This window comes from Bos indicus, chromosome 3 (genome assembly GCF_029378745.1).
Source record: "Bos indicus isolate NIAB-ARS_2022 breed Sahiwal x Tharparkar chromosome 3, NIAB-ARS_B.indTharparkar_mat_pri_1.0, whole genome shotgun sequence".
NCBI classification, from domain to species: Eukaryota; Metazoa; Chordata; class Mammalia; order Artiodactyla; family Bovidae; genus Bos; species Bos indicus.
The window spans coordinates 103411530-103483618 of NC_091762.1; the positions used below are offsets into that span (position 1 = coordinate 103411530).

General features: G+C 43.3%; 1 long non-coding RNA gene across 2 annotated transcripts; it reads right to left on the bottom strand.

Moving 5' to 3' along the window:
• Positions 1–396: 396 nt before the first annotated feature.
• On the bottom strand, positions 397–46245 carry LOC139182270 (uncharacterized). Of its 2 annotated transcripts, none has more exons than XR_011565920.1 (4): positions 46101–46245; positions 21829–21925; positions 20166–21263; positions 397–15985 (listed from the first exon to the last, which is right to left on the bottom strand). It is a non-coding gene; the product is annotated as an uncharacterized lncRNA (long non-coding RNA). The 2 variants fall into 2 exon arrangements; XR_011565919.1 differs by having other exon boundaries at positions 397–15990.
• Positions 46246–72089: the final 25844 nt, after the last annotated feature.

The following is a 72089-nucleotide window of genomic DNA, read 5'->3' on the forward strand; positions in this document are numbered from 1 at the left end:
TGATATTATTTGTCTGATTTTGTATTTACCACTTGTCTGGGGTTCACCTTTTGCTTCTTTTTTTTTTTTTTCTTTTTTTTATGTTTTATTTTATTTATTTTTTTTTTAATTTATTTTATTTTTAAACTTTACAATATTGTATTAGTTTTGCCAAATATCGAAATGAATCCACCACAGGTATACCCGCGTTCCCCATCCTGAACCCTCCACCCTCCTCCCTCCTCTCCCCTCCCTCTGGGTCGTCCCAGTGCACCAGCCCCAAGCATCCAGTACCGTGCATCGAACCTGGACTGGCGACTCATTTCATACATGATATTATACATGTTTCAATGCTATTTTCCCAAACCTCCCCACCCTCTCCCTCTCCCACAGAGTCCATAAGACTGATCTATACATCGGTGTCTCTTTTGCTGCTCGTACACAGGGTTATTGTTTCCATCTTTCTAAATTCCATATATATGCGTTAGTATACTGTATTGGTGTTTTTCTTTCTGGCTTACTTCACTCTGTATAATAGGTTCCAGTTTCATCCATCTCATTAGAACTGATTCAAATGTATTCTTTTTAATGGCTGAGTAATACTCCATTGTGTATATGTACCACAGCTTTCTTATCCATTCATCTGCTGATGGACATCTAGGTTGCTTCCATGTCCTGGCTATTATAAACAGTGCTGCGATGAACACTGGGGTACACGTGTTTCTTTCCCTTCTGGTTTCCTCAGTGTGTATGCCCAGCAGTGGGATTGCTGGATCATTAGGCAGTTCTATTTCCAGTTCTTTAAGGAATCTCCACACTGTTCTCCATAGTGGCTGTACTAGTTTGCATTCCCACCAACAGTGCAAGAGATTTCCCTTCTCTCCACACCCTCTCCAGCATTTATTGCTTGTAGACTTATGGATCGCAGCCATTCTGACTGGCGTGAAATGGTACCTCATTGTGGTTTTGATTTGCATTTCTCTGATAATGAGTGATGTTGAGCATCTTTTCATGTGTTTGTTAGCCATCTGTATGTCTTCTTTGGTGAAATGCCTATTTAGTTCTTTGGCCCATTTTTTGATTGGGTCATTTATTTTTCTGGAGTTGAGCTGTAGGAGTTGCTTGTATATTTTTGAGATTAGTTGTTTGTCAGTTGCTTCATTTGCTATTATTTTCTCCCATTCTGAAGGCTGCCTTCTCACCTTGCTAATAGTTTCCTTTGTTGTGCAGAAGCTTTTAAGTTTAATTAGGTCCCATTTGTTTATTTTTGCTTTTATTTCCAATATTCTGGGAGGTGGGTCATAGAGGATCCTGCTGTGATGTATGTCGGAGAGTATTTTGCCTATGTTCTCCTCTAGGACTATAAAACACCTTTTGCTTCTTTTTTTGTTCATTTTTATGTGTTTGTTTCAATCCCCTTTAATGCTATAACAAATGACTTGTAGAGTCTAGTTCCCCATCCAGAGGTTGGGCCTGAGCCTTCAGAGTGGGAGCACTGAGTCCAAGACCCTGGACTGCCAGAGAATGCCTAACCCCAGGGAGTATTATTTAGTGAGAACTCCCATGAAAGCCTCCACTTGTATACAATACCCAGCAACATCCAGTGCAGGATGCCTCACCCAAACAATAAGCAAGACAAAAACACAAACCCAATCATCAGCAGACAGGATTATCACCACACACAGCCCTGCCCATCAGAAAAAAAAAAAAAAAAAAACTCACTTCCTCCCACCAGAACACAAGCACAAATCACATCCAACATGAAGCCTACATAAACCACTGGCCCAACCTTACCCACTGAGGGTAGAAACCAAAAGGAAGAAGGAATACAACCTTAAAGCCTGGAAAAAGGAGACCTCAAACACAGTAAGTGAGAAAAAAATGGAAAAGGCAGAGAAATATTGTGCAAATGAAGGAACAAGGTAGAAACTCACAAGACCAAATAAACTAAGAGGAAATAAGTGAACTACCTGAAAAAGAATTCAGAGTAATGATAGTAAAGATGATCCAAAATCTCAAAAACAACAGAGAAAACGCAAGAATCAATTAACACATTTAACAAGGACCTAGAAGAAAACACAAGAGAAGGAAAAGCTCTACAAAAATGAACACCAAAATCATTCCCTCTAAGATCAAGAACAAGACAAGGTGTCCACTCTCGCTACTATTATTTAACATAGTTTTGGAAGTCCTAGCTATGGTAATCAGAGAAGAACAAGAAATAAAAGGAATCCATATTGGGAAAGAAGAAGTAAAACTCTCACTGTTTGCAGATGACATTATACCATACATATAAAACCCTAAAGATATTACAAGAACATTACTAGAGCTAATCAGTGAATTTAGTAAAGTCTCAGGAAACAAAATAAAAACACAGAAATCACTTGCATTCCTATAAACTAACAATGAAAAATTAGAAAGAGAAATTAAGGAATCAGTCCCATTTACCATTGCAACAGAAAGAATAAAATACCTAGGAATAAACCTACCTAACGTGACAAAAGTGGCCACAGGAATGAAAAGGTCAGTTTTCATTCCAATCCCAAAGAAAGGCAATGCCAAAGAATGTTCAAACTACTGCACAATTGCACTCATCTTACACACTAGCAAAGTGATGCTCAAAATTCTCCAAGCCAGACTGCAATAGTACATGAACCATGAACTTCCAGATGTTCAACCTGGATTTAGAAAAGGCAGAGGAACCAGAGATTAAATTGCCAACATCCGTTGGATCATCGAAAAAGCAAGAGAGTTCCAGAAAAACATCTATTTCTACATTATTGACTATGCCAAAGCCTTTGACAGTGTGGATCACCACAAACTGTGGAAAATTCTTAAAGAGATGGAAATACCAGACCACCTGACCTGCCTTTTGAGAAATCTGTATGCAGGTCAGGAAGCAACAGTTAGAACTGGACATGGAACAACAGACTGGTTCCAAATTGGGAAAGGAGTACATCAAGGCTGTATATTATCACCCTGCTTATTTAACTTATATGCAGAGTACATAATGAGAAATGCTGGGCTTGATGAAGCAAAGCTGGAATAAAGATTGCCAGGAGAAATATCAATAACCTCAGATATGCAGATGACACCACTCTTACGGCAGAAAGCAAAGAAGAACTAAAGAGCCTATTGATGAAAGTGAAAGAGGAAAGTAAAAAAGTTGGGTTAAAGCTCAACATTCAGAAAACTAAGATCATGGCATCTGGTCCCATCACTTTATGGCAAATAGATGGGGAAACTGTGAGAGACTATTTTGGGGGGCTCCAAAATCACTGCAGATGGTGACTGCACCCATGAAATTAAAAGACACTTACTCCTTAGAAGAAAAGTTATGACCAATCTAGGCAGCATATTAAAAAGCAAAGATGAGACATTACTTTGCCAGCAAAGGTCCATCTAGTCAAAGCTATGGTTTTTCCAGTAGTCATGTATAGATGTGAGAGTTGGACTATGAAGAAAGCTGAATGCAGATGAATTGATGGTTTTGAACTGTGGTGTTGGAGAAGACTCTTAAAAGTCCCTTGGACTGCAAGAAGATCCAACCAGTCCATCCTAAAGGAAATCAGTCCTGAATATTCATTGAAGGACTGATGTTGAAGGTGAAACTCCAATACTTTGGCCACCTGATGCAAAGAGCTGCCTCATTTGAAAAGACCCTGATGCTGGGCAAAATTGAAGGCAGGAGGAGAAAGGGACAACAGAGGATGAGATGGTTGGATGGCATCATCAACCTAATGGACATGAGTTTGAGTAAACTCCGGGAGTTGGTGATGGACAGGGAGGCCTGGTGTGCTGCAGTACATGGGGTTGCAAAGAGTTAAGACATGACTGAGCGACTGAACTGAACTGAATGTGACAAAAGAGCTGTATACATAAAACTACAAGACACTGATGAAAGAAATCAAAGACAACATAAACAGATGGAGAGATATTCCATGTTCCTGGGTTAGAAGAATCAATATTGTAAAAATGATAATATTACCAAATGCAATCTACAGAGTCAATGTGGTCCCTATCAAATTACTAATGGTATTTTTCACAGAACTGGAAAAAAAAAATCTCACAATTCATATGGAAACACGGAAGACCTAAATAGCCAAAACAATCTTGAAAAAGAAGAATGGAGCTGAAGGAATCAACCTTCGTGACTTCAGAATATACTGCAAAGCTACAGTTATCAGGACAGTATGGCATTGGCACAAAAACAGAAATATAGACCAATGGAACAACATAGAAAGCTTAGAGATAAATCCATTCACCTATGGTCACCTTATCTTTGACAAAAGAGTCAAGAATATACAATGGGGCAGACAGTCTCTTCAATAAGTGGTGTTAGAAAAACTGGACAGCTACATGTAAAAGAATGAAATTAGAACACTTCCTAACACCACACACAAACATAAACTCAAAATTGATTAAAAGCCTAAATGTAAGACCAGAAACCATAAAACTCTTAGAGGAAAACATTGGCAGAACAGTCTATGACATAAATCACAGCAAGACCTTCATGAACCACTTCCTAGGGTAATGGAAATAAAAACCAATATAAACAAGTGGGACCTAATTAAGCTTAAAGCTTTTGCACAGCAAAGGAAAGTAACAAGATGAAAATACAACCACAGAATGGGAGAAAATAATAGCAAATAAAACATCTGACAAAGGATTAATTTCTGAAATATATAAGCAGCTTATGCAATTCAATAACAGAAAACAAGCCAACCAAAATAAACAAGTGGGACCTAATTAAGCTTAAAGCTTTTGCACAGCAAAGCAAAGGAACAAGATGAAAATACAACCACAGAATGGGAGAAAATAATAGCAAATAAAACATCTGACAAAGGATTAATTTCCAAAACATACAAGCAGCTTATGCAATTCAATAACAGAAAACAATCCAATCAAAAAGTGGGCAAAAGACCTAAATAGACATTTCTTCAAAGAAGACATCCAGATGGCTAATAAACAGAGGCAAAGATGCTCAAAATTGCTCATTATTAGAGAAATGCAAATCAAAACTACAATGAAATATCACTTCACACTGGTCAGAATGGCCATCATCAAACAATCTACAAACAATAAATGCTAGAGAGGGAGTGGAGAAAAGGGAACCCTCTTGCACTGCTGGTGGGAATGTAAATTGATACAGCCACTATGGAAGACAGTATGGAGATTTCTTTTAAAAACTAGGAATAAAACTACCAGATGACCCAACAATCCCACTGCTGCACTGATTACCTGAGTAAACCATGGCTGAAAAAGGCACATGTACCCCAATGTCCATTGCAGCACTATTTACAATAACTAGTACATAGAAGCAACCTAGATGTCTGTCAACAGATAAATGGATAAAGAAGCTATGTACATATATACAATAGAATATTATTCAGCCATAAGAAGGAATGCATTTGAGTCAGTACTAATGAGATGCGTGAACCTAGAGCCTATTATACAGAGTGAAGTGAGTCACAGAAAAACAAATTACCCTATATTAATGCATATATATGTAATCTAGAAAGACAGTACTAATAAACCCATTTTCCAGGGCAGCAGTGGAGACACAGACATAGGGAACAGACTTATGGACACGGGGGGTGGCCGGTATAAAGGAGAGGGTGGGACAAATGCAGAAAGTAGCATGGAAACATGTGCACTAACATACGTACAAACAGATAGCCAGTGGGAACTTGACGTATGACTCAAGAAACTCAAACCAGAGCTCTGTGGCAACCTAAAGGAATGGGATGGGGTGGGACGTGAGAGGGACACTCAAGTGGGAGGGAGCGTATGTATACCTATGGCTGATCCATGTTGATGGATAGCAGAAGCCAACACAGTATTGTAATTATCTTTCAGTTAAAAATAAACAAATTTTTAAACATTAAAAAACAGAAAAGGTCTTAATGACCTGGATAGCCATGATGGTATGCTAGTGCACCTAGAGCCAGACATTCTGGAATGTGAAGTCAAGTGGGCCTTAGGAAGTATTACTATGAACAAAGCTAGTGGAGGTGATGGAATCTCAGCTAAGTTATTTAAAACCCTAAAAGATGATGCTGTTAAAGTGCTGCATTCAATATGTCAGCAGATTTGGAAAACTCAGCAGTGGCCACATTACCAAAAAAGTTCAATTTTCATTCCAATCCCAAAGAAAGGCAATGCCAAAGAAACTTCAAACTTTCACACAATTGCACTCATTTCACACACTAGCAAGGTAATACTCAAAATCCTTCTAACTAGGCTTCAGCTTGAACCAAGCACTTCGTGAACCAAGAGCTTCCAGATGTACAGGCTGGATTTTAAAAGGCAGAGAACTCAGAGATTAAATTGCCAACATCTATTGGATTATAGAAAAAGCAAGGGAATTTCAAAAAAACATCTGCTTCATTGACTATGCTAAAGGCTTTGATTGTATGGATCACAACAAACTAGAAAATTCTTAAAGAGATGGGAGACACCTTACCTGTCTCCTGAAAAACCTATATGCAGGACAAGAAGCAACGTTAGAATTGGACATGGAACGATGGACTGGTTCAAAATTGGGAAAGGAGTACATCAAGACTGTATGTTGTCACCCTGTTTATTTAACTTATATGCAGAGTACATCATGTGAAATGCCAGGTTGGATGAAGCACAAGCTGGAATCAAGATTGTTGGAGGAAATATCAACAACCTCAGATATGCAGATGATACCACTCTAATGGCAGAAGGTGAAGACGAATGAAAGAGCCTCTTGAGTGAGGTGAAAGAGAAGAGTGAAAAAGCAGGCTTAAAACTCAACATTCAAAAAGACTAAGATCATGGCATCTGGACCATCACCTCAAGGCAAATAGATGAGAAAGAGTGGAAACAGTGACAGATTTTATTTTCTTGGGCTAGAAAATCACTGCAGACAGTGATTGCAGCCATGAAAATAAGACACTTGCTCCTTGTAAGGAAAACTGTGACAAACCTAGATGACACATTAAAGCAGAGACATCACTTTGCCAACAAAGGTCCATAAAGCCAAAGTTATGGTTTTTCCAGTAGTCATGTATGGATGTGAGTTGGGCCATAAAAAAGGCTGAGCGCAAAGAATTGATGCCTTTGAACTGTGATGTTGAAGAAGATTCTTGAGAGTGCCTTGGATAGCAAGGAAATGAAACCAGTCAATCCTAAAGGAAATCAGTCCTGAATATTCAGTGGAAGGATTGATGCTGAAGCTGAAGCTCTAATACTTTGGCCATCTGATGCAAAGAGCTGACTCACTGGAAAAGAATCTGATGCTGGGAAAGATTGAGAGCATGAGAAGGGGGCAAAAGATGATGAGATTGTTAGATAGCATCACCGACACAATGGACATGAATTTAAGCAAACTCAGAGAGATAGTGAAGGACGGGAAAGCCTGATGTACTGCAGTCCATGGAGTCACAAAGAGTCAGACATGAGAGTGACTAAACAACAACAAATCCAAAATATACAGTAATTCTTAATACTCAACATTAAGTAAACAAACAACCTGATGAAAAAAATGGTCCAAAGATCCTAACAGATGTATAGCTACTATACATCTATTATATATAACTATTATACATAACTGACACCATCTTGGGCCCTTACAGTTTCTCCTGTCTTTCCACTAATCCTAACCAGGACTGTACTGTGTAGTAAATGGCTTCTCTGTCATCATGGACTTTATAGTTAATAGATATTGTTTAATAATCATTAGGACCAAGAGGACTCTATGCTCTGTTAGTCTCTAAACAATAATGAAAACCTTCACAACATATTCCCAGCACCCATAAGACTACCCATTCATAAATCTTGGCTTAGGAATGCATGTTCTGTTTCCAAGCACCCACCCCCACCCTAGGTTAAATATACAATTGTCCCAATTGCACTTTGGTGGAGACAGAGTTCAGCTGCAAATGCTTCTAGATCACTGTTCGCTGGATGACAGTCCCACCCTGTGATAACTTAACTTACAATAAACTGATTCACTGCTTAAATAGAGCTGTTTGCCTCACTTTTCAGTCTCAAGATGCCTTCTCAGTTCAGTGGGCACTTTTCTTTCCCTCTGTCCTCCAACAACAAAGACTCCACCCAAGAAGATATACTGATGGCAGATAAGCATAGGAAAAGATGCTCTGTATCATATGTCTTCAGGGAAATAAAACAACAATGAGATGTCACTGCACACCTGTTAGAATGGTCAGAATCCAGAACACTTACAACACCAAGTGCTAGCAAGGATGTGGAGCGCCAAGGACTCTCATTCATTACTGGTGGGAATGCAAAAATGGTACAGCCACTTTGGAAGACAGTTTTCTGACTTCTTACAAAACTGAACGTACAGCCCATCAATCACATATGTTGGTGTCTATCCAAAGCTGTTGAAAACTTATTTTCACACAAAAACCTGCACATGAGGTAAATATCAGTTTTATTCATAACTGCCAAAACTTGAAAGCAACCATGTCCTTCACAGGTGAATGGACAAACTGTGGTATATTCAGACAACAGAATATTATTTAACAGCATAAAAAAAATGAGCTATCAAACCATGAAAACACACGGAGGAAACTTAAGTGCATATTACTAGGTGAAAGAAGTCAGTCTGAAAATGCTACATACTGTGTAATTCTAACTATATGACATTCTGGAACAGGTAAAACAATGGAGACAGTTAAAAAGATCAGATGTTGCTGGGGGAGGTTTTAAAATGTGATTTTTCTATAGCAATAAAATAAATCTGTAATTTTAAAACCTTTTCACAAAAGAAAACTTCAGGTACAAATGCCTTCAATCATAAATTCTACCAAGTATTTAAAGAAGATACATTAAACTTACACTAACTCTTCCAGAAAAGTATAAGAGATGGAAACACTTCCCAATTAATTTTATATGGTTAGCATATTACTGATATTAAAACTTAAGGGTATAATAAGAGAAGTAAATTATAGCCCATTCTCACTCATTAACATAGATGCAACAAACACTGCTGCTGCTGCTAAGTCGCTTCAGTCGTGTCTGACTCTGTGCGATCCCATAGACGGCAGCCCACCAGGCTCCTCCGTCCTTGGGATTCTCCAGGCAAGAAACCCTAAACAAGATATTAATAAACCAAAAATAACTCTTGATATAGTAAAGATATATAGATTATGAACAATTTGGTTTTGTTCAAAGAATGTAAAGGTAGTGTAACACTAGAAAATCAATATTTTGCCATATTAACAAGAAAAAATCAAATCATCTAAAAAATGTAGGAAAAAAGTACCTATACCTCAATATCATTTATAGTTTTTTAATCTTAGGAAAATAAGAATAGATTAGATAACAAATATCTATGAAATATCTATGGTAAACATCACATCTAATGATGAAGGAATGAGAATGTTCCCTCTGAGATTAAAACAAGAAAAGAATACCCACTACTACCACTACTTCTTTTAACACTACGCTGTACTAGAAAACCCACCCAGTTCAGTAAGGCAATAAATAGAAACAAAAACATAAAGATTAGCAAAATAGAAATGTAATTTTGAACATTCTTAGATATGACTGCATACATAAAAATCTGAAAAATTATTAGAATTAGCAAAGTTGCTAGAAATAGGCCAATATTGTTGTTGTTCAGTCGCTAAGTTGTGTCCAACTCTTTGTAACTCCGTGGACTGCAGCATGTCAGGCTTCCCTGTCCTTCACTATATCCAGGAGATGCTCAAATTCATGTCCATTGAGTCAGTGATGCTATCTAACCACCTCATCCTCTGCCTCCCTCTTCTCCTTTTGCCTTCAATCTTACCCAGCCTCAGGGTCTTTTCCAAGGAGTTGGTCAATATATAGAAATACTAACCATATTTCTATACCAGCAAAGAACTATAAGATAAAAAAATTTTTAATACATTTTATAGTTGAATAAAAAATTTCAAATACCTAGCAACAAATCTGACAAAGATTGTGCAAAACCCACATACTGGAAATAACAAAACACTGAGTGAAATTTTTAAATTTTTCATTTTATTTAAAATTTTTAAATAATTTTATTTATTTTTTGCAGTGCTGGGTCTTCATTACTGCGAGGGCTTTTCTATAGCTGTGGCAAGTGGGAGCTACTCTCTAGTTGCCATGTGCAGGCTCATTGCAGTTGCAGAACACAGGCTCTAGGGTGCAAGGGCGTCAGTAGTTGTAGCAATGGGCTCAGCAGTTGCGGGTCCCAGGCCCTAAAGCACAGGCTCGTCAGTTGTGACCCACAGGCTTTGTTACTCCTTGGCATGTGGGATCTTCCCAGATCAGGGATTGAACCCATGTCTCGTGCATTGGCAGGCAGATTCTTCACCACTGAACCACCAGGGAAGCCTGAGTGAAATTTTTTAAACTTAAAAAAATGGAGGGATGTGTAAATGTTTATAAATTAAAAGACCTAGTTTCAGGAAGATATGATTACTCCCATATTAATTTTCAGTCAATGGACTCCAAATCCCAAAAGAATGTACATGTGTCAGTCAGTAATTTCACAGGTGGAATCTAAGTTTAAATGTGGAAGTGCAAGGGTCCAGGAATAGCCAACACGTGGCTGAAGAAACAAACAAGGTGAATAGACTTGCTGTACTGGATATCATGACTTAATATAAGCTACAGTGATTAAGACAGGGTGGAACTGATACAAAGGATAGACAAATAGACTAATGAAATAAAATAGAAAACCCAGAAAGAAGCTTGATTTATGACTACAGAGAAGGGGAGAAAGGATGTCTTTAAAGTAAATGCTGTTGAAGCAAATAGGTATGTGTAGGGGGAATAACTTGACACAAAAAAGTCCCCATACCAGACACAAAAAAGTCAATCTTAGACAAAGCGACAACATAAAAGGTTAACATAAAAGAACACCTGCATTTCACTGGGGTAAGGAATCATTTCAAAAGCAGAAAACAAGAAAGATTAACCATTAATAAGTTAAACAGCATTAAATGTAAGATCCGTTCATCAGAAGAAGTCAAAGCGGGGAAATACTTGAAATACATATAACAAAAGACTCATGTTTAGAATATGTAAAGAACTCATACAAATGATCAAAGAAAACCCAGTAAAAACATGGGTAAGAGACTTGAACACACATAATAAAATAAGAAATATAATTTTCCAGTAAACATGAAAAAAATTCCTTAACCTCAGTAGTCATCAGATCAGATCAGATCAGTCGCTCAGTCGTGTCCAACTCTTTGCAACCCCATGAATCGCAGCACGCCAGGCCTCCCTGTCCATCACCAACTCCCAGAGTCCACTGAGACTCACGTCCATCAAGTCAGTGATGCCATCCAGTCATCTCATCCTCTGTCGTCCTCTTCTCCTCTTGCCCCCAATCCCTCCCAGCATCAGAGTGTTTTCCAATGAGTCAACTCTTCGCATGAGGTGGCCAGAGTACTGGAGTTTCAGCTTTAGCATCATTCGTTCCAAAGAAATCCCAGGGCTGATCTCCTTCAGAATGGACTGGTTGGATCTCCTTGCAGTCCAAGGGACTCTCAAGAGTCTTCTCCAACACCACAGCTCAAAAGCATCAATTCTTTGGTGCTCAGCCTTCTTCATAGTCCAACTCTCACATCCATACATGACCACAGGAAAAACCATAGCCTTGACTAGACGAACCTTTGTTGGCAAAGTAATGTCTCTGCTTTTCAATATGCTATCTAGGTTGGTCATAACTTTCCTTCCAAGGAGTAAGCGTCTTTTAATTTCATGGCTGCAGTCACCATCTGCAGTGATTTTGGAGCCCCCAAAAATAAAGTCTGACACTGTTTCCACTGTTTCCCCATCTATTTCCCATGAAGTGATGGGACCGGATGCCATGATCTTCATTTTCTGAATGTTGAGCTTTAAGCCAACTTTATCACTCTCCACTTTCACTTTCATCAAGAGGCTTTTGAGTTCCTCTTCACTTTCTGCCATAAGAGTGGTGTCATCTGCATATCTGAGGTTACTGATATTTCTCCCGGCAATCTTGATTCCAGCTTGTGTTTCTTCCAGTCCAGTGTTTCTCATGATGTACTCTGCATAGAAGTTAAATAAACAGGGTGACAATATACAGCCTTGACGCACTCCTTTTCCTATTTGGAACCAGTCTGTTGTTCCATGTCCAGTTCTAACTGTTGCTTCCCGACCTGCATACAGATTTCTCAAGAGGCAGGTCAAGTGGTCTGGTATTCCCATCTCTTTCAGAATTTTCCACAGTTTATTGTGATCCACACAGTCAAAGGCTTTGGCATAGTCAATAAAGCAGAAATAGATGTTTTTCTGGAACTCTCTTGCTTTTTCCATGATCCAGTGGATGTTGGCAGTTTGATCTCTGGTTCCTCTGCCTTTTCTAAAACCAGCTTGAACATCAGGAAGTTCACGGTTCACATATTGCTGAAGCCTGGCTTGGAGAATTTTGAGCATTACTTTACTAGCGTGTGAGATGAGTGCAATTGTGCGGTAGTTTGAGCATTCTTTGTAGTCATCAGGGAAATGCAAATTAAAACTATACTTCCCCCCCCCAAACTAACCACAATTTAAAAATAAAAAAATACCAAATACTGAAGAGGATGTAGAGCAATAAAGGTTCACTGGACTCTAAAACTTTTAGGGTGTAACCAAAACATCATGGGCATAAAGGAGTCAACCAACACTTATTGAAACCTGTGTCAAGTTCTGTGCTGGGGGTAAGACATATAATACAAGACAGTTCCTTCCACCAAAAATCTAACCTTCAGGAATCCCTCACCCCTCAGTGCAAGTAGATGTGGGCTTTGGCTAAATGTTAAAATATTTTTACGGGTTTATCCACCCAACTATATTTATAAACTCCTGTTTCTTTGGTGGTCTTAAACGATCCTAGGTAGATAGCCTATTTCACTATGGATACATATCTTTTGAGGGTTCCAGAATAAACTATACAGGAAGTAAACACACAAAAAATTAAAAGCACTAAAGGTTTTCAGCCTAATGCTGGGGTGAAACAGTGGGGAAGAGGCACTGAGCCATTTAACAACATGAAGTGTTACGCTGTGACTTTTACGATTATGGATTCAAACTCATGGTACTGCACAGGGAATGCTGCTCAATGTTCTGTAATAACCTCAATGGAAAAAGGATTTTTAAAAGAATAGATACTTATATAACTAAATCACTTTGCCCTATACCTGAAAGTAACACAACATTATTAATCAACTATGCTTCCATAGTTGATTAATAAAAATAAAATAAATAAAATTTTTGGAAAACCTTATAACTCTAGCAGCAACTTGAAAGCTTTAATAGAGAGCTCTGGCATCAACATCAGGAAAAAGAAAGATAGCAAACAAAAAAAAATAATTTTCAAGCTTTGAGTTGAGGTTCAGACACGGTGACAACACATTCACCAATCCTATCCAAACACCTCACCTCCAAATTAGAGACGACCTTGGGGCAACCTCAACTTCTGCCTGTTTAAACATTCTCTACAACAACGTAATTCATCACAAGGATGGAGTCACAGGAATCATAAGCAAAAGTCACAGATCGAGTTGCTAAACTCAGAGAATCGTAAATGTCTCAGGGGCATTGTATATTAACTGACTCATTACTTGCAAGTTATTCATTACCTGCAAGAGTATTAGCTCTGATTTTTATAACACTGAGAATTTATAAATGTTAGAATATAGGCACACAGGCTTAAAACAGATTCAGGATTGAAAATACTCTATTACCTACTTGCTTACATCTCTACTGTACTGAGTGTGTTTATGTGGGTACTATCTAAAAGAACATGACATCTTGGATATCTACCTCAGAGGGAGGTTCTGCTACTTTAGGGAATTGTTGACTGGGCTTTGGAGTTGAATTCTTTTTAAGGAAAGAAAAATTAACCCTGGGATATGTCTGTATTTTATTTGGGGGGGTGGGTAGTTTGTTGGTGGTAGTATTTCTTAATTTTTAGCTTGGGGAAGTAGATGTTTTTATAAATTTTTTTTTTAATTTTTTATCTTCCCCATAGTAGAAGTGATAGTCAAAGGGGTCAGAATAAGAGAAAGGGGAAAAAATAGAACTGTTGAAGAGGGCTGCCTAGCCCCAGTCCTGTCCATCAGGAAGCACATTCAGCAGGGCACCAAGACAAAATCACTTAAACTTTCTCCTTTGTTTGTAAAGTTACTTAGGTGTTCTTTGCTTGTACAAGTAGCTTTCTGCTGCATTTGGTGTGGAGGCAGTCAGGGACTGGCTCCCCAAGCCTGTCCCTGCTCTTCTCACAACCCTTAAGCAGGGCTGAACTCAATAATTTTGAGCAAATGTCACCTTCCCCTGTGAGTGACATGTCTAAAATCTTTTTTTAAAAAAACTATTATTTGCAGATCAAAGGTGAAAGAATGAGGAGGCATTTTTGCCAAACATGTCAAATGCAGATTGAGGTGTTTGTGTATGTGTCTCCCTCGATTTCCTCAGAAATGAGATATCTTTTAATTCTCAGTCCAAAATTAAGAGAGAGGAGGGATGTTGCAAAAAGCAGGTATAGTGGAAGGTAAAATCACTGCCTCACCCTTCGCCCTGAACCCTACAATCTGAACCCTTCCAACATCCTCAGCCATGAAGTTAAAAGCCGCTTACTCATTGGAATAAAAGTTATGACCAACCTAGACAGCATGTTAAAAATCAGAGACATTACTTTGCCAACAAAGGTCCGTCTAGTCAAGGCTATGGTTTTTCCGGTGGTCATGTATGGATGTGAGAGTTGGACTGTAAAGAAAGCTGAGCGCCGAAGAATTGATGCTTTTGAACTGTGGTGTTAGAGAAGACTCTTGAGAGTCCCTTGGACTGCGAGGAGATCCAACCAGTCCATCCTAAAGGAAAGCAATCCTGAATATTCACTGGAAAGACTGATGTTGAAGCTGAAACTTCAATATTTTGGCCACCTGATGGGAAGAATTGACTCATTGGAAAAGACACTGATGCTGGGAAAGATTGCAGGCAGGAGAAGGGGATGACAAAGGATGAGATGGTTGGATGGCATCACCGACTCAATGGACATGAGTTTGAGTAAACTCTGGGAGTTGGTGATGGACAGGGAGGCCTGGCGTGCTGCAGTCCATGGGGTCACAAAGAGTTGGATACAATTGAGCGACTGAACTGAAGTGAACATCCTCAGGCTTTTACGAGGATATAATCAATAAGGTAACAATTTCAGATTTAAGATATCTGCTTTAGAGAGTTGGCTATAATTCAGGGTAGTCTGTATACATAAGTAAGACACTTCAGAGAGAGACACATTGTCCATAGAGCAAACAGGATTTCTATCCTACAATTAGTCCATGAAGCTGCAAGGGATGTGTGTGTGTTAGTCACTCAGTCATGTCCAACTGTTGCGACCTCATGGACTATAGCCTGCCAGGTTCCTCTGTCTATGGGATTTCCCAGGCAAGAATACCGGAGTGGGTTGTTATTCCCTTCTCCCAAGGATCTTCCCGAACCAGGGATGGAACCCAGGTCTCCTGCATTCCAAGCAGTCTCCTGTGTTGCAGGCATATTCTTTACCAACTGATCCACCAAGGAAGACCCCCACACTGGGAGCAATGTTGTGTTTTTTCAGCTGTGTGGGTTCTCTGATGTACTGCAATTTAGGAGCTATGACTAAACCTCTGACCACACTCTGGGCACTCATGGGCACTTATGGGGCCTCACTCATGACACACTAGTGTGCGTCAGCTGATGCCAGAGGAAGCTGGAACTGTAGCGCCAGTGATTCCGTTGGTGTCTAATAAAATTTGAACTGTTACTGAAATATTTCCCACAGTCTGGGCAATAATATTTCTCTACTGGGTGGATCAACTGATGCTTCATAAGGTGTGAGCCCTGAGTAAAATTCCTTCCACACTTAAAAATACATACACAGCTCCACACAGGACCATTCATGACTTGCAAATGGCCTTATGTTGTCCTCTTCAGGGGTAGTTATTCTCTGTTGATGTTCCAGAGATGGTATTTCATACTCAGTTTAGAAGTCTTCTCTCTGATAATCCTACGCTGAAGGCAAGAATGCACCATCAATCAACTCTTTTTTCAAAAACATAGTGGAATTTTTTCTGATGATAAAAATAACATATAACAGACCCCATGGATTGTATAGTCCATGAATTCTCCAGGCCAGAATGAATTCTCCAGGCCAGAATACTAGAATGGGTAGCCTTTCCCTTCTCCAAGGGATCCTCCCAATCCAGGGATCAAACTCAAGTCTCCTGCATTGCAGACAGATTCTTTACTGGCTGATCCACAAGGGAAGCCCAAAAATAACATTTGCTTATTATTGAAAAAATGCAGACAGTACCAATATAGATTCCTTCTATATACACTATTTGATAATCTACTTTCCCCCCCCCCCAATGTATAGTGGGCATCTGTCCATGCCTAAAATGTAGCTTTACATCATTTTTCACTTGTATACTGGTATTCTATTATACAGATTAAAATGAAGTGGTTATGAGCATCTCCTTTGGAATCAGATTGTCAAGAATTCAAATCCCAACTTTACCATCCATTGGCAGTAGGACCTTGGACAAATTATTGAATATCTCTCAGTCTTATTTCCTTTACGTGTGAAAGGGACATTATAACATCCAACACAAATGTGAAAATTAAATGAAATAATGCCCAAAAAGAAATTTCAGAATACCTAATACATAATAATGGGTCTTCCTGTTGGCTCAGATGGTAAAGAATATGGCTGCAATGTGGGAGATCCGGGTTTGATCCCTGGGTGGAGAAAATCCCTTGGAGAAGGGAATGGCTACTCACTCCAATACTATTTCCTGGAGAATTCCATGGACAGAGGAACCTGGTGAGCTACAGTCCATGGAGTTGCAAAGAGTTGGACATGATTGAGTGACTAACACACACAACACAATGCCTAAAAAGAAATTTCAGAATATCTAATGCATAATAATAGCTTAATAGATTATAGGAACTATCTTTGGAAGGATTATATTTTATTTTAAATAATGGCCTATCAATGGACACATAGATTATTTCTAATTTTTCTTTAAGAAACAATGACACAGTACATTCCTCTTCATATAGAAATTTTTTCCCATTTGTGTAATTTGGTTTTTAAAGTTTAATCTATGAAATGAAACTCCTGGGTCAAAAAATATCAACAACATAATGTTTCTAACCTCTAACCTCTACCAAAGGTTTCACAGCATTAAAACTGAGAGAACTATAACACATAGATAGTGCACAGACAAGGCTGAAGAATAGGAGCCATGCAATGGAGAAATCAGGAAAAGAGATAGTCTGTCTTGTAGGAATGGTTGAATAGCATCATTGACTCAGTGGACATGAACCTGGGCAAACTCCAGGAGATAGTGAGGGACAGGGGGGCCTGGCATGCTGCAGTCCATGGAGTTGGAAAGAGTCAGACACGACTTAGCAACTGAACAACAACATCTTGAAGAAACTTTATTGTACAGGAGAGACGGAGTGAAGAAAGTATAGTAGAACAAGCTCAGAAGTCAGACAGTCTAGATTCAAACCCTTATCTGTCTATATCAGCTGTGTAATCTTGGACAAATAAGATTTTCCAAATCTAAAATATTTTAAGATGATAATAATATAAATTTGTTAACTGAGGAATCAACTAGTATATCTGAAGGGTTTTTAAAATTTTTGTTAATCTATTTATTTTTGGCTGTGTTGGGTCTTCATTGCTGTACACGGACCTTCGTTTTGGTGAGCGAATAGGTATACTCTCCATTGTGGCACGTGGATGATAGCATGCAAAAACAGAGAGCTGTAGACCAATTTCGTTTATGAATATAGAGAAGAAATTCCTAAACAAAGTACGAGCAAAAATTGAAAGCCAGTAGAGTTCTGAAAGAATAATGTCATACCCAAGAAGTAGTTGAGTAATGTGGCAAATTTGAAAACTTTCACTGTCTCATTTTCCTTTTCTGTAAAACAAGATGGTAATAATACAGTAGGAGCTAACTCATAGGGATGCAGTATTGGGTTGAACATAAAGAACTAAGAACACTGCTGCTATATACCAAATGCATAATAAATGCTAATTATTAATATTATCATCATCATCACTTACCACCACTGGAACACAAGGATGGTCTGAATTCAGGTAAAGAGAAAAACCCTAACCTTAATCTCTCTCAAAAGTCCTTTCACAAAACTCAACTTTCGTTTCTTTTACAAATACTAAACCACATTGGGAATTTCCTGGAGGTTCAGTGGTTAAGACTCTGTGCTTCCACCACAGGGGGCGCAGGTTTGATCCTTGGCTGGGGAACTAAGATCCTGCAAGTCATGTGGCCAAAAAACTAAAACTAAACATAAAAATACTAAGCAGTCTAGAAATGTAAGTAAGCCCAATACATACCCCTAAAACTACAGAAAAATATCATTCTTGAAGATATAGGAATACTTCAGAGACATTGAAAATTTGGTTTCAGATCACAACAATAAAACAATTGTCACAGTAAAGTGATTATCACTATAAAGCAAGTCTACCTGAATTTTTTGTTTTCCTAATGCATATGAAAGCTGTTTACACTATACTGTGGCCTATTAAGTTTGCAATGTCACATTATGTCTAAAAAAAAATTTTTTTTTTAGGTTTTTAAATTAAACCTAATTTAAAAATAATGCTGTTGGGGGAATTCCTTGGTCCTCCAATGGTTAGGATTCTGTGCTTTTACTGCCAAGGTTGAACTGCCAGGATTGAACTGCCAGGGTTCAATCCCGGGTGGAGAACTAATACCCCACAGGCCACACGGTACAGAGCCAAATAATTCTAGTAAATACTGTTGTGGAACTGGCATCAATAGATTTGCTCAACACAGAGTTGCCACAAACCTTCAGTCTGTAAAAAAAAAAAGCACCTGTGAATCAGAATCAAGCAAAGCACAATAAAACAAGGTACGCCTGTATCTACTATCACTGCTGCTGCTCTGCATTTTCCTGGATCTCTTAGCCAATGCAATAAGTCAGGAATAAGAAACAAAAGGTATAAATACTAGAAAATAAGAGGCAAAACTGGCTTTTTTTTGCAGGTAATCTAAATAGTCAGAAAATCTGAGACAGGACAATGAATTGGGAAAACTATTGGAATTTTTTTTAATTTAGGACAAGCATGGAAACTGAGTGCTTAGTGCGATGACCCACACAAAAGAAAGTCAAAGTGTTAGTCGCGCGGTCATGTCCGACTCTTTGTGACCCCACAGACTACAGTACACCAGCTTCCTCTTCCTCTACACCGGAGTGGGTAGCCACTCCCTGTTTCGGGGGATCTTCCCGACCCAGGGATCGAATTCAGGTCTCCAGCATTGCAGCCATACTCTTTCCCCTCTGAACCACCAGGCAAGCCCAACTCAATACAAAAAAACATACAAAATCTGAGCCTCAGAACCCACACCAACAAAACAGAGATTATGATATTGTAATCATAAAATAAATGTAAATAGAGTATTTAGCAAAATGCTTGCCATATGGTACGCCCTTTATAAATAAATCATTATGAGAATTCAGTCATTTGTTTGAAAGCTTGCTCTGGAAATAACATACTTATATACCTAGTATACAATAAAGTTGTTCAGATTTGATTAACAGAGGATACTACCTTTTCATAAATTTGTTTCTTTAAATAACTGGGATATTTACAGCAATAAGCAATCCATGTTTTACGTGGTTCAGATCCCACACTGAAAGCATTTTGCTGCCATCTGGTGACTGTATCTTTTTAAAAGTGCAGTCAAGTTTGGAAAGCTCTTCACAATACAAACTGCAAACATAACTCTGAATTATAGTAAATCTAGTGGCACATTTTTGTCCAGAGACAAACTGACCTTACAATGTTAGGAGATTCAATTACTAATCAAAGATAGAAATTTGAGAATCAAACTTACCAAACAACTTCAGAAAATACTTAAAGGAAAGCTCAACTCTCTTTGTTACTGCTCACAGGCCACATTCTAAGGAGACATGGCTAAGAGTTCATCCAGCAAAAGACAGGATTATTCTGGGATGGAGAGGATGATGTTGAGGCATAAGGGAAGTCTGGTTGATGTGGGCTTTATGATATAAAGGCAAAAAGCATGAGCTCTGGAGTTAAGACCTGGGTTTGATTTCTACCATCATCATCACTTACCAACCATGTGACCCAAAGCAAGTTTCTGATCCTCAGTTCATTTTCTTACCTGTAAAATGTGAAGAGTACCAACTTGGCAAGGTTACTAGGAAAAAATGAAAAGTTCAGTCTGTTCTGCTCCAAAAGTTCAGTCTGTTGTGCTCCAAATTAGCTCCAAAGCTAGTTTCTCAAACACAAACTAGTTCTTTCATGACTGGCTTATGGGGAAATTATGCCACTATTATTCAAAAGTTGTACTGACTCAGACATAATTTTCCAGAACGTTAATGCTTTGCACCACCAACTAACAACAACATCTGAATTTAAATAAACTAACAGACTGAATGCAGCAAACTAAGGGATAAGTGTGTATGACCCATCTTGCACATGATAGCTGTTTTTCCCACATTCTTCCTCTTGGCCACAGCTTTGTCATGGAAACAAATGATGTGAAGTTGTCCCAATATTTGTGTATCTTGCTCTCATCTCCATAATTCACCTACATCCCTTTTTTATATCCCATTCATCAAGTTACCTCAGCTTTGTAGGCTAAAGTCCTAAATTCGTCAAGGTATTTATTTATTCATTAGGAGTTTAGCATATCTTTTTAACAATATTAGTATATTTATTAGGATTATCTTTGCATTGCTTTTCACAATATTAATTCTTCAATCCAAGAGCATGGGATATCTTTCCATTTCTTTGCATCACCTTCAGATTTCTTCCTCAGTGTCTTATAGTTTTCTGAGTATAGGTCTTTCATCTTCTTGGTTAAGTTTAATCCTAGGTATTTTAATTCCTTTTGATGCAATTTTAAACAGGATTTTTTTTACTTTCACTTTTTAATATTTATTATTAGCGTCTGGAAAGGCAACGATTTCTGTACATTAACCTGTATCCTGCAACTCCACTGAATTCATCAGTTCTAATAGTTTTTGAGTGGAGGCTTTAAGGTTTTCTATACAAGTATCATGTCATCTGCAAATAGTGAGTGATAGTTTTACTTTTTCCCTTCCAAACTGGATCCTTTTTATTTCTTTTTCTTGTCCAATTGTTAAGGTTTTGATATTTGCAAATGCACACACAGTGACTTTATCACATTGCCACTGGGCCAACACAGATGGTAAGCTTTCATCAACTTCAAGGAACACTCCACTTGCAAAGGAATCTAAAACATGAAAAAAATGTGCATGAAAAAAATCAATTAGAAAATCAACACAATAACATTTTTAACCCTTATAACAACCCTATGACAGAGGTACCACTATTATCTTACTTTTGTAAGTGAACTAAAGCACAGAGAGGTTAAGTAATTGGCCCACGATCACAGAGTTAATCAGGGTTAGAGCTGATTAACAGAGTTCAAAGCCAGGAGTCTGGTTCCAGACCCTTTTAAGTGGCCCTTGACTTCAGGGCTCTATACCCAAAACCAATACAATATTGTAAAGTAATTAGCCTCCAATTAAAATAAATTGGAGGCTAATTTAAAAAAAAAAACAACTGAAGACTGTTTAAAAAAATACAAATAAATAAATAAAATACCCAAGCCACACACATTTATACTATTCACCCAAGGCAAACTACATAATGCAGGTCATCATCAGAAAACCTCAAGGCCTCCAGCTAGGTTTTAAGGAATTTGAATACCTGTATAAAAGGCCACTAATTTACCATATCTTAAAAATCAGAAATGTTAGTTCATTCTTCTGGCTGTTTGTTCTTTAAACCCTCACCTGGGTACATTTTCCTTCGGAGCATCAACTCTCTTGAGACCCAGTGCTCTCCACTGTTCCAGCCTGGAGAGAAGTGCGCCTTTAGAAAACAGGATACCTGCATACGGGGAAAGACAAAGGATATAGCTTTCCCAGTGCGCTGTTTCTAGACCCAGGGGTCAGGGACAAGCTGAGATAATTGATCATGCCACGCAATTTAAATCACCACTAATTAGTCTTAAATGAAATACTCCACCTTAGACAATTTGGACTTTTTTTCCTTTGAAAACCTTCAGTTAATATCTATCTTCCCCTATAAAACTATAAGCTCCTGAGAGCAAGAGCCAGGTTGCTTTTCTCACCGTTAACATCCCCAGCACTTGGAATGGTGGATGGCGCAAAGCTTTAAAACTAAATAAAAACTGAAATAATCTTTAAAGACACTTACTCAGGCAAATTTACTTTGTAAATCAAGAATATAAGGAAATGGAAATTTTTATGTAAAAATTGCTAAAGGGACTTCCCTGGTGGTCTAGTGGTTAAGACTTTGTGTTAAGGAAATCAGTCAGGAAATCAGTCCTGAATATTCACTGGAAGGACTGATGTTGAAGCTGAAACTCCAATGCCATCTGATGCAAAGAACCAACTCATTGGAAAAGACCCTGATGCTGGGAAAGATTGCAGGCAGGAGGAGAAGGGGACGACAGAGGATGAGATGGCTGGATGGCACCACCGATGCAATGGATATGAGTTTGAGTAAACTCCGGGAGTTGGTGATGGACAGGGAAGCCTGGCACACTGCAGTCCACGGGGTCGCAAAGAGTCGGACATGACTGAGCAACTGAAATGAACTCAAGGTTCTATGGAGTTTAAAAAAAAAGACATTCTGCAAGAGCTTAAAAAGAACAGATAGAACAACATAGATCCCTCCAAACTTGAGTCAACCAAATACACCAAAGGTTATCAGATATACCTACCCCTCATAGCTACCCCCCAAATCTTCTGACATCACACTGGTTTTTGTTGTTCAGTCGTTCAGTCATGTTCGACTCTTTGAGACCCCATAGACTGCAGCACACCAGGATTCCCTGTCCTTCACTATCTCCCGGAGTCTGCTCAAACTCATGTCCATTGAGTCGGTGATACTATCCAATCATTTCATCCTCTGTTGTCCCTTCTCACACTGTATACATATACTTTTTATTACTGTAACAGACACATCCACTCTCCCTCAACCAAGTTCCCTGGCTGCCTATTACTGAAACTATGAAGCCAGAGGTAAACTCAACATCCAGAGCTGACCGGCACAGGGGCCAGAGTCACTCCAAAACACAGAGCAGGTACTTGATACTGATTAATCAAGAGCCAGCCCAGGGACTCACAGATGGGGCAGGGAGCCAATCATCTTTGCCCCAGCCAAGTTTTCCTAAATACAAATGAATAAAGCTCTAGGGTAGAAAATCATTTTGTATGTCATTCAAGTAGAAACTGTTTGCCTATGGTACAAGATGAGGACAACACAGCAATCATAAGATGCACAGAACGGCTGTCTAAATTCATCACACATTTTAATCAGAGTATAATTGCTTTACAATGTCGTGTTAGTTTCTACTGTACAACAAAGTGAATCAGCTGTATGTATACATACATCCCCTCCTTCTGAGCCTCCCTCCCACCACCACCCCATCCCACCCGTCTAGGTCATCACAGAGCAACATAAGTTCATCACACTTTAACTACAGAAGTATCCTGGGATCCCCAGATCACTGAACTAGAAGTTATATAATTATTGTCAGCATTTCTATTTGAATATTTATGAATTGAGTTAGTCTCAAGGCTTCACCCCTTGACTGGAATAAACCTGGTCAACCATCACCTGTGGGTCTTGGATGGCATCTCCCTGTCATGGAAACTCTGGGACTCCCAGAGCCATGGCCCTTCCCCTCATACCTTCCCCTTGTATTAACTCTACTCTAATCCTGCTTTGGTCCCATGTTTTTATTCTCCTTTTCTGAGTTTGGAAGTCTGAGAAATTTATAATTCCTTCCAGCCCTGGATCTTGTAGTCTAGTGAATCAGGATAAGTTCTTAAAGTCCACAGAAAATTTTTACAAAAAACACATACTTCCATCAAATCAAAACCTCCAAGATGAAACTGGAAAAACTCTCCAGGTATGTGATGGAAACCTTGATTCAGAATAGTTAAAATGGTGGCTACAGATTGTTAGTCTGCAGGCAAACTTTATCTGGGAAATACTAAAGGCAATTAAGGGTAAGTGGCAATGCAATGGGTGATTTCCTCAACACACACTCACCTGAAATGCTCCTCCATACCCACTGCATGTATTAAGCATTTCCTAGTGAGGATGGAACAATTGGATTTCATCTACCCCTCCAAAATCTTTATCTACTCGTTTTTCTCTTCTGCCAAATCCATCTACCAAACAAAGAAAAAAAAAAAAAAAAAAACAAATAGAACACACTAATGTTTAAACACCAAACATAAGTTGGCATAGTGTTTGGGTGTCTATAAATGCGTGTCCATGAATAGTAAAGTGTGCCATCCTCCCTTACTTCCTAGAAGACATGGGTTCAAAACGTAGTTGTTTAACTGTTAAGCATTATTGTATCATGACAGGAAGATGAAAAAATAAGACACCTACCCCTTTCCATAGCTGAAGTCCTACCTGAGCCTCCCAGGGAGGCTGTGAGATAGTTGTGAAGTAACACATAAACCCAGAGTGGTGGACCTTGAGCTCAAGTCACCTCTTGCTTTGTTTTACATCCAAATATCCACAAGGAAGACTGGAGTTTTTACATCCAAATAGTTTTTTTTTACATCCAAATAGTTTTTACATCCAAACATTTGGAGTTTACATCCAAATATCCACAAGGAAGACTGGAGACCATTTGTGGCCTAGGAGTTTTCACCTCAAGTTTCAGAAAATCTAACTTCAGAGCTCAAGCAAAATTTCTCCTCTGCCTGTTGTTTAAAAAGCATAGCAAGATTGTGGTACCATGGAAAAGCAGAGAATAATCCTGGTACAGGTCAAAGTCCATGAAAGGGACAGAATTACTTGTGCATCTTTGTATCCACAGAACTAAATTCAGTGACCTGACTCTTAATAAATGCTTAAAGGATGGATGGATGGGTACATGGATGGACAGATGGTTGAATACATGGCATCTGCCAGAATAAGAGATGTGTACGGAACAGAAAACTGCAGTCTCTGAAGGAATTCAAAGCAGGTATGAAACTAACTTCTTCTTGAGGTCTCTTTGTTTCACCTGAGCACAGAATACGGTCTCCCTCTCCGCTGTGACCTACCATGATCCAAATCTGACCTTAAAAAGCAAAGGAAGACAGGAAAGGAATGGGAAGAGGGACCACAGCAAGACAAAGGTTAAGGAATCTATTTCCTGACATGCTGGTGCACAGGAATGATACATAATAAAAATCTAAGAGAATATTTTCAATACTTACTCAACAAAAATTCCATGTGATAAGCAAACTTGGTATTACAGTTTAACTGGCAGGGTGTTTTTTCTTCAATTCAGTTCAGTCGTTCAGTTGTACCCGACTCTTTGCAACCTCATGAATCACAGCATGCCAGGCCTCCCTGTCCATCATCAACTCCCAGAGTTCACTCAGATTCACGTCCATCGAGTCAGTGATGCCATCCAGCCATCTCATCCTCTGTCGTCCCCGTCTCCTCCTGCCCCCAATCCCTCCCAGCATCAGAGGCTTTTCCAGTGAATCAACTCTTCGCATGAGGTGGCCAAAGTACTGGAGTTTCAGCTTTAGCATCATTCCTTCCAAAGAACACACAGGACTGATCTTCTTTAGAATGGACTGGTTGGATCTCCTTGCAGTCCAAGGGACTCTCAAGAGTCTTCTCCAACACCACAGTTTAAAATAATGCATATGTAAACCTGACAATTTGCTGTTAGCTGCAATCCAATTTCATTGCGTGCTTAGCCACTCAGTTGTATATGACAATTTGCCCATGGACTGTAGCCCTCCAGGCTTCCCTGCTCGTGGGATTTTTCAGGCAAGAATACTGGAGTGGGTAGCCATTCCCTTCTCCAGGGGATCTTCCTGACCCAAGGATTGAACCAGGGTCTCCTGCGTTGCATGCAGATTCTTTACCATCTGAGCCACCAATTTCATTAGAAGCACCCAAAAGATCATCAGCTTCGGAGCCCATCCACACTTCCGCTTAAGCACTGCCTTCTGATGTCTGGATTAAACTGAAGCTCCAGAAATGAGAATTCCCCCTCCTCAGGCCTTGGACATAGATGAACTCAGATAACCCAGTCACTGGCTCAGCACTAGCCAAGCAAAATTATTCTTCAAATAACTTGGCTCTCAAGTTACTTCACTGGTACAAGGCCTGACATAATCTGGATCACCCATTTAGAAAAACAAATTCTAGAGAAAGTGTCTTGTGACCTTAACTGAGACATTTCTGGTCAGGGTTTTAGGAGAACAGAGGAGGGCTCGCCACCCATCAAGGAGAAATTAAAGACAGCAAAGATTATTGTTTGCACAATAAATAGAAAAGACATAGAAACCTTCCTTTTTAAAAACAAGCTGTCTGGGGACTTCTTTTAAAAAACAGGTCCAGTGGTGAAGGCTTTGTCTTCCAATGGAGGGGGTGCAGGTTCAATCCCTGGTTGGGGAGCTAAGATCCCACGTGCCTTGCAGCCAAAACACCAAAACATAAAACAGAAGCAACAATTCCCTGATGGTACAGTAGATAAGAATCTGCCTGCCAATGCAGGAGACACGGGTTCGATCCCTGGTCCAGAAGGATCCCACATGCATTGGAGCAGCTAGGCCAGTGCACCATAGCCACTGAGCCTGCACTCTGGAGCCCAGGAGCTGTGACTACTGAACCCACGTTTCACAACATGAAAGTCACTGTGGCAAGAAGCCCCGCGCATCACTGCTGGAGAATGGCCCCCTGCTCACTGCAACCCCAGTGGAGGCTGCGCAGCAATGAAGACCCAGCACAGCCAAAAACAAAGTAAATATTTTTTAAAAATCTGCTCTACATAGAAACCATTAGAAATAGGGTCCCCCACCCCTGCCCTGCCCGCTTGCCTGGATGTCAACTTCAGTTCCTCCCTTCCCCTCAGACTATATCTCATCAATCACCAGGTCTTGCTAATGCTTCCTCCTTAGTATTTCTCACATTTAGCTGCCTCTTTCTGTCCACGTTGCCCCTGGTATATTTATGTAAGTAGAGCAATAGTGTAGATTACTGGTCAAGACAATGGGTTTCAAAATTAGACACACCAGGATTAAAAAACCCAGCTTCTGAGTCATCATGTGTGTGTGACCTTGAGCAAACTGCTTACCTGGTTTACACCTCAAGTTTGCCACATATAAAACAAAGATATCAGTAATCTCATAAGCTGTTGAGAGTAATAAACAAGATAACATTCATAAAGTATTTTGATAATGCTGCTGCTAAGTCATATCAGTCCTGTCCGGCTCTGTGCAACCGCACAGATGGCAGCCCACCAGGCTCCTCTGTCCCTGGGATTTTCCAGGCAAGAATACTGGAGTGGGTTGCCATTTCCTTCTCCAATACATGCATGCTAAGTCGCTTCAGTCGTGTCCGACTCTGTGCGACCCCATGGACAGCAGCCCACCAGGCTCCCCTGTCCACAGGATTCTCCAGGCAAGAATACTGGAGTGGGTTGCCATTTCCTTCTCCATTGTCTAAAAGATAACCAAAGGTAATTAAACCCAGAAGCAAGCTGAGAAAAAAAGAAAAAAAAACAAACCCTAAAAAAACTCAGAACTACTTCAATTACTCCTTTTTGAGCTAGTATTCCCATGCTGGTTCCAAGGGAGGGGAGAATTTCCTGACAGCCAAATGTACATCTTTGTTATAGATAAAGTTAGTTTTAACTCTTGGAGACTCTCACCCCCTTTTCACTAGATGATCAAGGTCAGGAAACCTACAGCAGAGTAAATCTTTCCCTTTACTCTAGGAAAATAATTTGCTCATCATGCCCAGGAAAGTCCAACGGTCTGTTTCAGACTTTTTCAACAGAATTGTCGTAAGTGAAATTCTTACCCAGCACCATCTTTTCTGGTAATATATAAGCCACGTCTGACTATTCTCTTAAGTTCCCTTTTCTTACGCTTCTACTCTGTCTAGAACAAAAATATTTCAGCTCCTCCAAGTTTCTATTCCCTCTTTTCCTGAGTTTATACAGAAGGAGTGAAGAGAATCTGTGGAAAAGAAGTTTCATTTCAAAAAAAATGTGCCAAAACTTTCCCCTAGGAGAGTTTCTCTTCTTTCTCAGTCAAGTGGACTGATGGGACACTATTTCATGGAGCTTCTCCAATTAACTTAAAATATTTGGAAGTAATATGCACAATATTAATATTCTCCAGGCTCTGATGCCCATCTTATGGCTCACAATGGTAAATTATTTGCCAGGAATTAAACATAAATAAATTTAGTAGGTAAAGAGGTGAAATTTGGCCCTGTGGGGCCCTGAAATAGATATTATCAAAGATAATAATTATAAAAGCAGTAAGAAGTGCTGAAATCAATTGTGACATTTGGTCTTCTGAATATATAATTTACAAATAAGTTACGTGGGGTGCCATTGCCTTCTCCAAGTTACAAATTATATAGTGGTATTTCGTATAAAATATACACATCCATTCTACTCATGTATAGTTGAACAGCAGTAAGAATAAAGAGATAGACCACGCATATGAAAATGTCCCTATTTTGTTACAAGTATTTCTAAGTAATGCAAATAAACTCTCCCAATAAGGGTAAACTGAGAGGAATTTTCTTGACAGATAGCAATGTAAATTAATTCCACTGACCACAGGGGTTTCTTTTGCGTAGCCCTAGTTTCAGCTTGATCACCTGATTTCATGAGCAGGCGTTAACTACAAATTTATAATATTTTTTTCTACACTTATTAACCCCACATTGGCAGAGGATTTCTTTCTCAGGCATAGTCCCAGCTTCATAACCAAAATCCCATGTTAGTTCTGTTCTTGCTTTCACATACCTGTCACATATTTTGCTTTCACATATTTTGATAATACTTGGCCATAAAGGATATCTTCAGATCTAGAATTAATCTCTCCCCTGGACTACTGAAACAGCCTTCTAACTGGCCTCCCTGCATGCACATTTACTTGTCTACCTAACTTTCCACTTTATTACCAATGTGAGTTTTCTAGAATCTGATTGTCACTCCCTACTTAAAAATCCTTCTATGGATCCTACTGCCCTCAGGATAAAGTCCAAGCTTCCTAGTGGTATACAAGACCCCTTTATTATCTGACCGCTGCCAACCTTCTCAACTTCAGTTCCCATCATTTACTCCGGGGACCACTCTCTGCAGAGCTAGACACAAGCAGGATCAGACTGTGAAGCTATTAAGATTTTATCCTATCTGCATTGACAAAAGCCCTCCAGGAGAATATGATCATAATTGCATAAATACAACCTCAAAGCAAAACCCCTAAGTGTCAATGATCTCATCAACTAACAGTGATTTTTTTTTTTTTTTTTTTTTGGTTAGAGTTATTCCTATGCATGTTGATATTATTGTAAACAATCTCTCTTTATATAAATTTCCCAATTGGTTTGGCACAATACAAAATAAAAATCACGTCGGAAGCTGTAACATAAAATTCGACCAACTTACAAGATACACACACACATGCCCCCATGAGTAGCATTTCTCTTACTATAATATGGACAATGTGATTTCCCTCACTTTCCTATATCAAGTTTTTTCTTAATATTTATTTTTAAGTGTATAACTTTCTAAATTTTTTCAAAAGAAAAATGCTTGAAGAATTTAAAAGAATATTAAAATTTGAATCCTAATGTAATTTTAATTCTAACCCAATAGTTACAATAATAGTGTTAATAGTAGCTAATGCTTGTTTGTTGTTGTTGTTGCTGAGAGGCTGAATTTCCAAGTCTTGATGGGGAAATAAGATATTGCTATGAATTCTGGGACACACCCATTTAAGAGCATAGGAGCTCTTTCCTATTTTCACAATGAGCTGAAAACTGCCAATGCCTGCTCTAAGCAAATCCTTCCCTGTGCTAGCTGGGGAAGTTGGGTTAAGTCTTCATTTTCCACTTTATGTGTTTGGAGATGGCCTCCTTTCTCTGATACAGTCATGTGAAGAGCGATCTTTTACATAAGGTTCTGAAAAAGTAATAGATGATACAATCATATTAAAAGCCCCTCCAGCATCTTAAGGAACAAATACAAATTCATACATCCTGATCCTAACCCAGGAAAGTTCTTTACCAATGTCATACATACCCTTTCTCTAGAGAAATATTGATTTCACCTGCATTTAGAAAAGAGTTCTCTGATTTTCTAAAGATATCATTCTCAACTGAGACTTTTCTAATGAAATGGATGTTTTCATTTTTCCAATCAACCTTTACATGAACAGTTTCTGATAAAATACAGCCAATTAGTAAATAAACATATGAAAAAGCATTAACAGTGGCAACCAAGGAAAAACAAATGACAGTAACATTCACTTTTTCCTAATGAGTGACAAGCTAATTTGGAAAGCAATTTGGTACATTAAAGTAAAATGTTTAAATACTTTGACCTCTCCTAGGATTTTATCCCATAATAGTAATCCAAAATAATGGAAAAGTTATTTGCACAATGATGTTTCATGTCCATCCAGCATACAGTAAAGTTAAAAGCCACATAAATGAATAAGTATAAGGAAATATTCATTCAATGGAAGAATATTAAACAGTAACTAAAATTTTTATTAGTGGATAAGATTTTCAAATGTTGATCATCAGTGTTCTTGTAGTTGAATGACAATGATGGTTTGTTTTAAAAGACTATGACATGGGAAATGGTTATGACACATTAAATAAGAATACAAGGTTAAAAGTTATATTGAGAGAAAAAAAGTTATATTGAGCGAAAAAAAAGTTATATTGAGCTGACTGCAATCTATTCACTTTTACAGCAAACACATTACCTAGCCATATATAACCAGTTAACTGTTGAGTTAACATTGGAAATACAGTAGCCATTTCAATGTTGCTAAAATCCATTAGTTCTTTTTTTTAAATGTTTTTTACTGTGGCAAAAGTCACACAATATAAAACATACTATTCTAACCATAGTCAACTGTACCGTTTACTGGCACTAAGTACGTTCATGTTGCTGCTCAACTCTCACCACCATCCGTCTCCCTAATGTTAAGTCCTGCCCTCAAGGCCACAGAAGCGGAACCTGGAACCAAGGTCACCTCTGAACCTGACTGAGCCCTTTGGTGCATGCGTGCTACATCACTTCAGTCGTGTCTGGCTCTTTGCGACGCTATGGTCTGTAGCACACCAACTCCTCTGTCCATAGGACAGGCAAGAATACTGGAGTAGGTTGCCATGCCCTCGTCTGCCGGGAGCTGGCATATTGCATACTGAGTGCATATTGCATATTGAGTGCAGCACTTTCCACAGCATCATCTTTCAGGATCTGGAATAGCCAACTGGAATTCTATCACTGCCAGGAGCCAGCGTGAGGAGCTCCACCCATGACAAAGGTCATGAGGAAGGAGGCTCGGCATATGCAAAGGCGAGATCGAGCCTCAGGAGTCCCCCTGGAAATTCTCGAGTATCTACCCCCAAAACCAGAGTCTGCCTACTTTCTGCTTTGTGCTTTCACCTACACCTCTGACTTTACGGGGGGCTGTCCCCTACTACCTCTCTCTGAAAAATGAATTAGCTTACAGCTCCAGTTAATAATTCCTGGGTGTGACACTGTTTAACCTACAAACTCCTTTGGAAATCCTCTAGCCTGCCTGAATAGGTTTTTCCGGCCACATGTGATTGTTCAGAGCCTCCCAGCTGTGAGAGGCAGGAGATGTTCTAAACTGTCTAAACACAGATTCCTTTGAGTAGTTAAAAGATTGATTAGAAATTGTATCGGTGAAGGGTTTTTCACTTATTGGGCCAATGTTTGCTGCTAAGTCTCCATACTCCTTACCTACTGTGTCCTTGGCAGTGTATTGATTGATATAATGGGTGTATAGAAATGTAAGTAGCAGCCTCAATGTTTGTAACCTTGGACCCTTGAGTTAATTCTTTTCTTGATTGAGCCCACCTCACCTTTGCCCTATAGGAATGCAGCTTTGTCCAGTGCTTTTTTGGAGGCTGGTGCCTGACTTTGGAATAATCACCTTTAGAGAAATATAAGTTTCTTAAAATGTTAACAGGCCTCCTGGCCAGAAGATGATGTAAATCACCTGAACTTTTGCATATGAAGTTTGAAAGCCTGGCTTCAATTAGAACCAGGAACTGCTGTCCTTGCATGACTCCACCCCTTCCCCCATTATCCTCTATGCATAACTTAAGGTATAAAAACTACTTTGGAAAATAAAGTGCGGGCCTTGTTCACTGAAACTTGGTCTCCCCATGTCGCTCTCTCTCCCAAATTCTGGCTGAGTCTCCATCTGGAGCTCGGAACCCGCCATGCTTGCTAATTATGCCTGGGCTTCTAAGATCTGACCAGGGAGGCCTCAGTGTCTCCTCTCCTTCGGGAGAACGGAAGGACGCCTGCGGCCTACGTAAGTGGTGCAAACTTCTTGTCTTGAAGTTTTATTGGTCTCCCACGTAAACCAAGCTATTCAGCCTCTTTTCTCCACTGAATTTTCCTACTGAGCTATCCTCATCCTATTACTCTTTATATCTTTGATAAATATTTAAATAAATAGGTCGCCTATGCCATCTCTCCTTCGAATACCCTGGATCAGCTGGGGCTGGACCCCGGCAGGCTCGTCGTGGGGATCTTCCCAACTCAGGGATTGAACATGCATCTTCTTGCGGCTGCTGCATTTCAGGCGGATTCTATACCACTGAACCACCAGGGAAGTCTGAGCCCTTTTGTGAAGGAAAAAGTGAAAGTGAAGTCGCTCAGGTGTGTCCGATTCCTTGTGGCCCCGTGGACTGTAGCCTACCAGGTTCCTCCATCCATGGGATTTTCCAGGCAAGAGGACTGGAGTGGGTTGCCATTTCCTTCTCCAGGAGATCTTCCCAACCCAGGGATTGAGCCCGGGTCTCCCTCATTGTAGGCAGACACTTTACCATCTGAGCCACTGGGTTAGTCTCATTGCCAAAAGCCCCTCTGATCACCACTAACAAGCTTCAGTTCAGTTCAGTTCAGTTCAGTCGCTCAGTCGTGTCCGACTCTTTGCGACCCCATGAATCGCAGCATGCCAGGCCTCCCTATCCATCACCAGCTCCTGGAGTTCACCCAAACTCATGTCCATCGAGTTGGTGATGCCATCTAGCCATCTCATCCTCCGCCGTCCCCTTCTCCTCCTGCCCCCAATCCCTCCCAGCATCAGGGTCTTTTCCAATGAGTCAGCTCTTCTCATCAGGTGGCCAAAGTATTGGAGTTTCAGCTTCAGCATCAGTCCATCCAATGAACACCCAGGACTGATCTCCTTTAGGATGGACTGGTTGCTGACTCCCAATTAGGCTAAGGTGCCCACTCCAGTAAACACTCTATTGTGCCCCAATCAATCACCTAACACCAACCTTCCAGGAGTAATTTTCTTTGTCTTGAGGTTATAAAAATTGGCTATTTACCCCCCAAAACTGTCAACTCAGGAAGTCGGGCCACTGTGCTCCCAGTGTCCACATTATCTCTGCTCTTTGTTCTGAATAAACTCACTACCTTCTGAAATGCTCTGTCTGGAAATTCTTTTCCAATCCATGCTCGGGATGCCTCAACACCTAATTTCTTACCTTCCTAAATGGAAACTCTGTCCTCATTAAACATCAACTCCCCATTCCCCTCCCCTACCCCACTCCCACCCTCTTGTCTGGCATCTACCAGTATACTTTCTGACTCCACGAATTTGACTATTTTAGGTATCTGCTGTAAGTGGAATCAAACAGGATTAGCCTGCACCTAATGCATATTGAAAAGCATTTTTAAATTTTGTATATATATTTATTTATTTTTGGCTGCACTGCATCTTTGTTGCTGCACGCAGGTTTTCTCTAGTTGCTTCAACTGGGGGTTTCTCCAGTTTCAGTGTGAGGGTTTCTCATTGCGGTGGCTTCTCTTGCTGCAGTCCATGGGCTCTAGGCCCATGGTCTTCAGTAGTTGTGGCACACGGGCTTAGTTTCTCCGAAGCATGTGGGATTTTCCTGGACCAGGAATTGAACTCATGTCTGCTGCAATGGCAAGGGGATTCTTAACCACTGGACCACTAGGGAAGTCCCTGGAATGCATGTTAATATATGTCCTACAAACAGATATTACCATTTTCCCCTCTATGCTATAAGTAGGTTATCATTAGTTATTTTATATATACTCGTATATACATGTTTTTAAAGAAAACTGGTTTAAATGCACCATTCAAAAAACAAAGATCATGGCATCCAGTCCCATCACTTCATGGCAAATTTGTTGTTCAGTCTCTCAGTCATGTCTGATTCTTTGCAACCCCATGCATTAGCAGCATGCCAGGCTTCCTTGATCTTCACAATCTCCAGCAGTTTGCTCAAACTCATGTACACTGAGTCAATGATGGCATCCAACCATGTCATCCTCTGTCATCCCCTTCTCTTCCTGGCTTCTCTTTCCCAGCATCAGGGTCTTTTCCAATGAGTCGGCTCTTTGCATCAGGTGGCCAAAGTATTGGAGTTTCAGCATCAGTCCTTCCAATGAATATTAAGGACTGATCTCCTTTAGGATGGACTGGTTAGATTTTCTTGCAGTCCAAGGGATTCTCAAGAGTCTTCTCCAACACCACAGTTCAAAAGCATCAATTCTTTGGCACTCACCCTTCTTTATAGTCCAACTCTCTCATCCATACATGACTACTGGAAAAACCATAGCTTTGACTATATTGTTGGCAAAGCAGTGTCTCTGCTTTTCAATATGCTGTTTAGGTTTGTCATAGCTTTTCTTCCAAGGAGCAAGCGTCTTTTAATTTCATGTTTCCAGTCACTCTCCATAGTGATTTTGTAACCCAAGAAAATAAAGTCTGTCACTATTTACATTGTTTCCCTGTGTATTCGCCATGAAGTAATGGGACTGGATGCCATGATCTTCATTCTTTGAATGCTGAGTTTTAAGCCAGCTTTTTCACTCTCGTCTTTCAGCCTCATCAAGAGGCTCTTTAGCTCCTCTTCACTTTCTGCCATAAGGGTGGTGTCATCTGCATATCTGAGGCTATTGATATTTCTCCCAGCAATCTTGATTCCAGCTTATGCTTCATCCAGCCCAGCATTTTCACATGATGTACTCTGCATATAAGTTAAATAAGCAGGGTGACAACATACAGCCTTGATGTACTCCTTTCCCAATTTTGAACCAATCTGTTGATCAATGTCTGGTTCTAACTGTTACATGGCAAATAGATGGGGAAAAAATGCGAACAGTGACCAAAGAAGCTCCTAAGCACTTCCCAAAGCCAAACTTGCACCAAAAAAAAAAAGGTCATGGTCACGGGTGATCTGCTGCCTGTTTGATCCACTACAGCTTTCTGAATCCTGGCAAAACACTATATCTGAGAAATATGCTCAGTAAATCAATGAGATGCGCCAAGACGGCAATGCCTGCAGCAGATATTGGTCAATAGAAAGGACACAATTCTTCTCCACAATAATGCCTGACCGCACATTGCACAACCAATGCTTCAAAAGTTGAACGAATTGGTCTACGAAACTTTGCCTCATCTGCCATATTCACCTGACTTCTCACCAACCAACTACCACTTCTTAAGCATCTTGACACCTTTTTGCAGGAAAAATGCTTCCACAACCAGTAGGAGGCAGAAAATGCTTCCAAGATTCCATTGAATTCCAAAGCATGGATTTTTATGCTAAATAAACAACCCTATTTCTCATTGGCAAAAATGTGTTGATTTTAATGGTTTCTATTTTGATTAATAAACATGTGTTTGAGCCTAGTTATAATGATTTAGAATTCTTGGTCCATAACTGCAATTACTTTGGGACCAACCTAGTAGTTCTCCAACCAGGAATGGAACCCAGGCCCCTGAAGTGGAAGTTCAGAGTCCTAACTAACCACTGGACTGCTGGGACATTCCTTGCTCTAATCTTTATTATTCCCTTCCTCTCAGTAACTTTAGTTTTAGTTTGTTCATTTTCTAATTCCTTAAATTGTAAAGTTAGGTTGTTCACTGGAGATCACTCTTTTCTTACTGTAGACATTTATAGTTATAAACTTCTCCTTAGCACCACTTTCACTATATCTGATAAGTTTTTTCTTTTAATGTTAAAGATTAAGGTATGACTGACATAAGTTTTGACATGTGTTTTTGTTTTCATTCATCTCTAAATATTTTCTAATTTCTCTTGTGATTTCTTCTTCGATCCACTGATTGTTTGAGTGTGTTAATTTCCACAAATCTGAGAATTTTCCCATTTTACTTGTTACTGATTTCTAACTTCATCCTGCTGTGTCAACGAAGATACTTCGTATGAAATTTCAAATCCCCTGAGACTGCATCTGAGGCCTAACATACACTCTGTCCTGGAAAATGCCCCACATGCCCTTGAGAAGAATGTTATCCTGCTGTTGTTGGGTAGAGCATGCTGTATATGTTGTTAGATCTAGTTGGTTGATTGTGTTTTGTCTTCTTTTTCCCCCATCTTGTCTGGTTGTTCTTATCGTGACTTTAATTCCAAGACAGTTTGCTTTTATTTCAGTTCTTGCCAGCCCACATTCATGCCTATAATTGGCAATACAGTTTTATACCAATTCTTATCTAACCATAAACAGAATCACAAGGAGCAAGATAATTTCTAAGACGACAGTCTATTTTTGGTCTTGCCTAATCATGTGTTTCTTCTGTTTCAAGAACCCTCTTCGCTTAATACTAGAGTTCCCAGGCACATCATTATCATCCATTTAATCTTAATTATGTGTGTCATGGAGCCTGCTCACCGCTGTCCCTTGGACTGTTCTCCTTTGCATCTTGAGACTCTATTCTAATTCAATCTTGAATTTGACAAAATATTTTCCTTAGGTAGAGACCATGTGTGGTAGTTTTTCTGAATCCTTGTATGTTTGAAAATGTTTTCCTTTGAAACAAACCCACAGGTATAGAGAACAAACTAGTGGTTACCAGTGGGAAAAGGATGGAGGGCCAGTATAGGGATGGGAGATCAAGAGGTGCAAACTATTGGGTGTAAGATAAGCTATAAGAATGTATTGTACAACACAGGGAAAGTAGCCAAAATTTTGTAATAACTAAATGGAGTATAACTTTTAAACTTGTATAAATACACTTATGGAGGAGAAACAACTAAATTTTTTTTTAAAGAAATAAAAATGTTTTGTTTTGTTTTTGTACTGCCAGATGGATCCTGTCCTTGCTGGATTTAGTTAGGATTATTTAATCACAGAGCCTATTTCCCTCAATAGTCTGTAGACATTCAACCACGTTTTCTCTTTAACTGTTATAAAAGAAATATCCAGGGCTTCCCTGGAAGTACAGTGGCTAAGAATCTGCTTGGACATGCAGGGGACACAAGTTCAGTCCCTGGTCTGGAAGATTCCACGTGCCTCGGAGCAGCTAAGCTTATGCACCGCAACTACTGAGCCCAGGCGCCGCAATTACTGAAACCTACACCTAGAGCCTGTGCTCACAACCAGTGAGACCACAGCAACGAGAAGCCTCTGCACAAAGAGCGTCTCCCTACTCACACAGCTTGACAAAGGCTGAGTGCAGCAACGAAGGCCTGGTGCAACCAAAAAATAATAACTATTATAAAATGAAAAGAAAAGAAATATCCAACGTAAGTCAGAGTCTTTTTTCCTTCTGTAGGTAACCTGATCTTTTTATAAGAGTTTGTAAGATTTTTTTTCTCTTGATCCTTAAAATTTAGTGTCTTTTTGCCTTTGAAAAAAAAATCATGCCTAAGATTAGCTGAGCGCTTTACATCTAGAGGCTCCCTTTTCTTAAAATCCAGGAGGTTTTCATCTAAAATCTCTCTTTTCCATCTGATTATCTATACTCACACACATTTTTCACATATAGGCCAAAGGACTGGAATTTGTCTGGGTTTTTCAATGGCCAAGTAAGCCCACATTCAACTGGACAAAGCTGTATTTTTCTATTTGTGCTTAAGTATGACTTCTCTATTTTCCTTTTCTACACTCTGTAATTCCTATTATTAGCATGTTCAAGCTTCCCAGTCCTATCATTTGAGTCAGCCATCATTTTTCACTCATGATTTCAATTTCTTTGTATTTTTACTCTGCATCATGAGAATTTTTTAATTTAAGCATCAATCAGAATGTTAAATCAGTTCTCATCTGTGATCATAGTTCTTAATTAATTTGCCTTTTTTTTTTTCCCCGCTGTGCTGCACGGCTTGTGGAATCTTTTTTCCCAACTAGTGATTGAACCCGGGCCACCACAGTGAAAGCACTGAGTCTTAACCACTGGACCGCCAGGAGATTCCTGACAAGTTTTTTAATTTAGAAATTATGTCTTGCAGTGCGGGAAAATCTTTGTTGAAGTTTAGTTGTATCACCCTCAGAGTTCTTACTGTACCTTTGTTTCAATTTATCGCTCATGGGCTCTACCTCAAGAGGACCCTCTGTTGTGATCGCTCAGCTTTGTCTCTCTCCTCTAAGATACTGTCCCCTTTGAATGGACGACAATTCATGTGTGAGCTGGGGATTCCCATGTAGGTCTGACAATCCAGCAAAAGGTGAAAGGCATGCAAGTTTGTGTTCTGAAAAGCCAATAACAAACTGGCTGGTAATAATGACCACTCCTTTGCTTTCTGGCCTTCTCGGGTATAAGTTAAGACTACCAAAAACAAAAAAAAAAGACTACTGTTCATCTCTCAGCTGAACTTACAGGTACCACCCACCTTCCAAGATTGCCAGCAAGATCAGACTTCCCCCAAAGACCACACATAGCAGGAAATAGAGCAAATTAAAAGCTCGATCACTCTCACTTAAAAATTTAACATCATGAGCGAAAGGCTTCATTAAACAAAATTAGAATAAACAACATATACTGAAGAAAGATTTGTAATATATGTTAGAATATAGATACCATTAGCACATAAATAAAGCACCCAAGTCAACGGAAATAGCTCTATATCCCACTTTTTAGATGAGCGTTCCTTAATTCAACAAACAAGACATACAAATGACCAATAAAACATGGAAACATTCAGATTCACTAGTAAAGAAGTATAGACATAAGCAACAAGGTATCATTTTTCACCCATTAAACTGGCTCTTCTTTTCTTTGGGATAATAGCAATGTTGGCAAAGGTGGAGTGAGAAGGATGCTCTCATGTTGGCAGAAGTACATATATATTGATACATTTGGGGGGAAGCCATTTGGAAGCAATTTTATGTATAAGAAACCTTAAAGTATGCACACCCTTTGTAGTTAGTGTTGCTTTTGCTTGTCTGGCAACGGCACCTTAATTTTCTTTGAGGAAATACAGGCCTGGTAGGATTTTCAATCAGTCCCCTCTGCTCCCTTGCTCAAGAGGAAGGCACATAAGCCAAGCTAAGTCCACCAGATTCTTTCCTAGGAATCTGAATCTTGAGACGACGATGATGACTGCTAATAGTAGTAGTAACATCTACTGAATTCTCTGTTCTAGGCACTATATTGTGCGTTTTATAGCTTTGTAAACAACTCTATGAGTGAGGTACAATTACTATGTCTATTTTGCAGATGGGACTAATAATACTAATTATATTATTAGCATAATAATTAGTATAATACTACTACTGCTAATATTATTATTGCTAATAAGATTACTATTACTATGATATTACTACTACTATTAATATTATTAGTAGTTACTAATAATATTCACCAAGACCAATAATCACTGAAGATATCTTAAAGATACTGTATTCATTATCTACTGCTGCAAAACAAATTACACCAAAACTCACTGGCTTAAAATGACAACCATTAACCTTGAAGTTAACATAAGTCATGAATTCAAGTGGTCCTTAGCTGATGCTTCCTGCTCAGGGTCTCTCAGGATTGCAGTCAAAATGTCAACCAAAGCTACAGTCATATGAAAGCTTGACTGGAACTGAGGAATTACTCCCATGATGGCCCACTGACAAGGCTGTTGGCAGGAAGGACCCCACCACCCAGGGCCTCTCCACGGGGCTGCTAGATAGTCCTGCAGGCTTCCTCTAGATCAAGTGATAAATGAGAAATCAAGGGGAAAGGCACAGTGTTTTCTATGGCCTAGATTCAGAAGTCACAGGCCATTATTTCTGCCATATTTTACTCATTAGATGTAAATTGCTAAGTACAGCCGACATGATATAAGACAGGATTGGGCTCCACTTTTTGAAAGAAGGAGTATCAAAAAAAATTTGCATGCATCTTTTAAAACTGCCACAGATACCATCCATTAGTTCTGCAGCATAGATCAACAGATCTTCCCTGGGTCCCATTCACTCTATGGCTTGTTCAGTCTTTTGTTTCTTTGAATTACATTCCTTGAAAATATTCCCTCACTTTTGTCTTAGTTACTGAAGCCATTTCTGTTGCTTTCTACAATAGCCTTCTTTAAAATACAAAAAAAAAACTGGGATTTCTCCAACAGTCCAGTGGTTAAGACTTTGCCTTCCAATGCAGGGAGTGCAGATTTGATCCCTGATTGGGGATCTAAGATCCCACATGCCTCACAGCCAAAAAAAAAAAAAAAAAAAAAACAGAATATAAATAACAGAAGCAATATTGTAACAAATTCAATGATGACTTGAAAAAATGGTCCATATTTTTTAAAATCTTTAAAATAAAAAACAAACAACTCTCACCCAGTCTTCCTGGGTGAGAACTCCCACTGAAGTTCTACTTGTCTTAGCCTGGGTCCCCTACAAATCAGAATGTGAGGCAAAGTTTACCTGATCAGTCTTTCCTTGGAAGTATAATCCCAGGCAGCAAAAGTGAGGGAAAAAAGCAGGGGAGAAAAGAAAGCATATACAAGGCAGTATATTACAAAAGCAGCCACACTTTCCCCAGAAAGAACAGGCGACTGCTCGGTCACACGGAATACCTTACCAGCAGGTTGTGGAGAACACCACATCCTGAAACAGGAAGGAGGAGCCATTGATCTGCTGTCTCTCATTATTCGAGGTGTGTCCCATGGAACACTTATTGTCCCACGGAACATTACGAACTTATTGTGGTGGTCATTTCATAACACATAAAAATATTGAATACTATGTGGTACCCCTGAAACTAAAATAACCTTGTAAATGAATTATATTTCAAGTTTTTTCAAAAGACAATGGTTAGATGTGCTATCCCCAAAATGATTTACATAAGGTTAGCAAACCAAGATCCAGTCTCCAGTTAAAGCTGCAGTTGATCCTGAGGCTATTTGATAGCCATCATCATTCATTGGATTTCTTTCACTTTCAACTAGTACTTTGGTCTAGGTTGCTTGCCTAGAGGGGTGACCCAGAGCTTCATCCTTAGAGGGTGTTAGTCTGCAGTTGCTGTGCCTTTTTCAGGTCATGGATGCTGCAACTGACCATTAATGGTTATCACTGGGCATTGAATCACCGAGAAATGTCCCATGATTCTCCTGAGTTCCAGATATATTGCTTTCTGCCCTTATTGTGTAGTAGCAACCCCAAGTCCTAATGCTAATCAAGTCAATTACCACTGCTTCTTTGGTAACCTCTTTCTTTACTGCTGGTCCTCTGGCATGAGGAGCTAAAACTGCTAAGTGGGGACCACAACTTCAAATACAATGAAATTTTTACTGTGTCCCCTGGAGGAACTGTTTTCCTCCCCTGCTTTTTTTTCAGAAATGGCAAATACAGATTTTTCATAATCAGGTCACTAGGATTGATAATGAGAGAGCCAGTCCAACTTATACCCATGGACCTGCATATTTTAAGGATGCAGGTCCATGATGCATGTTAAGGATGCAGCAATATATTGATTCAGCACATATACCACATGTAAAGAACAGCACTATAACCCTATAAGGTATTTTCCCTAAGCTGGTGCCTTGGCTGAACTTTTACTCAGTTGTTTCACTGTTACATCAGACCAACTACTCCTAGGTCATGGGTTATATTTACCAATGAATCATGTGGTGATGAGTTTATTGCCTACTTTCCTTTGCTATAAAACAGGGCTCTTAACCTGAGGCAGTATGTAAGAGATGAGCATGCTGTGAGACATCAGATAATAGTACTGGTGAAGATTATGCAATCAGAGAATGCAAATCTATCAAATCATTCATTTTAGCAAAAAGAAATCGCTGCCTCCTCCAAGATATAAGATATCCAATGTGGTCAATCAGCCGTCAGGTAGGTGGCAGGTCTCTCTGGAGAGTGATGCCATATCAAGGGCTCTGCATCACTCTCCAAGGCTAGAAATACAAGCATTAAGTCAACCTTGTTGAGAAGAAGTCAATGTAGTTGAGCCCACACAAAACTTTCACCCATGCCACCATGGTCAACATCTTTGGGCTCACCTGGCAAATTCTAGGATGGCCAAGGAGAGAGGCAAGGGTGGAGGGGATGTGGCGGGAGTGGCGGTGATGGTGGTTTTTAAGTCTCTTCTGAAGTGGATGCTCTCTGGAAGACATTAATGTAAGACATAGAGGTCTGCATGCTTTATGCTCACCCCAGAAGTACATCCACATAACTCTTCCCCAAAACTTTTGGTCTTATTCCTTGTTAGCCATTGATTAATTGACTAAGTCATGGTTCATGGCCCAGAAATTAGCATGTGAAGCTATCTTGGGCTACACCTCTACAGGAAATCATAGCCAAGTGTGTCACTTTTAGCTCTATCCACTGAGAGCATTCGCCTTCACTCTTTTGTCTTTCAGGACCATCCCTGAAAGGTCTGTAAACAGGAGCAGTCCTTTCTAGCATGCACCAGCAAATTACACTGAACCATCAGTGAACCAGCTCAAATCTTTTCATCTGCCATCAGTTGGTCATAGGGACCCCTTCATGATGTCATAGAATAAGCTGCATTGGTGGGTGACGTGAGAGTCTGGGACACCTGTCTTTGTAATTTATTCATGACTCCTAAATGATTATTTTCATCAGACTTGCTGTGTCCACTCAGTCTTATGACTCAATGGACACGTAATGATCCAGTGAAATCAGTTCATGATACGCAGCTATAATCACACAGTCTCTTGATATCCTGTGATTAAACATTGTCTCTACCAAAGCCCAGTAGCAGGCCAGGAAATATTTTTCAAACTGAGAGTGTCTCTCCAGCATAGAAGTCATAGCCCTGCTTTAAAACCTAGAAATCTGCACAAGACTGTCCACTGGAATTTAGCAGTCTGCAGAGTGTCCTCACCATAGACATAGACACCATGGGCACTATCATATCTGCTGGTCAAATGGCTGACACACCAGAACGGCTGGCATCACAGCCTAGATCAGCTGCCAACCCTCTTTTCCATGATCCTTGTCAAACCAGTGGAGAAGGAAATGGCAACCCACTCGCATATTCTTGCCTGGAAAATCCCATGGACAGAGGAGCCTCGTGGGCCACAGTCCATAGGGTTGCAAAGAGTCAGGCATGACTGAGCTCAAGCACGAGTCGAAACTGGAAGTCTCCTGAGTCACCTGATAAAGGTCAAAGCAACATTCCCAAGTGTGATAAATGCTATTAATACCATCAAAATACAGCCAAGTGTTGTGCCCCTTTCTCAGCGGTGAGAGGTATGAGGAGCAACAATTTGTCCTTTCCCTTAGAAGGAATGTCTTCTCTAGGACAGGGGGTGGCCAAAACTGTCCAAAGGCCAAATACGATCCTCCTCCTATTTTTGTAAATGAAGTTCTACTTGGAACACAGCCACATCCATTTGTTTTCCTATTGTCTATGGCTGACTTCACACCATAGTGGCAAAAGTGAGTATGGTGATAGGTACCTTATGTCCTGCAAGGGTTAAAATATTTATTAACCATCCCCTTAAAGATAAAATTAGCCAACTCCTGCTCTAAGACAAGAGGGTCCCTAAAATACTTTACCAAGTAGCAGACCCCTGAAACTTCATGAAGTTTATCTCCCATCTAGAGGGTATCTAGAATTCTTGACATTTCCTGCTCATGGGTCTATGAGTAGAAGGCCACTAATACAGTGAACGGGGTGCTGTATTCCCCGGTTCTGGTGCTCAGTGGTAGAGAATTCACCTGCAAACGCAGGAGACTTAGGTTCGATCCCTGGGTCAGGAAGATCCCCTGGAGAAGGAAGTGGCAACCCACTCCAGTATTCCTGCCTGGGAAATCCCATGGACAGAGGAGCCTGGTGGGCTACATTCCATGGGGTCACAAAGGAGATGGACATGATTTAGAGACTCAACAACAACCACAGTAGCAACAATATAGTGAACATCATGATACTCTGCAAAATTCCTGCAGACTATTATACCAAGTCAGAGAAAAGCAGAGCCAATTACCTTGGCCCAGAGGCAAAAGAGTGAACCTGTGCCTCTGTCTTTGCCATGAGTGCATGTCTGTATTCAGTAGCAGCCACACCATTCTATGACTGGGAACTACATTTCCTGGAATCCCCTTTCCTATATGGTTCCAGATTAGAATTTGCCAAATAAGAGAATTCACACAAGATTTGGAAGGGATAGGCAAAGTAGAAACCATTATTCTCTAGTGATTGCAGCCAAACACATGACTAGAAAAGAGTGTCACAAAAGCTTCACATAAACTCTTGAGAACTGCCCCCTTTGCCACTGTAGACCAAGAGGACTGGAGCCTCCCCGAGGTTCCTGAGACTGGCAGCGGTTTCCAGGCAAGCTTTTGAGAACCATGCACTGCTTGAAGAAGAGATCTGGTGTGTAAGCTTCTCTGACCTTCAGCAACAGTTTCCTTGATTTCCACTCCCCCCGCGCGATGGGCTGTTTCCACAGTTGGGTAAGCCCCTAATTCTGTATTAAAGCCTTTATTCCCAGAATACATAGAATTGCTTCTATCTTCCTAACTAAACTCTGAAAGTCTTTAATGCTGCAAATAGTTCTGGAATTTGTTTTCCAATCTGTTTGGATGCAAAAGTAGTCGTGACCTCATTGATATTGGAAAAGGGGACACTACTGGTCCCTGGCACGCAGTTACTTAAATGATCACCTGTAAGGTATTCAGTTTTTTACATCAAGTATGATGTTAACTGTGGGGACGTTTTTGTAGCTGGCCCTTGTCTGATTAGGGAAGTCCCTGTCTATTTCTGGCTTTTTGAGTGATTTTATCATGAAAAGGTATAAGGTTTTGAAATGTGCTTTTTTTGTTTTCCTATTTCTATTTAGATGATTATGTACTATTTGTCCATTATTCTGCTAATGTTGTGTATTACATAAATTTCGGGGTATTAAACCCACTTTCCATCCCTGGGATAAACTTCACTTGGCCATGTTGTATAAGCCTTTTTAAATGTAGCCAAATACAACTTGGTACTATTCTGTTAAGGATTTTTTGCATTTATATTCATTGAGGATGTGGTCCTGAGGTTTTCTGTTTTTGTGATGTCTTCTGTGTGGCTCTGGTATAAGAGTAATACTGCCTCATAGAATGAGATGGAAAGTGTTCCATCCTCTCTTATTTTTTGAGAGATTTTGTGAAAAATTCGTAAATATTCTCCAATAAATGACAGAATTTACCAGTGGGAAAAAATATCACCCGTAATTGGCTACAGTCAATGGCCTGTAGAAGGCAAAGCTCTGGAAGACCGAGTAGCTATAGTAACAGGGTGTTACGGAATACTCCCTCCAAGGTGAAGCATGTGGTTGCGTCAGGCACCTTCAGTCACAAAGAAAGAAGCGCATCTCTGCATTTGGCAGGCAGCTGGACAGGCTGATCAGCCCACAAGGCTGCCACAGGGAGGCAGTGTGGCATCTCTCAAAGTTCTCAGGCTTCAAACAAGTCCAAGTGGATCCTGAGCCTATCTCCTCATATGTAAAACGATCATAAAAAACTTCTTCATGAGGTTATGGTGACTATACAAGGAACTAACGTGAGAAAGCCCTTTCAAGCACACATCCTTGGGTGTGGCCCCCACCACTTGGCAATCTGATGCCAGTCCAATGCCAAAACTTTCATCGACCCAGAATAAAAGCTGCCCCACAAGGATGGCAACAATTCTAATTTTTTCTAGTGTGTGTAGATACAGAAGTGCCTATGAAACACTAATGCAGAGTTTAAAGAAGAAGAATGCAACACCCTCCTAACTAGCACTCAAGTCAGAAACAGAATGTGGCCACTTACCTGCAAAATGACATCAGGTGAGAGGCAGATGCAGGCAGAAATCAACGAAGCTTCCACCCAGCGGCCTCAGTGGAACAGCCTCGCATTCAGTGAGACTGAGTGTGCACTGACTTTCCCGGAACCTCCAAACTCTGAAAGGACGAGTTGCGGTTGTTCCAAGTTCATCCCACCCCACTTCTGAGACAGGCAAGTTGCCAACTCTCCTCCTTGTCGGGACAAGTCACATTTAGAACACCAGAGGGCAGCCACTCCCCACGGATGGTGGTGCCCAGGAAAAAACAACAGCAGAACCAAGGGTGCAATGGGCCTCAGTATCCCAGAGCCCTTTCGGTCCTCCTCCTGCTCAGGCCTGTGCCACACATCAGAACGGTGCAGTGTAAAGACCCATAGTGTTGGTAACTGGGAGACCTGAGCTTGAATCCAATTTTGCCACTTCCTATCTTTGACCTTGAACAAGTGACCTTACCTCTCCAAGTCAATTTCCTCACCTAGAAAAACAGGGCACAAAAATAGAACCTGCTTCACAGGATTACTCTATGACAAGTGAGATGGGTGAGTCCAAATACTGTCCAAAACAGTCATTGTTCTTGGGCATCCTAACTGTTCATCTACCTACATTCTCACCAGAGTCTTGGCAGGCAGAGTGGATAAATGTGATTCTCATTTTTCAGATAAAGAAATTGAGACTTAAAGGAGCTATCTGACCTGCAGGATAATGATGGCCAGAGTCACTTGATTTTTCTCAGCCTCTCTTTCTACCATTTCACAGTGATGGCAGCTGGCCTGAAGAGTTCAGTTCAGTTCAGTCACTCAGCCGTGTCCGACTCTTTGCGATCCCACGGACTGCAGCACACCAGGCTTCCCTGTCCATCACCAACTCCCAGAGCTTACTCAAACTCATGTCCATCGAGTCGGTGATGCCATCCAACCATCTCATCCTCTGTCATCCCCTTCTCCTCCTGCCTTCAATCTTTCCCAGCATCAGGGTCTTTTCAAATGAGTTAGTTCTTCCCATCAGGCGGCCAAAATATTGGAGTTTCAGCATCAGTCCTTCCAATGAATAGTCAGGACTGATCTCCTTTAGGATGGACTGGTTGGATCTCCTTGCTGTCCAAGAGACTCTCAAGAGTCTTCTCCAATACCACAGTTCAAAAGCATCAATTCTTTGGCGCTCAGCTTTCTTTATAGTCCAACTCTTACATCCATACATGACTACTGGAAAAGCCATAGCTTTGTCTAGATGGACCTCTGTTGGCAAAGTAACGTCTCTGCTTTTTAATATGCTGCCTAGGTAGGTCATAGCTTTTCTTCCAAGGACCAAGCGTCTTTTAATTTCAAGGCTTCAGTCACCATCTGCAGGTATTTTGGAGCCCAAATAACGTCTGTCACTGATTCCATTGTTTCCCCATCTATTTGCCATGTGATGGCACCAGATGCCATGAATTTTTAGTTTTCTGACTGTTGAGTTTTAAGCCAATTTTTTCACTCTCCTCTTTCACTTTCATCAAGAAGCTTTTTAGTTCTTCTTTGTTTTCTGCCATAAAGGTGGTGTCATCTGCATATCTGAGGTTATTGATATTTCTCCCAACAATCTTGATTCCATCTTGTGCTTCATCCAGCCCGGCATTTCACATGATGTACTCTGCATTTAAGTTAAATAAGCAGGATGACAATATACAGCCTTGATGTACTCCTATCCAATTTGGAACCAGTCTGTTGTTCCATGTACAGTTCTAACTGTTGCTTCTTGAACTGCATACAGATTTCTCAAGAGACAGGTAAGGTGGTCTGTTATTCCCATCTCTTTAAGAATTTTCCAGTTTGTTGTGATCCACACAGCCAAAGCCTTTGGAGTAGTCAATAAAGCAAAAGTAGATGTTTTTCTGAAACTCTCTTGCTTTTTCTGTGATCCAATGGATGTTGGCAATTTGATCTCTGATTCCTCTGCCTTTTCTAAGTCCAGCTTGAACATCTGGAAATCCATGGTTCACATACTGTTGAAGCCTGGCTTAGAGGATTTTGAGCATTTCTTTGCTAGCATGTGAGATGAGTGCAATTATGCAGTAGTTTGAACATTCTTTGGCATTGCCTTTCTTTGGGATTGAATTGAAAACTGACCTTTTCCAGTCCTGTGGCCGCTGCTGAGTTTTCAAAATGTGCTGGCATATTGAGTGCAGCACTTTCACAGCATCATCTTTTAGGATTTGAAATAGCTCAACTGGAATCCCATCACCTCCACTAGCTTTATTCGTAGGGATGCTTCCTAAGGCCCACTTGACTTCACACTCCAGGATGTCTGGCTTTAGGTGAGTGATCACACCATTGTGGTTATCTGGGTCATGAAGATCTTTTTTGTACAGTTCTTCTGTGTATTCTTGCCACCTCTTCTTAATATCTTCTGCTTCTGTTAGGTCCATACCATTTCTGTCCTTTACTGAGCCCATCCTTGCATGAAATGTTCCCTTGGCATCTCTGATTTTCTTGAAGAGATCTCTAGTCTTTCCCATTCTGTTGTTTTCCTCTATTTCTTTGCATTGATTACTGAGGAAGGCTTTCTTATCTCTCCTTGCTATTCTTTGGAATTCTGCATTCAAATGGATATATCTTTCCTCTTCTCCTTTGCCTTTCTCCTTTGCCTTTAGCTTCTCTTCTTTTCTCAGGTATTTGTAAGGCCTCTTCAGACAACCATTTTGCCTTTTTGCATTTCTTTTTCTTGGGGATGCTCTTAATCACTGCCTCCTGTACAATGTCGTGAACCTCCATTCACAGTTCTTTAGGCACTTTGTCTATCAGATCTAATCCCTTGAGTCTGTTTGTCATTTCTACCCTGAAGAGACTTGCTCATAAAATCCGTTTGTGATTCTGGGATTCTGAGGTCCAGAGAGGGCAAATATATTATCCAAGACTACATGGTGAGCAGGGGGCCAATCTGGCCCGCAAAGAGCCAGTCCTGTGGGCTCCTGGTCTAGTGTCCAGCTGCAGCCCCAGACACTCTGATAAGACAGTCTCATTGTTCTGTCCTGATTGACTGTCAGAGGATCCCATCCTTCTCCTGACTTCCTGACCAGTCTATGAGCTAGAAGAGAAAAGAAGTCTTTGGACTGTATGTTACTGTGGAAAATCATCCATGACATGTTGCCAAATGAAACAATCCAGTTCAGTTCAGTTTCAGTTCCTCAGCCGTGTCCAACTCTTTGTGACCCCATGGATAGCAGGACACCAGGCTTCCCTGTTCATCACCAACTCCCAGAGTTTACTTAAATTCAAGCCCATTAAGTCGGGGATGCCATCCAACCATCTCATCTTCTGTCATCCCCTTCTCCTCCCACGTTCAATCTTTCCCAGTGCCAGGGTCTTTTCAAATGTGTCAGTTCTTTCCATCAGGTGGCCAAAGTATTGGAGTTTCAGTTTCAACATCAGTCCTTCCAATGAATATTCAGGACTGATCTCCTTTATGATGGACTGGTTGGATATCCCGGCTGTCCAAGGGAGTCTCAAGGGTCTTCTCCAACACCACAGTTCAAAAGCATCAATTCTTCAGTGTTCAGGTTTCTTTATAGTCCAACTCTCACATCCACACATGACTACTGGAAAAACTATGGGCTTGACTAGATGGACTTTTGTTGGCAAAGTAACATCTCTGGTTTTTAATATGCTGTCTAGGTTGGTCATAACTTTTCTTCCAAGGAGCAAGCGTCTTTTAATATCAAGGCTACAGTCACCATCTGCAGTGATTTTGGAGCCCAAATAAATAAAGTCTGTCACTATTTCCATTGTTTCCCCATCTATTTGCCATGAAGCGAAGTGATGGCACCAGATGCCATGATCTTAGTTTTCTGAATGTTGAATTTTAAGTCAACTTTTTCACTCTCCTCTTTCACTTTCATCAAGAGGCTCTTTAGTTCTTCTTCACTTTCTGCCATAAGTGTGGTGTCATCTGCACTCAATGAAACTATGAACCATGTCGTGGTGGAGAGTTCTGACAAGGTGTGATCCACTGGAGAAGGAAATGGCAAACCACTTCAGTATTCTTGCCTTGAGAACCCCATGAACAGTATGAAAAGGCAAAAAAAATGAAACAAGTGATCTACAAAACAGTAAGTACCTGACCCCTGTGTCTATTTTTGTGTATCAACAGAGGGGAAAAGTGGACAGTCATAACATGCTGTGCTGTGCTTAGTCGTGTCAGACTCTTGTGACCCCCATGGAGTCCGCCAGGCTCCTTGGTCCATGGGGATTCTCCAGGGAAAAATACTGGAGTGGGTTGCCATGTCCTCCTCCAGGGAATCTTCCCAATCCAGGAATTGAACCCAGGCCTCCTGCACTGCAGGTGGATTCTTTACCATCTGAGCCACCAGGGAAGTCCAAGAAGACTGGAGTGGGTACCCTATTCCTTCTCCAGGGATCTTCCTGACTCAGGAATCGAACTGGGGTCTCCTGCATTACAGGCGGATTCTTTACCCACTGAGCTACCAGGGAAGCCCAGATGGTGATAATACGCAATGGTAAATATGCTTATCTCTAGGTGGTAGAATTACAGGTAAGCTTTATATTTTCCCCTTGTATCTTTGTGCATGTGTTTCTAGGTTTATCCAATAAGCATATTTTATTTTTGTGTGTGTGTTGTTGTTGTTTAGTTGGTAAATTGTGTCCACTTCTTTTGCGACCCCATGGACTGCAGCCCACTGGGCTTCTCTGTTCATGGGATTTCCCTGGCAAGGATCCTGGGGTGGGTTGCCATTTCCTGCTCCATGGATGTGTGTATTATACTATTTCAATTGTCCATTTTAAAAAATTGCTATGTGAAGAGTCAGGAAGCTTGGGCTATCTTCCACATTAATTTACTGTGGCTTTGTACAAGTCTCTTAAGCCCTGGGAGCCTCAGTTCCTCCAACTGAAACATAGGGAGGCCCCCCTGCCCCTTTCACACAGAGGCCCAGGGCCTTCCTGGTCTGGTTGCCTGGTCACATGGCTCCCTCTTCTCCTCAAACAAGCTTCGAAGCAGGATGACACCTGCCTCCGTCTCCATCTCCCTCACTCTATTCATTAATCCCTCATCTCCCTGTAGCTTGGGTTTTGCCCCCTATTCTCCAGCCCACATTCTCCATTCTGGTGATGGTGGCCTCCTCACTGCCAAAACCAATGGCCTCCAAGCCTCAATCTGCCCGCTCCCCACCCCCCCCCCCGACCGCCCCACCCCCCCTCTCTCTCTCCCTAAACCCCTGCCAGGTCCCCCAGCATGGGGCTCTCTTGATCCGCCCTCCTCCTCGGAGCACGGTCGTCCCTCGCCCTCTCGGCCTAAAGCTTGCCTCAGTTTCCTCATCCCTCCCGTTGCTGCTTCTCCCAGGGGTCCGCTGCGATCCGAGGCCCCCCTCTCTATCTTTGGCCTCCCTGGGATGACCTCGCCCACACCATGGGCCTATCAAGTGGCCTCCATACCATCTCCAGCCCAAACCTGGCCCCTGAGCTCTAGGTCTGATAGCAAATCCCCATGGGGCCCACCTCACCCTCCACACAGCTGGGCCCCTTCTTCCTTCCATCCCCACCCACATCCCATGAACCTCCTCCATCGTCCACTCTGAAAATAGCTTCCCAGGTGCTGGCCACTCAGTTAGAACCACAAATGCACAGCCTGGACTCTGCCTCTCCTCCTTCCTGGCCACACAGAGTTGTCCCCAGGTCTTGGTCAACTCACCTCTTAAGGACTTCTCCAACCTACCCTCTTCCCAAGCCCTGATGAAGGCCCCACCACCCACTCCCACAACAGTGAAGCCATCCTCGACAGCTCGCTCACACCCACAGCTCTCCATGTGAGCATTCTGCACACTTTCCTGCAACAGCCCAGACCCTCTGAGCATTCCACCTGGGTCCCTCACTCATTCAGAAGACATCACCATGGACCTCCATACCTCTCATCCGCAGGACACCCCTGGACGTCCCACTGGTCTCCAAGCCTTCACTCTCTTTCCCTCCAGCCTGGCCCCAAATGCAGGTTATATCATCAGTATCATTATAGCTATTACTGAGTGTTTAGTGTGTGTCAGACACTGAGGGCTTTACCGGTACTCTCATTTATTCATGTATTCCTCACAACAACTGCCTAAGGAAAATACCTACTGTTGTTCTCTCCATTTCAAAGATGAGGAAAGTCAGGTATATAGAGTTGAAGTAACGCACTCAAGGTGGTATAGTTAACTATACACCTTACTAAAGTCTTAGAACTGGGATTTGGATACAGTTTGATCTGACTGCAGAGCACCTGCCTTTAACCACTATGCTACACTGCTAATTGACCTCTTCTGCCAGAAACACCTAGAGGATAAAGTTCGAATGCCTTTGGGGACCCTCAGACACACCTTTTCCAGTCCTGTCACCTACCGTGCCCAACTGGTGCTTCCTAGCTTTCCATCCTGACTGCCCTCCTTACCTGTCCACTTCCACATTTCAACTCGTGTCTTTCTGCCACTGAGTGTTGGTCTGGCTTGACCCCGTCTCCAAACGTCAAAGCCCTCCCATCCTTCAAGGCCATCTCCAAAGCTTCTCCCTCCATGCTAAGCAGGTCATGTTGAAAAGCAGGTATGATGGGGGACTGGCCATCAACTGAGAGACAGGGGACCTGAAAGCCTGATCCTTGCCATTCCAGAAGGTAAGGCGGGGCGGCGGGGGTGGGAGAGGGGGCGGGGGGAGTGGAGTGAGCTGGAGACCTCAAACCATGCCTCACTTTTTTCATGAATAAGATTGTGGGGGCCGGTGGGCCGGGGGTGGGGGGGGCTTCCCTGGTGGCTCAGTGGTAAAGTATCTGCCTGCCAATGCAGCAGACATGGGTTTGACCCCTGGTCCTGGAGGGGCCCACATGCCTTCCAGCAACTATGCTATTGAGCCCATACTCTAGAGCCTGGGAGCTACAACTCCTGAGACCAAGTGCCACAACTATGGAAGCCTTCTTGCCTAGAGCCTGTGCTCTGCAACAAAAGAAGCCACCAGAATATTCTTATTCAGCACATTCAGAATATTCTCATGCAGCACAACTAAAGAGTAGCTCCCACTAGGTGCAACTAGAGAAAAGCCCTTGCAGCAACTGAGACCAGCACAGTCAAAAACAAATAAATAAAAGATTGCGGGGATAAGATAAGACTATCCTTGGGAGCCCACCTTGCTCTAACAGTCTGAGGCCCTATGTGTTCACGGTCCCTGGAATGGTGGTGAAGTTACCCTCTTTAAATCCCTCTAACACTCACACAATGGAGAGAATGTCAGAGCTGGGAAGGGCTTCAGAGAAAAATAATCCCACCCCTGCTCCCTCCCCCCTCCCCCACTCCAAGGGATGCTTAGGCCCAGAGAAGGGCAGAGGCCTGGCTAGCCATCTGGGGAGTGGTGGAAGGGAGGCAGCGCTCCCTGCTTAACGCAGGACCCATCTCAGCAGGTCCCCAGCCCTGCAGAGAAAGGAGGGGAGGAGCCTGGAAGGGCAAAAGCAGCTGAACCTGGCTCTGGGCCGGCTTGGCCTGCCCATCCCCAGGAGGCCTCAGTAGTTTTCCATCCCCGGCAGGCCTGTAGCCCAGGACATGTGCTCCCCTCTCCCCTTACCCCCCACATTCCTCCGCACACTCAGACAGCAAAGTGGCATTCAGGGCCTGATGGGGAGGGCCAGGAGGGAGGCCCACACACAAAGACTCACAGAAACCAGTAAAGCCACAAACATGTAGATCCAGAAAGATAACACACATCCAGATGAGACAAAAGGATCCAGACACAAACAACACACGCCGAAACAATATGCCCACCCGCCAGACACGTAGACCCGTTCTCAGAGGCACACACAGAGATATGCATCCCTGCGCAGGCACACACAGGCACGTTCACACCCGGAGATTCATGTGCACACTAGGCAGACACCCACCCCCCGGCTGAGCCATGCTCCCTCCTCCCCCTGAGCCCCTACGATGCTTGTCTAGATCAAATATCAGTTAGGGAAAGGGAGAAAAGTCCTGAGCTGCCCCAGTCCTGGGAGACAACAAGGGCTAAACAGAACCCAGAGCCCAGCCAGGCTCCCTCGGCCCAGAGAAGGCGCCAGGTTTTAAAATTCCAGAGAATTCACCAGACAATCCCCACCCTGTTCCCAGAGGCCAGGGTGAGGTTGGTTCTAGAGCATCACCCCTCCATGACCCTTTCTCCAGCCTCTCAGACTCCATCTGTGTCCCCAGCTGTTAAGGGCAGAGCAGAGGGGGCTCCCAGCAGCCATTCTCCTGTTTCATTTCCCTCCGAGCTCCTCTCCACCCCCACGCCTGTCTCCCTCTCTCTGTCTGCCCGCCTCAGCCCCACATCCGTCCACTCCAAGACTAACCCACATCTTCACTGGATCCATCACACTCAAGAACCCAGAAACGCAACTCCTTGACCGGACGGACCCACCGGTTTACACCCCATGGGATGTTCCATAACTGCCTGGTAGCCAGGGGGTCCAGCCCAAGGACTGCATGCACATGCTGTCCCGTGTTGTCAGCAGAGGTGGCTCCAGCCTCACCCCAGCTGTCTGGGAACCTTGGACCTGTGGCTTCAACTGTTTTGAGCCTCATTTCCCTCATTTATAAAATGGGGACCATGATGCCTCCCAGCTCTCCACAATGTATGTAGTTTATCACGGGGCCTAATTAAGACCCCTGGTTTTAACCAAGAAACAGGCTGTGAGACTATACGGTCTAGTGATGCCAGCGTCAGTGTCCCTGTCTGGGTATCGCGGTAACTCTTGCTACTCGGGGTGGGGAGTGAAATACCCTGTCCGGAGCAGAAGGCTTCCAGCGGGGGCGCCCGCCACTGGGTTCCGCTCCCCGCAAGCCCACCTGCCCCCCGGCCCCACTCGACCCGGTTCCCACGCCGTCTGGCCCCCGCCGGCGCGGGCTGTCAGCCGGAAGGGATTTAGGATCAGCTGCGTCGGCACAGAGGCCGCCTTGTCCCGGTGGGGACCTGAGGCCGCAGTCGGGCCGCGCGGTCACGTTGCTCGGCGGCCGCGGTGCCAGCGGCCCCCCGCACCCCGCCCGACTTGGGGCCGCTTCAAGGGCGGGCGCCGGATTTCCCAGCCCCGCGCCCAACGCCCCGCGGGCTGTTTGGGGGCCTCGCAAGGGGGCACGGTTTCCGCCCAGAGCCGAAGCGGGGCGGCTGGCGCGTCCGCCCCCACCCCGCCCACCCGCAGGCAACCGCTGAAGCCCACTCCTCAAGCTGGGTCTCCGGCCCTCCCCCGCAAAGGGCGCGGGCCTGGTCTCCTCCCCGTTTCTCCCAGGCATCTGGAGGATGACCACAGATTTCCCCAGAAAAAGCCTTGGAACCTGGGAAATCTCTCAGGACCGGATGAACTCAACTGAAGATGGATTGCCGGACCGCGACGGGGTGCAGGGGCGGGGTGGGGGATGGGGTGCGGATGATGCCTGGCTGTGTGTTCGGTGTTGGGACAGGCTCAGAGCGTGCTGGGTCAGGCTGCTAGCTACAGTCACAATGTTCTGGGCCTGAGTTGGAAGCCAATCAGATGTTATCAGATGCAGGGTTGGGATCTGCTGGGTGTTGGGACCCTCTCTGGATGTGGGATCTTCATTGAATTTCTGGATCCAGTTGTAGGGATCCATTCAGGCCAACTGTGCAATGGAAGCAGATCCAGAGGTATGTGGTCCAGGTGTGGGGGTTGTTTCCCTAGGTTCCCAGTCTGGGTGAGGTGTTCCTCTCTAGGTCAGGTTGTTGGGGCCCTCTCTGGTATGGCTGTTGCAAAATGTTAGGGAATCTTCTCTGGGTGTCAAGGGTCTGGGTTTGGACACCTGCCCAGGCAGATTAGGTCCACGTGTTAGCAGCCACTCTAGATTTGTTTGGACAAAATGTTTAGCCCCACAGCCTTCCACTGGCCTGAAGGCACACATCCTGGCTCACCATCCGCCCCAGTTCATCGAGACCCCTGTGGGACTAGTTAATGGAGGGCCTGTGGCAGCTCAGCTTGACACCCCTCTTCAGAACCCAGGAATTGAGGGAGACCCTGGACTCCAGCTGGGAAGTGGAGCGACAGCAATCTGTCCAGATGTATGTCCTTTCCCTTCTCTACCTTCATTTCCTCACCAAGAAAATGAAAGAGTTGGACTTGATATTCTCTGAGGTCCCCTACACTGCCCTCTCCCTGTCCTTCCCTACACACACACAAGCACACCCACTAAGCGCTCATTCCCATCTCCCCACACCCTACACACACATGCACACACACACACACGCACACACACTTGGTGCTCATTCACATCTCCCCACATTGGTTCACACTGGTCTTCCCGCCCAGAATGTGTTCCCCTTTCCCTCTCCAGCCTCTACAAGAAGGCCTTCCTTACCCCAGCCCCACTTTCCAGCCTGATTCTCCTGACTCTTTCCATTCAGCTGGGAGCTCTCTGAAGGCAGGGCCCTATCTTCTCCTGGCCGCCCACTCCGAAGCCTCGTTCTAGATGAACATGGGGCTCAGGGGCTCATTCTCAGGTCAGCCACCACCGCAGGTTGGCAGTTGACCCTCTAAGAAGAAGAAGAATTTCTTTAGTCTCTAATACCCCAAATGGTGGGGTGGGCACTAAGCGGATTTAGGCGGCCTGTCTCCTGCCCACACCAATCCTTCTTTCCAGGCCACTGCACCCATGTGACAGACAGTCTGGGGCACCAGGGAGCCCTCAGAATCACATGGGCACAGGCGGGTAGCTGGAAATTGACTGCCCAGCTCTAGGTCTCCTGGTAGCTATGTCCCAAGCAAACAGAAATCAGAAACCCCAGAGGGCAGGAGTGATCTAGATCACTCACCCTGTTTTCCACACCAACTTACATAGTTAAGCGTGTGAGCATGACCATCCACATACACTCAGATGTGCAAACGCACATACACACACACACACACATGCACACTGACAGAACTAAGCCAGATTCTGAGCCAGACGGTTCCATCACCAACAACATCTCCTAGTCCTCAGAACAGCCCTATGAGAATCACTAGCCCCATCTGCAGATGAGGAAACTGAGGCTCAGAGAGGGGAAGGGACTAAGCTGAGACCACACAGCTGTCAAACGTGGAATCAGAACTCAAAGCCATGCCCTTTGCATGGCACCACTAGGATGCACATGCGTGCTCACAGACACACATGTGCAAATGCACACACAACTTACACATTTGTGCTCAACTCCTGAACTAGTCATTGAATACCAAAGCTAGAAGGGGACTTAAGAGATCATCTTGTCTATGCCATCCCACTTTATAGAAGGAGGGGAAGGGATTTATTTAAGTTTTCAACACATTTAGGAAGTAGCAGAACCAGGACTCAGATTCACATCTCTGTTGTCACACAGAGTCATGTGTACACACATCCACACACCGCACAGCTTATCCAGAGACTGTTACACACAAACCCATGTATGTATACATAGACACAGACAGCCATTCCCACCACACACGTCCCCAGTTGGTTTGTATATCTGCACACGTGGCATTGCACATGTCCCCTCATCACACACACGTACACAGTCATATGTGGTCACACACAGCACATGTTCACCCACACTCGTCACACACCATCCTTTCACTCATTTATCTACTCACTCACACATGCTCAGACATCCACATTCTCTCACTCACATTCACATGTACCACCGTCCTGCTGCAGAAGAGATGAGTCGACCCTGATCTGGGATCCCGCGTAGCTAAGGCTATAGACCCTGGGATGGGAGCTATGCACTGAGCCTTTAAGAGGGGGTGTCTGCAACCAGCATGGTGTTGTGTGGGTGCACCCTGGCATCACCATCGATGGTTTTGGGAAATGTGCACTGCCAGCAGTTCCCCACAGGCCCAGGCAACTTGTCTTGGCCAAACCCAGCAGGTAGCCCCAGAAAGTGCCGAGTCATGGGCCAGGAGTGGCCTGGCCTGGCCAGGCTGGCGGCAAAACTGGTCCCAGCTTGCGAGCTAATATTTTTCTTCTGCCTGGAGCCACACTAGGGATGTTCCTCTCTGAAAGGGCCAGACCCTGAGTCATGAGGCCTCTTCCAACACCCACTGAAGATGAGGATCAAGGCACCAGGATTTGAGGGCAAAGCACCCAGAGCTGCTAATGGGATTTACCAAAGTTGGTAAGCCAACTAATGTATATATCTAATACAGACTAATCCCAAAGCCTAGTCCATGAACAGAGACAGCTGTCAAAGTCCTCTAACAGATGCTCTGAGCTGGACAGACCAGACACATCAACTAACAATTACAATGCTGGGGCTGAGGGGGCTGTCACATAGAGACAGACATAGCATATGGGAGCCTGGGGCAGGGCGCAGCCACCTTGGACCAGTGGTGGGGCCACTTGATCTGGGTCTGAAGTGGTGAGTAGGAATTCACCAAGACGCTTTTTTTCAGATGAAAAATTGTGGTTCAGGGAATGGAGACCAGCATGAGTGTGGGCTGAAGTGGAGGAGTAGAGAGGGTGGGCTAGATGTACAAGAAATGAGGCCAGTTGAAGTCAGCTATTCAACACATATTTATCAATATCTACTATGTGCTAGATGAGGACACGCAGAATGTACAAGCCTGTCCCTCGAAGAGCTCAAGTTCAAGGGTCCCAAATTCAAGTGCTTTCTGGTGATAAGCAGGTGGTGTAGATGGACAAGCGGGAGTGTGAACAACAGAGTGGTGGGGCTTGTGTCTAATAGGAGAGTCCATGTCCTGTCAAAAGCATTTCTGTTCAAGAATATGTGTCAATCCATGACAGCCAAAAACACTGGTTTACGGATGGGTTCAGATGACAGACCCTGAATTTGGAGGAAGCCTACATAGGGAGCGAAGGAGTTTGAGCCTTAGGCCCTTAGATGGGCCTAAGACTCACGGGAGATTCTTGCCATGAAAAGGCGTTTGTCACAGAAGCCTCCTGGAGACGCTCTCACACTGCGGTCACTGGACCAAAAGGGGCTGTGTGCCTGTCGCCCATGACTCCCAATGACAAGGACAACGTTCTGCTTTGCCCCCATCACAACTCTTCCCTGGCAAGGGCCACTCTGTTCTCATGCGCATGTTCATCCTCGGCCCCTCCTCCTACCCTACCCAAAATCCTCCTTTCTCTACCCACATCTTGCAGAGAAAAGCTGATGACATTAGGCCCTCCCACATTTCTCTTTCTGACCCAAGCCCCTCGCAAAAGGTCAGCGTGCACGCGCGCACACACACACGACCTCTGTAAGGCAGGGGGCTTAGACGAGTTGACCAGGAAATGATTTTCTGTGTGTTCCACCTCATGGAAATGTCAGAATGGCCTTAGAGATGAAAACGCCTGACTTGGCATCCTGGTTCCTCTGCAACCAGGAAACTGGGAGCTAGGTTGGCATCCAGGCAGGAGTAGGGAGCTTTGAACTTGGGCTTCGAAGCAGCTCTCCCACTGGCTAGAGAAGGAGGGCAGCATGGCCAGGTGCCCAGCGTGGCCCGTCCCCTCCCTGACACATTTGCAGACCCCACATGCTTGGCGGTAGAGCCTGGGAGCTGCCCCAGGCACATCCCGGCAGCCCCTCCCACTCCCCACCAGCCACAGCCTCCCTCCTGGACCTTCATTAAATTATTCTGCCCCACTGGTCCCAGGCTCAGACTGCCTTTGATGTGCGTCCTTTTAGCTTCTAAGGCCAAGCCCAGACCCCTCACAACAGGCCAGGCTGATGGTCTCTGACAGCTTCCCTGGGGCCCCAGGATGGCAGGACACCAAGGCCCACTCTCATGCCCACAGGACACACGCCCAGGCCCCCGTGGGCAGCCAGAGATTCCCACATTTACGTGCAACACTCACTCGCACACTCACCTAGTCCTGGTGGGGCCTGCCCTGTAGCACAGAAACATCTCGCCTGGCACACTCAAGCACACCCATGTGGACACACTCATGCACACAGATATTTGCACACACCCACCTATAACACTTGCAGCACACACACCCCTCACACACTCCCCTCTCACAGGCTCACACCACAGTGCCTGGCTCTCCCATGAGGCTCTGGTGCATTCTTCTGCCATCTCACCGAGCTCCTCACCTTCCTCATCGTTTGGAGGTCATAATATTGTGACTGTGAACCCAGACAGCCTGGCTTCAGTCCTTAGGGATCCCACTTAAAGCTATGTGTCTGTGGGCAAGTTACTAACCTCTCTGGACCTCCATTTCTGTTCTTGTCAAAGGGGAATGCTAGTGGTATCTTCCAAGGGCTGTTGTGTGGCTTAAATGAGATTGTGTACTTACCATCTCCAACAATGCCTGGCACGTTGTAAGAACTCAACAAACACAGCTGTTGCCTCTTGCCTCTTCCCTTTCATTTCCTTTTCCTCAGTTGTATCAAAACCATGACTTTTTCTAAAAGTGCCGAGCTTCTTCATGCTTCTGACCCTTTGCTTAGGATGTTCTTTCTATTGGAACCAACTCTGCCCCATTTCTCCCCCCTTCCCATCCACCTGATGCGCTCCTCCTCAACTTGTTAAATCTGACTCTGGGGGACCCTGCCCTCTACCAGCAGAACTGATTACTGACCACTTTGCATCCCCCCCTGCCCTGAATTGTCCATCTCCTAAACCTGTGAGTCCCTGGAGAACATGGGGCCTCATGAAAGTCATCTCTTTGATCCTGTACCCAGCACTGGCCATGGGTCACTGCAAGCGTCAGTGGTATGTGAGGAAGAAAATCATAATGAAGAATCAACAAGAGGCACTTGTGCAACTGATTATTAAAGGTTATGGAAACTATGTAGCCTAGAGGACAGATAAAAACAATCATAATATTCCTGTCATGATAGCTGACTATAGGGAATGGGAACTTTGGGCAAGCTCAGCATTAAGGGCTTTCTGCTTAATGCTTCAGCAATGCTGTGAGGCTGCCCTGGTGACGCATCTATTGCTCGGGGGAATGAATGAGGGAAGCATGTGGATGCTTCCAAAGCATTACTGTGCAGGAGCAAGAAGGAACATAGCAATCTACCTACAGGAACTTGGAAAGACCTCAAAATCATGGTGTTGAGTAAGAAAATTAGGGACCAGAAAGATTTATGGCACAGTATCATTTTTGCAAGTGAACTCCCCAAGGCATATTTATAAAGACAAACACTTTTTAAAATATATATTTATGTATTTATTTGACTGCACTGAGTCTTAGTTGCAGCATGCAAGATCTTCAGTTGCAGCATGTGGGATCCAGTTCCCCAACCAGGGATTGAACTCTGGCCCCCTGCATTGGGAGCACAGCGTCTTAGCCACTGAAGTCCCAAGACAAACATATTTTTAAGGACATATTTTAAAAATACATATTGGAGTGGATTCCTAGATTGAGGAAGGAAGTACGGAATAAGAACAGGATCTGGGAAGAGGGGAAAAATTAAACTGGCAGAGAGGACTCAACTCTGTGCATCTGAAGTCCAATCAAACAGAAAAAAAAAATCCAATCCATGCGAAGTGTATCATTTTTATCTCTCTTACAGTTGAGAAAATAAACTAGTCATATTGTCTGTCTTTTATTTAGATGTTGATTTTAGGGCATCTAAACAGCATCATTGTTGATAATTTTCCTTAATGCAAAGACAAGTTTAATCTTCATCTGATTCTCTCCCTTTCTTTTCTCTCTCCTCCCTCGCAATCCCCCTCTTATTCTCTGGTTCTTACTCTAAGAATCATTCAGTGAGGCCCTGACTGAAGCCTGAACTAGATTGAACCTTTAAACAAGGGCAGACCCCACAAACTCCATATCCTGCATAGGAATGAATGAATGAGTGAATGAATGAATGAGTGAATGAGCAAGGGAAGGAAGAGAAACAGAGGAGAGGTAGGGATGAAGTAACAAGATTCCTCAGAAGCCTGAAGAATGGGTGGACTCTCCTAGAACACTCTTTTTTTCTCCACCCCTATCCTGGGCGTGAGTCCAGGGCTGGGGCAGGGGGAGAAGGGCAAAGGGCTAAAAACTAGATAGCTGATCTCCTCAAATCCTCCCATCACGAGGAAATGTTGCTTCCATTATCAGGAGGCAGCTGGCCCTGGCACAAGTTCCTGGAGCCACAGGTTAGCATCCATCGCTTCAGGGATTCCCAAATCCCATGTGATGTGAGAGCCTGCTCTGCACTGGCCCTTGGATCAACAACAAGCACAATAACTACTGATGCCTTCATCTGTTTATTCCTTTTCAATTCTCATATGAAGTATGCACATTAAAGATTATCCCCATTTTGCTGCTGAGAAAACTGAGACTCGGAGAGGTTAAGTCTCTTAAAGTGACTCAACTCTCAGTAACTGAATAAAAGCAAGTACTTTCTGAATACCCGCTCCTATCAACACCTCCAATGCTCTGTAGACCTTAACACAGCTGATCCCACCACAGCCTATGAGCTGTGGGGTCACTGCCGCGTCTCACAATTGGTGAACCAAGATGCAGAGACGGCAAGTGACTGTCACAGAGTCACACAGTGAACACGTGGGGGACACGGAAGTTGAGATTAGATGGTCTCGTTCCAGGGCTTCCTCTCCCCACGCCCATGCTATGATGCATTCTGCAGGATAAACCAGTCATGTGGAGTGGGCTAGGAGGTGGGGGGTAGGGTACTGGATTTATTGGCACCTGGGGACCCTGGCTTCCTGCCAGTCAAATGGGGGCCCACTGCGAATGAGGTCAAGGACACACAGGGTCAGTCTGCCCATAGCCTCCCCAAGGGCCCCTAAGCCCGGGGAGATGGGAGAGGCCACCTCCCTCTTGCTTTCCCCGCCAGAGCTGAGTGAGCTAATCCTGGGGAGAAGACACATTAGTCCAGAAGAATCAGTCCCAGCCTGCTGTGCTGAGTCAGCAGGAAGTACAGCCCTGGTTCTGCCAGCTACGTGAGCCCCTGCACGGCCACCACGGCTGCCCGCCCGCCCGCCCAGCGCGGCCCCCACCGTGGGCATGCCCCCATGTGCCTGTTTCCTGCTGACCTGCCCACTAGAGCACTCCCCAGCTCAGCAGTCCTGAGCTCCCGCCCTGCCCACTTTGCTAGCAACAGACCTGTTTCTCCGAGCCATCCCCACTGACCCCCATAGACAGCCATCACCTCCAGCACAGATAACGAATCCTCACCTCCCTTTGCCCTTCTCCCCCTGCCCCAGCCTCCTCAGAAGGAGGACTTGGGGGAATTAGGGAGTCTTCTCCCCACATCCAGCCACACTGTCAGGTCCAGAGAGGCGGGCTGCGGGCAGCTCAGGTAATCTAGGGGAACCTGCTAGCTGTAGTGCCACTCTGGGGGTAATCAACACCATTCTGCTCATCACCCCTGCCTCCACCCTCCCTATTCTTGCCACTCTCACCGGGACCATCACTGTCACCAGTGCCCGATGGCAAGGCTACTGTAGATCCACCACTGATCCCACCGCCTGTACCACCACCACTTCCGTTGGTTAGTTCTATCAGCTAAGACAAGTGGGTGTCACCAAGACCATCAAAGAAGCACTGCCTCCAGCACTGAAACCAATGTCAGTATCATCACCACCAACGTGAGACGTCAGTAAAATCACTTTGACTAAGCATTACAGCATTCTTATACCAACTGCACTCTCACGGTCACCGATATCCAAGGCAGCTGTCATTTTACCACCAAAAATGCGACCATCGTTTGCAACTCCAGTACCGCCCTTACCTTTACCATGGTCACCAATACCAACATCATTTATGCCCAACCACCATCACTGTTACTCTTACCACTACCATAATCGATACCATCATCACTGCCCTTTACCCACGGCCACCATTATGGCTTCTGTCCTCACCGTAACTCTACTCAACACGACTAAACTGGACACCACCAACGCCAACATCACCATCTGCGTAATCACTACATAACTGTAAACAATGCCAGTGTCTCCATAACTTCAGTCAACACGTCTAAACATGGTACTACCAACATCTATACCACTGTCTCCATAACTGAGATGGTCACCACAGAGTGGTCAGCAATACCTTCCCCAACATGAATACTCCATCACCCCCAAACTGTCACCACCATCACCTCTTTATTAAATGAGAAGCATTTGCTCTTTACCTGAGCCTGTTTCTATGCCAGGCAGAATCGAAAACAACCACTGAAGGAAAACAGAGTTCTTCTACCTTATTGTTCTGACTATATAATTATTTGCCCACTCACTTCCCATTAATGTCCTCCTCTGAACAGGCTTGATTGTTTGCTAAAATGGTCCATTTAGCGATTCACAGAGGAACAGCCATGCATGCCTGAAAAACAGGAGCGATTACAGGAGTCACCCCCTACTGTCTGTAACATCAAGGAGTCCAGCTCCCAACACTACATACCCTTTTCCCTCCGTACCTCCCTCAGACATTCTGGGGCTCTGAAGATGTGTCCATCTGTCCAAAGTAGACTTGATCCCTTCCCTTACCCAACTTTGGTTCTGCTGTAGAAAAAGAGAACAGAATGTAGCAAGAGGGCTGATCTGAGAGCCCTAGATCCCAGCCTTGGTTCCACCACTGACTCTCTGTGTGGCCTTAGCAAACTCACTTCCTTTTCTCTGCCCCAGTTTCCCCACCTGTAAAAGAAGGAACTTTGGTGCTTGAAAGGTGTTTTGAACTGAGACACTCCTAAGACAAATCTGAGCCCTTTTTCCAGAAGGTCCCTTCAAATGAGAAAAACAGAGGCTGCAAGTCATCTCTTGGTGTCTGCAATAGACTCCCCTGACCAGCATGTCCCAGGATCTCCAGGGAGACCTCCTGGAGCCCTGAGATGGTGCTGCCTGAGTGGGGTGGGATGTGAAGGGTTAAGCAGTCAGGGCTGTGCACGACCAAACCTCTCAGATGAAAGACTGGTCCCAGAGAACGCCATGAGGCTGTTGTGGTTGGCAGGCCGGGGCAATGGGACCAGGCTAGGTCCCGAAGGAAATCCCCTCCTGGTCTCACCAGAACAAAGTGGTGTTTTACGAAAACGCCATTGTTCTTGGGCAAGTCTTTCCCATCTCAACATAAACCAGGAAGCAGTGCTTCCTTTCCTTGGGCGAGACCCCAAGGTCCCCTCCACCGGTCGATGTGGGGGGAGAAGAACGGAGTTTTTCCTGCCTGGAATGATCAGCCACAAAGCCCCTGCCCAGCAATAGCCAAGGCTCCCCAAGGCTGGTATGTGTGTGTGAGCATGGGGGGCAGGCACATGTGCCTGTGTGACGGAGTGAGGAGAGGAGAAGAAGCAAAGGGACACCCAAACCAGTCTCTTGACTCCAAACAGAACTCTGTAGCAGGAGCCAGACTATGAAAGAGGCATCACAGCCCATCCATCTCCCCACACCACTGTGCCCCTCAGGCTTTCTTCCGTGCCCACCAACATGGCAATCTTGTTTCCGTCTACGGCCTTGGCACATGCTGCTCCCTCTGCCTGGAACCCTCCACCCTTCACACACTTGCTCCTTCTCATCACTTTGGTCTCTGTCCTAACATCATTGAAGACATAAGTGTTGAATTACTTGCTCAGTGTCTGCCTTTCCTGACTCCATGAGGTCAGTTGTGTCCATCTTCCTCATTGTTGCATCCCCGGCACCTACCATAGGATAACCCCAGTGTGTGTGTGTGTGTGTGTGTGTGTGTGTGTGTGTATCCCCACCTTCATCTCCACCCCGTATAAAAAACAGGTCACAGCAGCCTCTCAGGCAAGGAAACCAAACTCAAGCTGGAAATCAGAGGCTTTCAGCCCTTGGAGAGCAAGCATCCTGTCTAAACACTCTATTTTGAAGCTGGGGAAACCAAGGTGTAGAGCCTGGAAGGCCCTGGCCATTGGTTAGTAGGAGCTGCTGAGCTAGACTCCAGGTCTACTGAGGCTAGAGCTGTCAGACAGGACTTCTTACCTGCTTTCCAACCCTGGGCACAGCCTGGTGCTACTTCTCTCACCTCTTCAGATACAAAACCCGACTCCTGCCACAGCTGAAATGTGCTCACCTTGACTTTCCCACCTCCCTGAAAACTGACTTGCTGAAAATCCAAAGAAAGATACAAAGAAATCCCTCCATAGGGCTCGGAAACTTCCTTCTCACCATCATCACCCCCTGAACTTTCCATCTATCACATTTATCAAGAGAAGGGTGAAACCACCCTCTGGGCATCGCTAGTGACCAGGGAGGCAGGTTTCTAGCTTTCTGTGCCTTTACACTTCATTTTTTCTTTCTTGCAACGAATACTTCTGCTTTTGTTTCTATAGCTTTTGCTTGAACAAGGAAGGCTAATTGGTTTAAATCTTGGTGGATAAATAAAGGAATAATAATACCTCTTTGTAGGAGTTGTTGGGAAGATTAAATAGGACGCTGTCCCAGCACAAGTAGAGGCTTGATGAATGCCAGACCGTTTCCAAAGTCTAAAAAGCTATGTAAACACAAGGAGTTACTTTCTAGGCAAGGAGCATTTACAGATTGTTCCTTTTAAATATGTGTGTTTAGGCCTTCTGAGGAAAGGAGGCAGAGTCCCTTTTAATAAGAGTTCCCCTGAGGTTGGCTAGGCTGGAAAGTATTAGCTTTTTTTTTTTTTTTTTCTATTCTTTGCAAAATAATGTACATTCCCAGGTAAGACTTGAAAGCAAGCAAACGAGATGAACAGGTAAACAGAGTTGATTGACACTAACACCAGTTCCCAAAGAGACAAAGAAACAGAGGAGCCTGCTGTGTTCATTGCATTCCTTTGAGGCTCCTAGATTTATCTCTTATCCCAGGCTAGTGGAGAGGACACAAACAGATGGACTTTGTGCCTCTAAGCAAAGCAAGATAGCAAACAGATAAAATTCCTCCCAGATAAATTCAGATAAGCAGCTAGTAAGAGATTTAACCACCACCCACCACCCACCCCAGGGTGGGAAAGAGGGGGATGCAAGAGGCTCTTCTCCCACCTCAAGTACCTCTTAGAAAACCAAACAAAGAACTGTGATTTCTCACCTGAGAAGGAACAGCGGTTAGATTTCAGCCTTGACCCTTGAATTTCCCATGGAGATTCAGCCTAACCTGCAAGGGGGCTATGAGTTTGCAGTCACAAGCTCAAAGCTGCTTGTGATTCTTCCCAAGTCAAAACTAATGGCGCATCTCTTTACGCTATGCTGATGGAAAATTCCAGTCCCGTTACTAGTGGGAAGGTTTTCCCTGTTGTAAGGAGGCACAAGGGTCTGAAAGGCTTAGGTTACGTCCAGAAAACAAGGGAACAACCTCTGGAGCTCTTTGTAGCTCCAAGTGTGGTCTAAGGACAGGCCTTATCAGAGTTCCGGGGCGCCCGTTAGAAGAGCAAAATCTCAGGATCCACTCCAGGCCCGCTGAATCGGAATCTGTGGTATATCAAGATCCCCAGGTGATTCACATGAATGTTAATGTTTGAGAAACACTGCAGACTATCTCCAAATACCCACCAGAGGCTGACAGCACTATGGTTTTGGTGGATCAAAGGAACGTGGATGCCTGGGGCTGGGCCTCCTTAAGGGAACAACACAGCAGACACTGCCCTGCCTAATTCTGCTGGTTCCTCATTCCTCCCAGAACCTACCCAACCACCTCCCTTTCACTCCTCCTTCCCTGTCTTTCATCACAGCCCTCTCCCTAATCTCAGGCTTTCAATCAACAAAAGCCTGAAAGACCAGTTATCTACAGGGGACTTGGAATTGCAGCTTCACCAACACCCCCTGAGATGATGGAGCATAGAGGCACCGGCTCTCTGCTCTCTGCCTGGCAGGGAGGATGAGAAGAAAAACCACCAACACAAATAACACCTCAACCCATTATCCTGCCACCCTTGTCATTCTTTAACTCTTGCTCTCAATTATATCTAGATTTAAGAGTGCAAAACAAAGGCTTATGCTGTAATTTTAATGGACTTGTTTTTAAGGGAAAAAATGAGTCCCAGAATCCTAGAAATGATTACTTCTAAGACTCACAGGGACTTAATGTGCTCCTAGTTTAAAGATTAAAAAAAAATTTTTTTTTAGCATCATTGGAACGTGTCTCCTGCCCTTCTTCTCTTTTATACAGAGAATCCCACTGTGTAAAACAGAAATGGAGTTGCTTTAGCTGTCAGGTAGGGAGTACAGAACCCCAACTAGATGGTTTCTTCTCCCATAGCCACAGCAGCCCTTGCAGTGAGGAAAGCAAACTGCAGGATCAGTGGAGCAAGGGGTGAAGAACCAACCTCAGACTACCCTCTACCCAACACTGGAAGTCAACTCCTGGTTCCATTCCTCCCACCTCTGAACACTCACTTACAGAGAAAAGTCTCACAGGCAGGCAGACCCAATGCCCAGTTGTATCCAAGACTGGAATACACTTCCTAAGTGATACCCCAGTTCACTTCTCTGTCACTTTTGCCCAGAAATCCCAGTTCTGCTTAGGGGACTGCAAGGAAAAGATCTAGTTCCTCTCTCATATGATTTACAGAGCAAATCTCTCCTGGAGCTTCCTAACCAGATGAAACAGGTGCTTAAACCTATGATAAATGGGTAAATGGATGAAGAAATAGCCAAATGAGGGAGTGGATTGGAGGTTGGAAAAGGAAGAAAGAGAAAGAACAGTGGAATGAAATGCCCTCCCCATTCTCTTTTGGACATCCAGTCACCTGAAAACAGTCCTCTTAAAACGTGACGTATATAAGAAAAGTATAGCTTTGGGATCTGAACACAATACTCCAGGAAGACCTTAACCCAGTGTTTTTCAAATCTGTGTAACTAGTGAAAATCAATTTAATGGTTCTCAATTATCAGTTTGTTTAACGGAAGAACAGAATGGAAAAGAAAATACCATAAATCATCAACTTTCTCCAGTTATACATACACGTGTGTGTGTGTGTGTGCATGTGTGTGTGTGTGTGTATAGGAATGTGTGTAGTGGATCACGATGTAGAATGTATTTCCTACTGTCGGTCACCAGTCAAAACTAATGAAAACCAATGCTCTAACTCCATGACTGTGTGTGTGTGCTCAGTCTGACTTTTTGCGACCCCATGGACTGTAGCTCACCAGGCTCCTCTGTGCATGGAATTTTCCAGGCAAGAATACTGGAGCGAGCTGCCTTTTCCTACTCCAGGGGATTTTCCCAACCCAGGGATCGAACCTGCGTCTCTTGTGTCTCCTGCACTGGCCGGCAGATTCTTTTACTACCGTGCCACCCGCGAAGCCCCAACTCCATGAATAAAGCATCACAATTATCCCCATTTTCAGATGAAAAAAAATGAGACACAGATCAATTACTAACTTACCTAAAGTCACCCAACCAGTCAATGGCAGAGCTGAGACTGAAACAGGATGGGAGGGTGAAGGTAAGCGGCGGTGTGATCCCAGAGCATGAGCTTAGAACCTCTCCACTCCAAGGGTTCCAGAATAGAAACAAGCATGCCATGCAGTCAGGGGGAGGATAGTGCAGGACCAATCTTGGACCAGGGGCACCTAGAAGGATTTTCCTCTCACACACCAGACTCTCATTCTCTTCCTCTGCTTGGGGCACATGTAGATGCCAGTGAGCTCTAGTGGAAGGACCATACTGCTGATACTCTGGGTCATAAGAGGCAGTGTCCTGTTGATTCTCACAGAATCAACCTGTTCCTTCTACCCTGGGCAGAAGGCTTCAACCAGCCATGTGAAGGCTGAGTTACCCTACGAGTTGGTCCATATTCCTCCACTCACTGGCAAAGATATGTGTGGAAGGCATTTCAAAAGCCTCATCAACAGCAAAATTGACCTCAGTGCTACTGGCACCTGACAAGAAATTGGCTCCTCCATAATCCCTGTCACGTATTCTAAGGGATTCTTGATGCTTTAGTCTCATGGACACGCTAAGACTTTCTAGATCCTAAGTGGTCTATCAGACAAACACTATCACTGTCTCCCAAATGTATGTTACCAACAATCATCATCTCAGAACGTCTCAACTTTTTCACTCATGTGTCCCAAGTCTCCTCCTCCATTGTCAACCACGAGATAAATTTTAGCAGCACTTGAATCTACTCTGCTATAAAGAGAAGCCTATACTTTTGATGTATAAGAAATGGGGTGTGGGAGATTCCAGACCCTGGTTGATGAACTCTCTTTTTTTCTTCCTCAATACAGTTCTTATAACAGCAAAGTCTTATTTTAAGATTCTGTGTCTGTGGTGCTTTTCCCACAGTGTGCTCGGATAGTCCTTGCTAGAGGGGAAATCTGGAGAGTTAGGTATGTCTTGACCTACATGAACCCATCTTGGCTTCCAATAATCCCTTCTTAGAAAAGGAACTTCTGGAATTTTGCCTAGGATTATCATAAGCTCAATGTACCATATTTTTCCCATGCTCAAATTGAGGCAGCATTTTTTTAAAATTCCTTCCTGGAAACTCTTACCTCCCCAGAAGGGCCCCTGGAATGACCCATCTCTGCCCAGAGGGGCCTGGAACAAAGAAAAGGAAGCTGGGGGGTAGCTAAATCTTGAACTTACTGGTAGCCGGGATTGTTCTGCTTCTCTGGTTTGAAGAGTGTTTTTCTTCATAGAGAAGGCAGGGTCCACTGGGTTATGTTCTGTTCTATAACATGCTGTTCTGTTCTATAAAGATTGAGCCTATGCCTTTTTTTTTTTTTTTTTTTTGTCCTCTCTCTTGTTCTCAACAGGGTTCAGAAAGTCTCTTCCATCTTCTTTAGGTCTCAGTGGTTCAGGGAGATGGGCCTCAGGTGGACCTATGAAGGGTATAGCTGGTCCTTTCCATGGTCTAAGCCCCAAATCTGGGGCTGGCTCTGAGGAGCCCAAGCAAGGGAGGAGTGGGAGCCAGACAGGCACCCGGCTATGGCACAGTCTGTTGGGGCGAGGGCCCGTCAGTCATTACCAGGGGGAGATACAAAGCTGCATCAAGGGAAGTGCATGAGGGGCATCCCTGGTGGGCCAGAGGTTAAGAATCTGCCTTGCAATGCAGGGAATGCTGATTCGATCCCTGATGCGGGAACTAAGATCCCACATGCCTCAGGGCAGCTAAGCCCATGTGCCACAACTAGAGAGCCTGCGTGACACAATAAAGATCCTGCATGTTGCAACTAATACCCAAAGCAGCCAAATAAATAAGTATTAAAATAAACAACAGGAAAGTCCATGAGTTTTGGAGCCACACAGGCCCAGACAAATAATTCCGGATAACAATTTCTCCGCTCTCAGAATTGCTGGGAGGGTTAAATGAGATCTTGCCTGTTAACCCTACACATAGTAAGGATTTAACAAATTGCAGTTGACCTTGTTTTAATTATTTTTGCTGTGATTTAAAGAGCTCTGATTATCCCAAACTCTCCAACAAGCCTTCCGGGCCTACTGTGACTTCCCTGACCCCAAGAGCTCCTCCCTCTGCCTCCTCCAGCACATAAATACTACAAGCCCGAGCAGGCTGGGCTCACTATGGCCCTGGCTCCCCAGTTCCCTAGTGATGAATCAGGCTTCTCAGATCTCTGTCCTTACAGATTTGGGCAGGGACCTCATCCAGCCATACCTGCATTATAGGAGGAGCATTGGGCTTGGGAGACAATGGACTAGGGGCCCATCCCAACTCTCCACTGAGCCTCAGTGTGCTCAAAGTAACAGACTCTGCTTCACTGGGTTGCTGTGAAAGTTATTAAGGGAAAGTACCCAGCTCAGGATCTGATACAAAGTGGGAACTCAAGAAAGCTGGCTCAGTTTCAACCCTGATGTCTGAGTGCCTGGCGTCTTTCTGAGAATTATAGGAGGCAGGTATTCTCAGCTGTGGGATGAGGAGGGGTGTGTGTGTATGGAGATGAGGAGACAGAGAGAGAGTGAGTGGTCTTGGAAACAGAGACTTTTCCTCAATAACTCATTGGCAGTTCCTGGCAGAGAATCTGCCCCTAAGGGACTCTGGCTGGGGCTGTGATGTGGATGAGAAAGAGAGTAGAATTGAGAGATGATAAAGATGAGGCCTCTTTAGGAAGCCCAGAGACCAAAGCTCCATGACCTGTCAATGAAGAAGATGGGATTGTAGCCCAAGTATGTCTGACTAAAGTCCATGCCCT